General features: G+C 44.2%; 1 pseudogene; it reads left to right on the top strand.

Annotated features, from left to right (window-relative positions):
• The first annotated feature begins 19,917 nt into the window (after positions 1-19,917).
• On the top strand, positions 19,918-59,327 carry LOC144102348 (plancitoxin-1-like; annotated as a pseudogene).
• The last annotated feature ends 12,762 nt before the right edge of the window (positions 59,328-72,089 follow it).

Consider the following 72,089-nt stretch of genomic DNA (forward strand, 5'->3'; position numbering starts at 1 on the left):
TGTGAGACGGAGTATAGCTTTGGTTACCCGCCGCGGAGGCTTACTGGTTGGGGTGCTCGTCTTCTGAGCCGGAGTACCAGTGTTCGAACCCGACCGCGGCGGCCGCGTTTCGATGGAGGCGAAACGTAAAAGGCTCCTGTGTGCTGCGCGATGTCAGTGCCCGTTTGAGATCCCCAGGTGGTCGGAATTCTCCCGGAGACCTCACATATCTTGGTGGACACCCAAACTGCGCGGTAATGGAAGAGATAGAAGAGGGACTGAAAGAAGAAAGATAGAAGAAGGTGCTGTAGGGGAGGTCTCCGCAATTATTTTCGCGACCTGGGGTTCCTTAACGTGCAGTGACATCGCAAGCTAGCGGGCACCTTTTGCGTTTCGCCTCCATGGAAACGCGGCCGCCTTGAATGGGTTCCAACCTGGGTAGTTAGGCTGGATCAGTAGAGGAGCTCATTATTCTGTGAGCCGCCTCGGCGGGTCTATCTTTGGCAGTGTTGCGCGCTTCTGTGCAAGCAATCTCCGCGAACTCGGCCTCTCTGCTTCCGATTTCAGCAGCAGAAATCTTCAAGCGTTGCTCAATAGAGCCTCCTAACGATGTAAATGTTGATACACTGGAATTAAGTGCAGAAAGTATGTAACAGCCTTCTAGATGTTAAAGACGCTAATAAAATTTTGGACAGCATTTTAGAGTGTTATCAAACTTAAGCGCAACAATAAGCCTTCATTTAACTCAGAATGATGAAAATGCAACGTGTACAACGGAAAGGGGGCTTGCACAAGGTCCGAGAAGTGGACTTGCGTTCATCTTGTAAACGTTGGGACGCTCCCTGAGGCTCCCCTCCATTGTTCACTTTGTGTTCGCAAGAAATACATCTACCACTGCCTGTTCTTTGTCTACACAGTGACGGGAAAATCCGATTCTGCTTTTGAGCGTGACAGAATTTCATTTGGTAGCAGCCATATTCCATTCAAATCTGCCAATATTGAGAAAAGAAATGCGCTACTTCGCAAAGCCTTCCGCCTTGCCTAACGCAGGTGAACGCCATGTTGGCGTCGTACTCTCTCTTTCAGGGCTCTGCTGGAATAGAGTCAGAAGGCGAGGTAATCAACCACGGAAGCTAAACTTGTCGCGTCTGCAAAGATTTAAATATCGGGAAAAAGAAAAGGTGCAAAACAGAAACACACATATGGTACACAGAAACAAAGATAAAATACAAAACATCACTACATGTTCGAGGCTTTTATGCACTCCATAAAAAGTATGCAGGCTAAATTTTTTCCTTCAGCATGCGGTAGGTGCAGTTTTCAATCCCCAGTGCCGTCAGGCACCCACCGGCGATGCAGTGAATACCAGCCTAGCGTTCAGGTTACCAGGGAGAATATCTTGTGAAATGGGTCTGTGACTCTACCCTTAGTAGTAGAAAATATCTTCCGGCATGGCGCATATTTCTCAAACTTGCTTGAATCCCAATTCCGCGCATTCATGCAGCACTAAGGCGTCACAACCTTGCGCTAGCACTCATTCTTCTCTCATTCCGCTCGTGCGTGATTTGCCACTCAGGCCTCAGTCTTCTCGACCATGAATTACAATTCTGTCTTACTCTTTGCCTGCTGAAATGAGAACCAACTCTGCTGTGTCGCCTGTAGCTCTGCATTGATTTCGAAGTCTTCTAACAATTCCGGACTGGCGTGGCCGTTAGCATTGCCTTTGCAACGCGGGGCCGTGATGAGACAGCAGGACATCTACGATGCGTATCGTGAGTATCGCTGTGGTACAGGATATGGTCTCTTCCGCTTGGATCTTCGCCCGCTGCCGGAGTGCAGTATCTTGGCCCAGCGACCATAGCAATCGTCAGCTTTGAAAGCTACTTGGCGCTGATGAAGTTCTTGAAAGCACTGCGCCATACGCATATCTATAAATGACGTATTTTCTTCTCACGCAAAGATTCTCCTTTTCATTCACATTCCATATATCCCTTTCTCGCAGGGCAGGTGGGATAATCAGTATCTTATTCTTATTAGCGTCCCCGAACTCGTCGTCGTCTCTGTCTTAAAAAGCCTGGAGCCGTCTGGCAATTCTTTCTTAAATAATTTGTAAGGAGCTAATGTATATATTTTTCAAACCTAACAAAACCCGTCCCATAACGGTACTTTCCTGGCATCAAAGTTAGACTACCGAGGATTGTACTTCGTAAACATTGCTACTACACTACCCTGCCCCTCGTAGAAATGGAGAAGGCGGTGGGTGCATAGCACATGCAGGAACTGTGCCGAAGCGTTGGAGAAGGCAGTGCGGAAAGTTATTATTGGGAGAGGAAGAAAAACCGAGGCGAGTAAAATGCGGCTTTATAAGCGACTGATTGATTGAAACAGCTTCATTATCCAACAGAGGAATAAAGAAGGACCCATCCGCTTAGACGATGGCTCGGAGCGCTTGTGTCCAGGCGACTTTTTCAGCCAGTTTTACGACAGCAAGTTGAGTAGTTGAGTCCGAGTTGAGCATCAGAGTCTCCGAGGAGGACTCTGTTCTTTCTTCGTTATGTGTCTGTTTTATATTCTCGCCTGTCCAGATCTTCTGAACCGTGTCTACTGTGTCTTGGATAGCGAAGGCGATACAAGGGTTTAAAGCGACGCAGCGTTCCCTGCAGCGCGCATCAGCTATTGACTTCTTGCGGTGTTCGCTTCATCTGGAACGTCAATGGAGGTTCATGGCGCGCAAACACGAATGATTGGGAAGCGGAACAGGATGCGTCAGGTGCCCACGTTAAACGCCGCCAGAAAAGACGGCTGACCGTGCTGCCAGATTTGTGACTGCCGAGCTCCCTCACTGCACTGAGATAAGTTCCTTGGCCTTCGCCGGAGAGTTCAAGAAGGGCCACAGCCATGTCCCCATGTTCACCAGAAAATTCCTATTCGAACTAGCGCTAATACAGTATGTCCTGAATCCACAGTTTCTACGCAAGGGGGTACTTGCATCAGCCTTCCAGTCCGCAATGACCAAGCGATCAACGCAGCGAAATACATCAGCTACGACTTTTCTGATCATGAGGCTTTGTGATAAATGCAAATCCTCCGCAGAAAAGACCAATTCATATATACACCTAATACCCCAATGTACATTAAAATGCCTGCAAATAAAGATTTACTTATTGAATGATGAACGTAATTAGGTCAACTTCCATAGTTGGAGGCGGGCTATTAAGATCTCGCAGAAATAAGAACAGCAACCATTTGGGCAAGTCAGCCATCGCAAGGAGCACATTAGTACGCTCACGTGTGCCTTGAAAATGATTGACGAAACCAATCGATGCGAACCTCAGCCGTTTCGATTTGACAAAATTGAAAGTACAAAACGCAAAAAAAATAATTTCATAAAGTTTTAATGATAAAAGTATCAAGGTAAAACAACCCAGAAATGCCAGACATGAAATGGACTCCGTCCGCTCGACGTGCTAGTGAAGCGAAAAGGACGTCCTCAGAAAACCCATCCAGACTGGACGCTACATTAATTTCACTTAAAATCACCCTACAGCCCGCAAAGCAAACGTGGTCTCCACTGTTCTGTTAACAGCCAACTCAACCTATTTCTGAGGCATCGAGCGCAAGCCAGATGAGGAAAAGTTTGTAATCCACCTCCGCCGCAAAGGATACACGAACTTCATCTTGCGGTTCGTCCAATGGCTTCGTAACAAACCCTCATCACCACTGCGTACGTCAGACGCACAATGAAAAGGTGGCCCGCCTGTTTCATAAGCAGGAAATAGAGGTGTGTCTCAAGCCATCATGAATCCTCGGTAGCTTCATGCTTCGGTGGAAGGACCGCGCACCGAAATAACAAGCATCCTGCATCGTTTAGAAGGTACCCTGTGCTGATTGTTCCTGCAACTACATCGCTGAAACGGAGAATTTTCTACAAAAACATAGCCAGCACAATAACGATCCCCGGAATTTTTTAACGATAGCGCAGTTCAAACGTGGAAGATTCTGATGGCATGGATCATCACGACGACATTAATCCAGCTACACACTAAACATGAACCTGCCGAAAAGGTACGAAACTGGCTCTTTTTTTAGTAATAACCCTTTATTCAAATCAGGGATATAATACAGAATTCAGACACGCCAAACCAACCATGCGAATTGCGTCGGCATCAGCTACAACCTATGTTATTCACACATAGCTTTTGTTGAAAAATTACAATAAGGGTTCACAATTCTGAAACTTAGCAATGCCATCCCGTATCTGATTGCCAGTGTTTAAGTAAAAAATAAAGTCGGGCAACTGCTTGAATATTTGAGCTACATCCTCTAATCTTATAGATTCTACAAACTGAGTTGGCACTCTAGAGAAAATATGTCGTGGAATTTTTCACAACTGGACTGTGTTTTTCAAAGTTTAAATACCATTTCCAGAAACACTGCACTACAGTAATTTATTAGAGCAAGGTGTGAAAAGAAGGCAGGCCAGAGGAGAGGGATAAACTTGGTGAATTGTTGGGTGTTCAATATATAGCACTTTTAGCTATGTTTTTATGCATCTGATTTATATAAGATAATAGTTAAAGAAACACCGCATGAAATCCCTAAGCAGAGCATATCCCAGAGACTGGGCTATTAAACGTATAATGGCAAATGACAGGCAGGTATTCAGAGCATACAATAAGCATGTCTTGCAACTAAGCTTCTTGTTGAGGTAAGCCATGTGTTTATTCCAGGACAAATCGCCATCTATGTATATACCAAGACATTTTACATATGGAACACAGGTAATGAATTGCAGGAACGTGATCTGCGGCTGGTTCTGCGTAATAAAAGAGGTCCATCATTGGCGACTAGTTTGTGTGGATTTTTAAAGAAGACTAGTTGAGTTTTCAGGGGGTTAATTTCAATCAAGTTAGATTGGAACCAATCATACAGCTGAATAGTTTCATGTTGAAGTTCCTTAGTTGTCCTCTACCACTTTCGCTGATGGAAGTTTACTCCATCAAACCTGTATAATTAAGCCCGGCAAGTCAGCTTTTTTCCGGATGCACTCAAAATATTTATTTGTTTCTTCCAAGGAATTCACGTGGTGCGCTGTGGAAATGTTGTTCATGCGCACAGGGAGGTTCAAAGGTAGCCTCGGAAAAATAATTTTATAACCATTTAGTCTTACGTGAGAAAATTAAGCCAAATTTGTTTACTTGCATAGGAATGAATATTTCGCTGCCTTCTGCTCTCGTTGGCGTTTTCTTTAACCTGTTGCGTTATGGGAGTCTTTAAAAGCGAGCCAAAGATAAATTATGCAAAAAGATTACTACAGTGCACATGGTGCATTACATAGAAATTTGAGTACATATTACAGTAACGCACTAGAGAGACACGTTTCCGACGCTCAGGGTAATGGAGGAACAAAAAAACAGGGTAGAGATATCACCTCAGGCTTCAGGGGAATAATCTACGAACGTTGGCGTACAAAAGACAGGGACACGGCACGCTACTGCGCGAGCGATGCCGCGACGACTAGACGCGGCACAAATATCATAATGGGGACGTTGCGGTAGCGACAGCACCATGGCGTCGAGCCATGGCGACAGCATTAGCCGACCCAGTGTACACGTCTGCATACACCACTCTCCTCGACAGGTATAGCAGTCGCTTCCTACCCCCCGAGTTAAAGGCCATCACTGAGGGTAGACCTAAATGCATCAACCACCGCAACCACCTACAGCAACCGCCGCGCAGTACAGTCGCAGCGCGTGGAACCACATGCCAAATGGTCCTCCCCAAATGAGCGCCCCAAGGTGCATGAGAAACGGAATGGGGCATGCATATCCATGAAGCCTTCAGGGTAGCGCGTACACTGAGGAGCAGGAAAGAAGCTGTACGCGAGACACTCATCGTGGCCGCCGCAGAGCTGTATAGCAGCGTGGTAGCACATAAATCGGCCTCTGAAGGAGCTTCTGTGAGCAGGGCTGCAGTGAAGTATGCCTAAGGACGGCCATCCGCAAAAACGGCTCAGCGACCCATGGGATCTGGCGTCATGACTTGCGCGAGCACGGAAAGAGGTGAAGAGCAGAGGATGGCAGAAGCCGTCCTCCGCCCGCCGTCAGGATGACCACGGGCCCGGAAAGGGAGGGGGGATGCGGAGGGCGCTTCAAACGAGACTCTACTTTGCGGCACCAGTCCCGCAATCAAGCTTCCGAACGGCGAGAACTCGCACAGAATCACAAGCATGCTTTCTTACGTTATAAGTAAATTGCGCTGTTAACGATGTTGCCTCCTGTTACGCGAGCAATACGGTTAGAGTGGTTGTTACTGAACCTGCGAAAACTGTGCCATCACGTAATATATTCCGCTTCATAAAAGTACAGGGCTCCACCGGCTTTGTTACAATCTCCGCACTCTAAACACAGCGCATTTCCTATCACCACACCAGAAAACACACTAGAAAACTGTATAACAGACTGCTGCGCACGCCGCCGGGAGAAGCCACGCCAACGTACTGGCCTCCCCAACACGATACGGAGCAAGCCGCGGCCGCGGTGCCACGTGCCATACTACTCCCAGTTTTTGCTAAGTTGTGGCCGCTGCTCTGAAATTTCACTTGGACAGCGTAAGGGAAAGAGCCAAAGGGGCCTTAAAAAGTTAAAAATTGAGCGGGAATCAAGAAACAACCAGGATAAAGTTAAAAATAGTGGCCTAAAACCTTTAAACACCAGCACGACAGAATTTTTTTTTACAATACCCTCAATCACCGAAGCAATGCAGACGGGAGTGGGGTGAACATTTGCAGTGAACATTTGTGACGAATCTTGGTTGAAGAGGAGCAAGTTGTATATAGCAGGTTTTAAGAGAAAACAGTATTAGTAACCAAACTGCAAAAACATTAGAGTAAACAGTAACAAACCATTAAAAGCCCGACGTAATATTAGCAACAAACAACTCAAAATGAAAAAAATGTTGATAACAAAACACACAACTAAAATTGGTTCTTTCACAAGTACGAAGGTACAAGGGAAGACAACCATGGAAAAAGAGAAAAAAAATTCAAAGCCGACTACTTAAGCATATAATTTTTATAATGTTACAGGATTGCAAAAAAGTTCAAAATGTCATGGATTCATTTGAGCCTTATAAATGAAAAACTGTTGCAATACTTAGGCCACGTCATCAACAAACATAAAAGCGGATAAAGCTTTCCTGAAAGGGGAATAATCATTGATGCATGCGATATGATATCCAATGATATCTGGCTCAAATAATTTAGCTAACCATTTCTTTCAACAATTGACGGAGAGTTGACAGTGTTTTCCTAGCTCTTGGCTGTTTAATTGCATCTTGTCTTTGTGCTGCTGTTTTTGCTTTCATCTTTTATTTTGTGGCATGTGCGCCCTAGAGATTTCACCCTTTTGCACTTCTTTGCATTTTCGTTTGCGCGCAGATGCAGCATTGTTATCTAGTCTTTTTTCGCCTTTATTGTCTTGTGCGCCAAGAAGACCCAGCAGCTTTTTCGCACGTTTCCCCGCCCATTCTTCATATATACATCCAACTCTTTGTGCAATAAAAAAACTAGTTGAAGACCGCGGCGTAGTGTCCATCATTTCTTAGTCCCTGTCTCAAAGTTGTGCTGTGTTTTTTAGCTCTCCTGACTATCATGCGCCACTTGGTACCCGAAAGATGGCGTCCTTCCTGACCTGTCCAAAGGGCGTGCTGTTTGTCCTTTTCCGAAGCCGACGACTGCGAAACAACTTCGTACTTTCATCGGCCCCTGTTCTAACTTCCGTACCTCCGTCCAGAATTTCTCGTTTATCGCTGCACTCTTGACCCGAATTCCCAACACTGGCACCTCGATGTCCGCCTAGTCCTCCGAGTACGACCAAGCCATCACCTACCGGCGAGCTCTTCTCACCTCCCCACCCAGACTGCGACACTTTGACTCCAACCCTCCCACTGAAGTGCAAGTAGATGCCCTCAGTGTCGGCCTCGGCACAGTGCTTAATTGACCGTAAGGTCAGGACTAATGAATACGTTGTCTCATACACCAGTCACACTCTCACAAGAGTGGAGACAAACTACAAAGTCACCAGAAAAGTGTTTGGCCATCGTCTGGGCACTTCACAAATTTCGCCAGTACTTGCACGGTCGACCATTCAATGACGTCAGAGACCATCACGCATTCTGCTGGATATCATCACTGAAGGACAGCTGCAGCCGACTCGCTCGCTGGGCTTTGCGCCTCTAAGAATTTCACATACGGGTTATTTACTGCTCCTGCCGTACCTCCTGCAGTTACGACGGAAGGCTTATTTAGGAGGATTGATGAGATGGCATCAAAGATGGGCACCCAGTGCGTGTTCCCCGTACCAAAACATGCATTCTGCCTTTTTTTCATCGCCGTCTGCTAGTCCTACAGGGCTGCCGCTGCGTCATTTTCGTTACATTTTTTACTGAGTACTGCATGCCAAGAGCCCAAGCAGGAGTGACTTAGAGATATATAAAATACAGAAAAACACGGCGAACCCAACTGTAGAAAAGACATCAACTCGTTTGATACACGAGAAGTAAAGTCTCCTCACAACACCTCTGTGATATGAGCACGAATCAACCCGTCACTCAAGAAACACACAAAAATACACATGAGCCGCCGCGGTGGCTGAGTGGTTACGGCACTCGACTGCTGGCCCGAAAGACGCGGGTTCGATCCCGGCCGCGGTGGTGGAATTTCGATGGAGGGGAAATTCTAGAGGCCCGTGTGCTGTGCGATGTCAGCGCACGTTAAAGAACCCCAGGTGGTCGAAATTTCCGGAGCCCTTTACTACGGCGTCCCTCATAGACTGAGTCGCTTTGGGACGTTAAACCCCATAAACCAAACCAAACCAAAAATACAAATTATACGCGAATTCCCCAGTCCCTACATGCTTAATTCCAGCATCTCCAAGTACAGGAGGGAACAAGCAGATAGACTGTTTCAGTCCGTAATTGCGGTAGCAGGAAATGAGAACTTATACTAGTCTATGCGTAGTAAGGACCTAAGGAGAGTGCATGGGACTGGCGAGCCTGTCTGTCGAAAGAGGGCGCAACGTAGGATTTAGGATCAAGTGCGACTTTCTAATAAAGCATGAGATATAAAAATTTTAGGCGTGAGAATTTTCGGCTTGACTAAAAAGTGTGAACACTATTAGCTGCCATTACTTCGGATGCAAAGTTGTTGCGACCGTACTGAGAACAGTTGGAACCCACTGCTCTCCTGTGATTTTTTCCAAAAACATTTATGTTGCACATCCTATGGTGGTCCCGCACAATGCACACATATTCCAGCTTAGGCCATATAAGTGCTGTACATGCTAGATGCTTAACACGTGCGGAAGAGACCTTTGATCTTGTGCCTCATGAAGCGTAGCTTGCGAAAAGCGCAAGTTAAGGTGTACTTAATAAAGGTGTCGAGCAGAAACGAACATATTTGGTCGCTCGAAATTTGCATTAAGCGACGGTCCCAGATAGAGTAAGATTACTGAAGAATATGTTTATTTCCCGGCTATGTGCAATAAAACTGATTTATATTAATTAAGTTGCAAGCCCTGCTACAGGCAGCATTTAAAGATATCAGTGTTTGAGTGTAGTTTTAGTGAGTTTTAATGGAGCAGTAGCGGATCTAAGGGAAATTACATTCAAGCGTCGCAAGCACGTTATCTGCGCGCAGAGTTTCAGTATAGCGTTCCGAAAACGTTAAACGAGATCACTATTACATGAAGGAGAAGTATCCTTTTAAAATGGTTGCCAATGTCACTAATTTGCTGAAATAATACATTTCAGAGTCTTCTAATTCCAGGAAATAACATAACGATTTCAGCTGCCAGGAAAATGCCCATGAAACTCTTCGAGGACTAAAATTATAGTAAATAAGAAAAGTAAACCAGTACCTCCATCCTGTCAAAGAACTGCTAAGTGCAATCCGCTCGGGCAAGAATACTTTCTAAGACACAAACTGTAGTGCTTAAAAACTTTTGTAAATTTGATAAAAATTGCCCTATGAAATTAATTAAATACATAAATTGCCATGACAAACCACGAGACCTATTTTGGGTAAGTTCTTGGTGGTTGCGTTATGTTCCGATCAGTTCAGATGGTTGCTGTACAGATGAGGCATTAAGCCCAGAGGCGAGCGCCGTGTTCAGTGCTTAAAGTCAGAGTGGTCCCCGGGGACTCAGACCCCCGCCCCCCCCAATAATGACAACGGATATGAGATTGAATGCAGTACTAAGTAGAGACTGAATGCATCCGAATCAACCGAACCATTTTGTTCTTTCTTAATTGTCGTTGGAACATTTCTTCCCTATCGTTTCGAAAATTTTGCTCTGATCTTATGTAAAAATCATTGAGTTTTTTTTTCTAAAACCCGAGACAGAGAAAAATATAAAGTTGGCAGCACTACACAAAGGGTGCAAGAATAAACTGAAAGACGTTCCTCAAACCACGAGTAAGTCCGGATCTGGCGGCCCAGCGCTACAAAACAACAAGCACACTGGCAGAGCTTCGGGATCGTTTGTTTCCTGTGTGTGACATAAACTTAGCTAGCAATGACCTTTGAAAACGATTTCTCTTCTTTGTATAAAACAATGTGCAAATTAGGCTGTATGAGGCTTTCTCATTCCCATCACGACCTGCGTTGTAATAACGAGAGACCCTACCTTCGATGGAGCCAGATTTTAAGCACTGCCAAGACGAAAGTGTATCTCAAAATGGGCTCAAGCGCAGATTCGACTTTTTTGTTCAAGCACGATCAGTCATAGCCGAAGACAACAACGCTCGCAGTTACTGTTAAGCGTGCCGACCAGAACCGCAATGACTGCTTATTCTGCTGGAGCGGGGGGCTCACGCATGCAAATATACCGCCATGTTTGCGGCATTCGGTAAAATTAGACTAGTTCGTTAAGAGAGTGCAAACGACATCCGTTCATTTCAGGTTACATGACACGACTGCCGCTCCAAGGGGCGCTCGGTGGTTTTCTATATCCTATGGTTGCTTGGCTTGTCTTGCCTTTCTTGACTTCTCTTGCCATCCGACTTGGGGCGGTCTTGATTCGGTTTCGGTTCCGCAACACATTCCCCTCGAAAATGATTTCAGTCATTTTTCCTTTTATGTTAACCCTAGAGGATACACGAATGGGATTGGTTTCTTGAGGGTAGATCGTCGAGGTGGTCCCAGAATAATAATAATAATAATAATAATAATAATAATAATTGGTTTTTGGGGATAGGAAATGGCGCAGTACCTGTCTCATATATCGTTGGACACCTGAACCGCGCCGTAAGGGAAGGGATAAAGGAGGGAGTGAAAGAAGAAAGGAAGAATAGGTGCCGTAGTGGAGGGCTCCGGAATAATTTCGACCACCTGGGGATCTTTAACGTGCACTGACATCGCACAGTACACGGGCGCCTTAGCGTTTTTCCGCCATAAAAACGCAGCCGCCGCTGTCGGGTTCGAACCCGGGAACTCCGGATCAGTAGTCGAGCGCCCTAACCACTGAGCCACCGCGGCGGGTAGGTCCTAGAAGGCACGATCGCACTTTCCCGTCTCTTCGCGGAGTTTATCAATTCTCGCGATCTTCCGCTGCTGCCTTAGTTGAAGACTGTCGCGAAAAAGAATCAAGTCGCCTTCCTTGATCGTTGTCATATATAATAGGGAGTCTGAAATAAAAGCATGAACAAAAGAGGTTTGAAGATGACGACGAGGTTGGCGGTAAGGATGACGTGGATTAACCAGACTAAAGAAGATGAAGTATTCAGTGAGATGTGAAGAGATGATTGGTGGAGAAGAGAAGAAGAGTACGACGACAAGGATGACGTGGACTGACGCCAAGGTTATAAAAGCGTGAGGGAGAGCCAGGCACGGAGCGGGGGGGGGGGGGTAGGAGGAGGGGGGAGAACAAAGAATCTGAGGCTCCGGTGGGTGAGGAAAGCTTCAGCTAGAAGAGAGCAACGCCGGCTATTGCTCCGGTGAGCTCGAGTTCTACGGCTTCGCACCGTAGACTTCCTGCCATTCCTGAGCCTGTTCCGGGGAGTAAACGGAGGACGCTAACACCTGCTACGGCTAGGGGTGTCTCCAGCGCTGTTGCCACCCATCCGGGTGGTGCCCCCAACGCCAGCATCACCGGCGCCACCTCCACGGGCACTTAAACCGGAAGCTCGTACGACGGAGCCAACGACGCCGCCAGCGACGCCAGCCTGAGCACTTCGAACGCTACCTCGACGCCGGCTATAGGGCCTACGCAAAGCTGCATCAGCACCGAATCGTGAGCACGAACGCGGACCGCTAACAGTAGAACGGTAGAAGTAGACGCTAGTAGCAGTGTTCCCGGGTCGTGTGTATTGATAGTCTGTGTTTTGTGTTAGTTTTGTGTGCTTGTGTTTGTGTCACGTAGGATGTATTAAATGAGCGGCTGTGTGGGTACACCGGTTGCCTAGACTAATCTTTCGGTCCTAGTGTTCTCCGTGGAGATCCCTGACAATCGTATTGCCCTGACGTTCGTCCTGACTCTGCAAATTTCACAGTTCTTCAAAGTACTGTCTGGTCAACCTACGCCAGAATGCTTGTGCGGTCTGCTGACGTCGAGTCCTCATTCTCTGAATGGATATGTATATTTGGTCATCTTCGTTTGTCACACGCTAGGCAGCGACGTGAGGCGTCTTTCCCTCGAGAAGGAAGCGCAACGCGGTTCTGGTTCTACGGGTCCGTGGTATACGTGCGTTAAAGTTTTGGAGTTCAAGACAGCTTAAATTTCTGCCAAGGTCGTTGCTAGCTCATCGAAGGGCAGAAACCTTGAAGCGATAACTTTCTTATGCGCAAGTTTCCTTTATCCAACGAGTCGCTCATAAAAGCCACCTCACCATGGGGTGCGCTCTCCTATGAACTTCAATTCGATTGGTGTCTTTGCAAAGTAGTCAAACACCTCTGGTTTCCGGATAGAGTTCCAGAGGAATAAAAAACCACGGGTGGGTTTTTTTGCAGGAATGGGCGTTGTCACTGTAGATGACTCTGGGAACACGCCTTCTTGAGTTAAACGCCTGAATCATCAAGTACGACTCCGCTGTCATGTACCTTGCAAGCTCTAAGTGGACCCCTCGTGTTACGACACAGGTGAACAGCGTGATATAGGACTTGTACAGTGAGTTTTCTCCTTTCACCAGAAGTGATCCTGCAAAGTCCACTCCTGTGACCTCAAAGGGTTTAGCCTGGATCGCTCGATGACGTGGAAGCGGTTAAGTCACTTCAGTCGCTGGACGTCGATTGTAACGTTGACAGGTTATGCATCCCTTGATGATTCTTCTCCCTCTTCTCTCTCAACTGTGCCAATGTAGTACTCCGTGCTCCTCCGTGCTGCACCCGGTGATGTGCTTGACGCACGAGTTATTCTGCTATAGGTGATGTCGCCTCAACAGAACAATCGAATGGCGCTCGTCGTGCGGCTTGCGACTCTGTTGAAGTCTGCTGCTTATACGGAGAATACTGCCGTTGTAAAAAAAAAACACTGGTACGTCCCTCAGTGGCGAGTCTGGTTGAAAGCTACCTCCTTTTTTTGCATACTGAAATTACCTCTCCAGGTCTTCTCACTGAGGTTGCCTTATACAGTATATCTCGGCGTCATCCAATTCATCTGCCGTCAGTGATCTATTGTTAGTGTTCAGATGTCGTAGTTTGCTGACTTATCGTAATATCTTAACTGTCACTCAAAAGAGCCTTGTTACATTGCTGTATCCATCTATGTCTAACAACTCTGGAGCTTCAGCGGAACTTGTCGTAGGAAGGACTTCAACAGTCCGCTTTTCGTCCTCGATTGTCATTATGTTCCTTGCGAGAAGCACGGCCACGTGTTTTCAGTCGCCTTCATCCAGGGCGTTCCTTCCCAGCAGGTGGAACTCCCAAAACGCTGATCAGGTGTAAATCCTCCGGTCATGAGATCCGCCAGGTTTTCCGATGCGGGACAATGTTTGTTTTTTCCTGAGGATTCGCTAAGACGCTGAATTTCAGTTACGCGATTCTTCACAAATTGTTTCCATTGAGAGGGTTCCCTCGTGATCCAATGTCATGCGATTGCCGAGTCAGTCCATAAATGTATCGCCTGCGGTGGTTCCTTCAGGCTTTTCAGAATGTGTCGACTGAGTCTGGCCGCTAAGGGATACGCAATCAGTTCGAGTCTCGGAAGAATCACTTGCTTGATCAGGGCGACATTTGACTTGCTAATCAATATGCTCGAAGTAGTAATCCTATCCGCATCTGCTACGCAGATGTAGGGCAGTGCCCCGTATGCCACTGGGCTGACGTCAGCAATTACGTGCAGGACTGTTTGGATGGCAGGTTCGACTGTGCCTGACTTGTAGCAGCGTTTCAGTTGAGCTCTTTTCAATACGTTTTGTTCCTTCCACCACTGCATCTATTTTTCGTCCAGACCCTGTGGTAGGATGTCATCCTATTCCTCATTTATTTGACACAGATCGTGGAATGAAGCCTTTGCCCGGACCGCGAATGGAGCTAGCCATCGAATTGGGTCGTACAGTCTTGCTGTAGTCTTCAGAGCAGACCTTTCAGTGATTATTCCTGGCTCAAGTATCTTGCTGGACTGTGGGGTGAAGGTGAGGTTATCTGTGCAGGAATTCCATGCCAGTTCTAACATCTTGAGGACCCCTTGGAGGTATCCTAAATGTCTTGACAATCATCCGTCGCAAACCGTTCGTTCAATGTCTGGTAATAGAAAGGCCACTTGTGCAATGTCAGCGGCCACACTGGAGATGGTCCTAGATTTTTTGTAGATCTTCAGGACTCCCTCTTCGTTTTCCGCTCCCGTTAAGAGTCCATCCACATACAAGGAATGCGCCAGCAGTGATGCTGTGTCCGGACACTCTTCTTCTATATTCTTCAAGTTGTGCTGAAGAGTTGCGGTCAACAAGAAAGAACTCGCTGTGGTTCCGAAAGGAACTCGCTTCACTAGCAAAGTCTGCGCCTCGCATTTTGGTGCACTCGCATCTGGTTTCGTAGGGAACCACAGAAAGCGCAATGCATCTCTGTCGTCCTCTGCTATCTCTATTTGTAAGAATTCCTTTTCTATATCTGCCACCAAGGCTTTTCTGTTGCTCCTGAAATTAAGCAGCAGTACGACAAGGTCGGCTGTCGCCACATCACAGTGGAGATCCAGTTCGTTCCGTGTTCTGTGTTGAAGTTTCCGAGGCTTCCTCTCTCGCCACAGTTCGATGGAACTAGAGCAATATTTCTGTCGGCAGGGCCGCTATACGAGGGGGCCGGGCAGCGTGCCGTAGGTCTCCTATTTTAGCATGTCGGTTCTTATTTCTTTGCTTTGTAGTAAACGGCGTCATCGCATTACCTTGGCTGTTGCTGCCAGGTGCGTTGTTGTTTACTGGTTGTTTCTGGCATTAGGCTGTCGTTCCGGTGTCTCAGTCGAGTCACTTAGCGCTACAATTGGGGGTGGTAATACGGGACCGTTGGAGGAGGTTGTGAATGCTCGCAGAGATAAACCTTCGGGAAGCATCACAAAAATTGTCAAAGTGTGAACTGAACGAGTAGTTAAGATGGATGTATTTGCTTGTGGTATGTGACTAGTGTGACTGGATCTTGCTTGTGACTAGTTTAAAATTAGGCAGCTCTAATATAGATATATGCGCTGAATCCTGTGGCATCAGATTCTCTACTACAAAATTCGCACTGAACACACTGGCCTAAGACGGTCGGTTGACTTCATGAATGAAAGGTGAAGGGTTTCGTCCTGAGTTTGCTGATGTTAAGGCGCAAAACGCTCACTGTCAAAGCACAAATGAACTACTCAGCAAAGAGCTTCAGGAAGCAAAGAAACTCTGCAATTAAAATAGTTCGGTCGGAACATAAGCCTCGACATCAGGGGACTACCAATTGTTTAGTATGAGTACTTTGTTAATTCTGTAGAAAAACCTCCCCAGGCGTTAGAATTCCTGTACTTTAAGGCGCCAAAACCACACACACACGCACTGAATCACTGAAACCGACATTGACATATTGACATAGTTCATAGAGTTCATTCTAAACATAAAGGCAAGCCAACGTTGTGGTCAAGTTTGTTTCCAGATCAGCGGTGGACAGGTGCTCCAAAAACCTCAACTGAACAGGGGTCTTCTTGGTTTCGAACTAAACCGTTAAGTGTAAGTCAGTGGACATCTTTGCGTTGAAACTAAAGGATTTCTTGCGAATGCAAAACAAGCAAAGCATGACAAAGAAGAGACATGCGTTTGCGTTACGCGTGGAAGGTTCTTAGGCGCACAATACAACATTCCGGTTAAGTAAATATCACGTGTGAGGTGTATTTGGCCAGTATTGTGCGAGTCTCATTCCCCCCAATTTACACTTAGGAGCATCCCTGTCCTTCACCCAGCCGTGTACATTTCATGCAGTTGATAAAACGATGCGCGATACCAAGTTGTTTTCAGTCTTTCATTTTAGCATACACAATATTAGAAAAACCTAAATGAACTGGTTGCACACCTTCCAACGTGTGAATCATGTTTTGTTTTATTGCATTGCGTGAAACATCTCTCAGAAATAACGGACCAGTCTATCTTCCTGGCTAAAAATATTTGTTTCAACCTCGTGAATCACATACGAGAGAAGAAGGGGTTTGACTCTTTGTTAAAGATAACGTTCATATCATGTGTTTACCGTGACATCTACTTCGAGAAATTTTATTGAGTCACTTTTAATAAATATTCTGGATGGACTGATAGTTCGAGTATTATACTGGCAACCTAATTTATCGGTAACACTCTTTATAGAAAAAGTTGAAGCAATGATTACAGAAATACTTTGTGGACATTGCTGTGTAATCTTTGCAGGAGATGTGAATAATGATCTATCATCTGGCACAAAAAATAACTACACCTTTCACCTCGAATCGTTTGCCTAACGTAACCTTATCTCAGACTCAACCCATATAACCACTTTCTCAAGAACGTTTATTTACTATGCACTATGAAACATTATTTCAGGTGTACGAGCAGGCACTTGTGCTCAGATGACTTGTGACCACTTGCCATTTCAGCCTATTTAAAAATTATATGTAAGTAAACAACGATATCTGAAAGTAAAATGCTTGCAAAAATGAATTATTTCTCACTGTGCAAAATACTTAAGCTAACGAGCTGGATTGGTCCTATGACGGCCATGTCAACACAGAGTTCAAACAATTACTAACTCCTCTGAAAACAGCAAATAACGGTAGCTCTGCGCTGTCGACTAAAAGATACAGCCAGCTTACATGTCCTGGATTACAACTGATATATTAAACGTGGTGAAGGAAAAGAACAAATGGCACCATTAATGGAATCAACTAAGATCAAACGACTCATTCTATAGGTCAATTTAGGCGCTACCGCAACCTATCTCTATTATGCAAAACAGAAAAATGTATATAATTTTTCACTTGTACAGAAGACGGGGGGAATACGAAAAAAATCTGGGTCATAGCCAACTAAGCCATCGGCCTTCCTTCAAGTGTAAATATTTTACTTTAATCAGTTAAAGAAATATGGTTGAAATATTAAATGCTTGATTTGCCTCCATATGGCCAACGTTAGCATGAAAGATTAACATTGATGAAGGCTTCTTAAGGATGCCTTAGCGGGTTTGCAATATTTTAGGATTACTTGACATCTCGGCAGAAGAAATTGTACTAGCGGTCGGCAGTCTCTCAGTAGGCAAGGCGGCATGTCTGGACACAATCCCTGTGAGAACATTAAAAATATTGACATCTTAAATACTCAGTTATTATATCTTTTAGTTAACATAGTTTAAAGCAGTGTGTATCCTCGTGGAGTAACAGCCTCTAAAGTGACTCCTCTCTTTAAAGGCAGAGAGCTGTCGACGCTATCAAACTATAGGCCAAATTCGATACTAGGTGTAATTATTACAGTGTTGGAAAAAGTGTTTCTTAAGCGAATGCAGAACTTTTTAACAAAGTACAACATCCCATGTCCCAATAAACAAGGTTTTCGACCACAAAGAACCACCTTCACATCATTTGTCGTCCTAACGCAGCTCATAAATACCGCACTATGTAGCAAATTACATGTAGTATTTTATTTAGACGTATCAAAAGCTTTTCACAAGGTTTACCATTCGATATTATTACAGAAAATAGTCTTCCGCTTTCATGGAAAAATTTTGATTTATTTTAAGAGAGATAATTTGGGACGGGATCAAAGCGTTGCTGAAAGCTATGTTTTAGATCCTCAAAAGATCACAACAGGCGTTCGCAGGGCTCTGAACTCGGGCCCACTCTGTTTTCAATGTAAATTAATGACTAGCCATCGTTTTTGAAGTATTCTGAAGCTTTCAATGACATTACAGGACCTGAAGGACAGAGTTAACGAGGGACTTAGTTGTATTTCGCAGTTGTTCGGAACTAGTCGGCTGACACTTAACACCGAGAAAGCTAAGTATACCTTTTCCACTAAAGGAAAAAGAACACTATTCGTAATTTTTAACTTTGATCTTGAATTGTACATCTTTGATTAATGTCTCTCACGGTGGCAGACACTCAGGGAGACCCGAATATGTTATGGGACTCCCACACAATCTACGTGTGTTATTTTCAAGCCTGATATGCACTGGAAACAACAAATTAAAGTGTGGTTCTAAATTAGCGTATGGCTGTCATCTTGCTAAGGACGCGAGAGTGTTTTCGTGGACCGATTTCAGGCCCATTGTATTTGTTGTTTGTGCACATTTTTTTGTGCTACTGCACATAAACTTGGGGCAGTACCGATAAAACATAGATAATCGATTATTCGCTTGCTGAAACGTGTCGCGTGTGCCATATCCTTCGCAGAGGTAACTGCCCTAGCCGGCCACTGTTTAAACAACTGCGAATTTTACCCGTGCCACCTGCATAAAATCTTCAGAAAGCTGAATTAGTAAATAAACCTTTAATAACAAATCATCCTGTCGGAGCTGAGGCGAGGAAGAACTCGCTGCCGCAGCGTTGGGTCTTCGAATTCGTTTTTATTGCGCTGCACGCGCTGTGGCGTCCTGGTGCCGACCAATTCTTCCTTACCGGGCGCTGCGGAAGGTGCGAGTTCTGGCCAGCGACCAGAGCGTGGCGCGAGGAGCGCTACAAAGTCCCCCCCCCCCCCCCTTGCAGAGCGGAAGCCGCAGTATCTGCCCAGCGGACATGTTTGGATGAGGCCGCACAGAATGATGGCAGAGTCGCAGAGAAAGTGACTGGACGGACCAAAGATGGAGGGGGAAGGGGGGAGGGAATGTAGGCGAGTTGAAGTCTCGCAGCACCGTTGATGTCTAGTGTGAACGTCTTAGTCGTACGAAGCACGCGGAGTGGTCCATCATAGCCAGGTGTTAGGGGTGGACGGACGTTCTCACGGCGGACGAAGACATGGCTGCAGGAGTCCAAGTCGAGGCTGACAAGCACGGACTGTGCTTGGCGGTCAGCAAGTGTTTCAGGAGCAGTGTGTCGAAATGTGTTGCGCAGGTCCATGAGGTAGATGGAAGCATCATGGATGAGCGGGAGGTATGAAGGCGAGAATTCTCCGGTGAGGTGGAGGGAAACGCCGAGTACTAGTTCAGCAGAAGAGAAACCCAGGTCAGTCTTCAGTGCTAAGCTGATGCCCACAAGGAGAAGGGGAAGGTGGCCGACCAAGCGTTTCCTTGGCTGATAAGTGGTAAGGGCAGCCCTCAATTGGTGAAGAACACATACCACCATGCTATTCGCCGTAGGATGGTAGGTGATCGCATGGATGTGGCGGACGCCCAGTGTGATGGCAAGGGTGGTGAACAGGGACGATTGAAACTGGCGGCCTCGGTCGATGGTGACGACAGACAGACAGCCGAAACGAGACAACCAGCCGGCCATCCAGAGCATAGCAACTGCCTCTGCAGTAGTGTGAGCAATGGGCAACGCCTCGGACCAGCGGGTGAAGCGATCCACACACGTGAGTGGCTAAGCATGATAGAGGGGAGTGGGGCTGGACAAACAAAAATAAATGGAGGGAGACGGGAAACAGCGGTACATAACATTAAAAGTTATGAAGCCAAATGAATTTTTACAATGCAGAGATTACTCAATAAAATTGTAGCAATAGCAGGCAGAACAAAAAATACACGTGTTAGTAGCAAATTACATGATGCGAGAAACACTGGAAAGGGCAGATTCACCAGCCTAAAAGCAAAGACGCTCAAGATATACATATAGGCAGTAGAACTCGACAAAGCAAGAAATGAAGAAGATAGGAAGTAGCGTACAACGGAGAACATTATTGCTGGTAAGCAGTAGTACAGAACTTGAACTGCGAGAACATTTGGCGAAAAGAAATCAAGCAGCATTAGAGTGCACACATAGGTTTCTTTTGAATTCCTTGACACTGTCGGCCAGCACCTGTTTTCTAGGCAGGCACTTCCACTCCGACGAAGTTTTAGGTAAAAAGGAATTTTGTAAGATTCAGTTCGAAAACGAGGTATTCCTACTTAATAGGGGCTATCGACACGGGATGGCACATGTGCCGGTGGTGTGATAAGTGCACTTTTCAGGGTTTTATTTGTGTCATCAATTTTAAAGAAAAAACATAAGCGGGAGGATTTTCTGCATAGCGATAAAGGTCCTAGTGATAATGTGTCTTTCATGACTGTTACGCGTAACAAACGAGCATAGTAACTGAGAATGGAATGTGCGGCGCCATTCTGAACTTGTTCTAGAGTATTGGTTAATGAATCGGCGTGAGGACCCTACACTGACGCAGCATATTCCAGTTTAGAACGCACGAGTGATTTTTAAAGTATTAGATTCACAGATGACGGCGCTTTTGGAAAAAATACGTTTAATATAGCCTAGCATGTGATTAGCGTTTCCGATAATGTAAATAATGTGTTCATTTCAAGTTAAGTTTGATGCGACCGTAACGCCAAGGTGCTTATATAATTTTATTGATGTTAATGAGGCCACATTAAGGTTATTTCAAATAGAATAAATAATCCCGCCACGAGAAAAGCGCATTACTTTACATTTAGTCGTGTTGAGTGTCATATTCCATGCAGAGCACAGTCGGAAACAGCATCAAGATCAACTCGAAGCACACCGATATCGATAGTAGTTTTTATTGACCGATATATGACACAATCATCAGAAAAAAAGCCTGATTGTTGATTTCAGATTATTAGACAAGTCGTGGATGTAGATGAGAAATAAAAATGATCAAGCGCGTATTCTTGTGGGACACCTGAAATTACATAAACTTACGAAGACAGGTAGCCATTAGCGCGAACGAATTGGGTGCGATTAGTTAAGCATTCAATGAATTTTAGTATGTTTTGGCCAATATTAAGCTTACTCTACACATTTTGTAAAGAAGGAGCCTGTGAGACACTTTGTCGAAAACACGACGAAAATCTAAATATATGCAATCAATTTCGAAACCGTCATGTGAACAATGCATATCATTTGTGAAGGCGACTGTGTTAAACACGAAAATTGCGTTCTCAAACCATGTTGAAAAGGTGAAAAAAATGATGTAGATTCTAAAGAGCTTGCTAGGGGTGAAAAAATGACGCGTTCCATGACTTTGCAAGATATACACGTTAAAGATATTGGTCGATATTTGTTTGCCGCGCGCTTGTCGGCTTATTTATGGAGTGGAACTGCACTGCCTATCTTCCAGTCGTCAGGCATTATCCCAAGCTGTAGTGAGTGACTATTCGGATACCTTAGACAAGATGACTGCAGAATAAGTTTTAGTGTTTTTTAGCACCTTGGTATTGATATTATCGGGGCAACAAGAAGAGGACAGTTTTAATCAGCCAATTATTAATCGTTATCAAATCTAATGGGACCCATGGCAAATTTTAGATGCACTGTTTTATATAGGAAGAGACAAAACCATGGTCGCATGAAAACGTTTGAGCAAAGGTCTTATTTAGAATGTTAGCGCAGTTACTCATATAGGTATTTGGTTAGACTCACAATCAACCAGTGATATTGCCGACTGGTCTTGTTTATTTATCATGCTCCAGGATTTTTCGGATTATTTGAGAACAGCGATAGCAGTGTGAAATTAAAAAAAACATTGTTTTACTTTTTTCAAGGTAATTTTATAAGTTGTGAGAGTTTATTTTAGTGTTCAGCAAAGTCTCTGCGTTTGAGAATACTTTAATTTAGAAAACTCTTTGTTCGCGAGGCGTTTTAGCGTCGTGTTGTACCATGGTGCGTGTCGGTTCGTCCCAATGATTTTACGAGGAATGTGTCACGGATCTCTCCGGAGAACACTCGGACCGAAAGAATGGGCTAGGCGACAGGTGTACCCACACAAGAGCACATTTAATACACCCTACGTGACACACCCACTAGAACATAAAACTAACAAAATTAACAAACACAAAAACTATAATACACACGACCCGGGCACACTGCTATCAGCATCTACTACTAGTGTTTTACTATTAGCGGTCGGCGTTCGTGCTCAGGGTTGATTCGGTGCGGCTGCGGCGTTGTATGGATCCCGTAGCCAGCGTCGAGGCGGCGTTCGGCGTGCTTGGGCTGGCGTTGCTAGCGGCGTCGCTGGCTGCGTCCTATAAACTCCCGGTCCAAGCGCCCGTGGAGGTGATGCCGCTATTGTTGGCGTGGGGGGCACCACCCGGATGGGTGGCAACAACGCTGGAGACACTCCTGGCCGTATCAGGTGGTAGCGTCGTCCGTTGACTCCCCGGAACGGGCTGAGGAACGGCAGGTAGTCCACGATGCGATGCCGTAGAACGCGAGCTCACCGGAGCAGTAGACGGCGCCGCTCTCTTCCAGCCGATGTGTCCCTGACACGCCGGAGCCTCCGCTTCTCTGCTGTTCCCCCCGTGCCTCGTTCTCCCTCACCCTTTTATATCCTCGGTGTTAGTCCACGGAAGCTTTGTCGTCGTCTTCTTCTCTTCTCCACCAATCATCTTTCTCCACCTCACCGAATGCTTCTCCACCAATCATCTCTCTCCACCTCGAAGAATTCTTCTTCTTCCTCTTCTTTAATCTTCGGCTAATCTATTTCGTCTTCTTCACACCTCTTACCTTTCAAATTTAATTTAGGCTCCTTAATATATGTGACAAAATGTGCAGATCAATTAGCTTAATATGTTTGCTTCTAAACAATACCAATCTCTAGTTTACCGGCCGCTCTTGAAATCTATGAATAAAATGGTACAGAAAAACTTTCATAGCCTGATTTATTGCAGAGAAATTAGGCTTACGGGAATTGCAGATCATTTTCTTTTTGTTACACAATACAGGTACTGATAAGTTAAAGAGTAATGTGCAAGAGTAAATGTTCACTTATTCTAGGCATATAAATAACACTCGAAACAAAATCATGAACGGTGGTTAATAACAGATGCAATAAGATGGAAGTAGTAATTCTCGTTGCTCCAGTAATTACCTGAAATAATGAAAAATTCTAACAAAGCAATGTAAAATTTTTTTACTCGGATGAGCCGTCATTTCCGATACCTAGGCACGACCAGTCGATATCCGGAAAATTGAAATCACAAAAAAACTGTAATATTGGGGAAACTAGTATAAAGTATATTTAAGGTGCCGTTAAGATCACGACTAAATCCAGTGGGTGCAGATGGTGTACGATAGGAGGCGCAGAATAAAAGTTTTTGGTGGTTAATTTTTACCTGCACGCAAAACAATTCTAATGGTGTGGTGAGTTTAATATGGAAGGGTTGTGTGTTTAGACACTGCTATTAACACGCCGCCACCACGGTCTGAAGAGCGATCACATCGAAATGCACTGTAGTTTTCTTGCGAGGAAAACAGTTCGTTGTCGCCTACAGAACTCTGTAGCCAAGTTTCTGTTAACACAATTATGTCAGAAGACGTACTGTCTGCTGCACAGGACAAGCAATCACGGTTATGGATAACACTGCGTATATTAGTAAACAAGACCGAGATAGCTTGGGGCGTTTGGGTAGATCTATGCTTAAGGACAGTTAGTTATGGAGAGGAGTTTCATTGTGTCTCGCTCGTATTATCACGTGCGCTTTTCATCTCCTGGACACAATCAGTGCTCGGACAGTAAAGGAGACACTTATTTTTTTAAAACCAGCTTATAATACCGGAGAATAAACTTTTCGGTGGGTGCCGTTTCCTTGGCGGATTGGATTAGCTTTTCGCATGCATACCTGGTAGCTGGACAGAGGTCCTCCGATACAGTGATGTCCGATACCTTCAAATTTTCCTTGGCGCTGAATACTTTTTCTTCAACTTTATAACTGGCAAACCTAACTATAATAGGCCTTGACTTTTGGGAAACTACTGGAGCGATTCTGTGCACCCGAACAAAATCGGTGTCTTCTACATTGATTGACATTTATTTAATATTGTAAGCTTTTATTATTATTTTTCATTTAATATCGCAATATTTAATTTCTCAGAAAAAGGATTGCCAGCCGTTCTGCACCCGTATAGAAACACCGCATTGATAATTTACGTAATCATCAGTGGCAGTGTTAATTGGAGAGACATGGGAGAGGCTGTTGCCATGCAGTGGGCATAGTCAGGCTATGATGATGATGATAATGTGAAGAGGAAGTAAACTGGTGTAGAGGTCTTTGAGTCTCTTCATCGCCGGGCAACTGCAGCAGCGGTATTAAATAGTATACAGCTGCAAACTAACAGCGCATTAAAAGCTCTTTTTCGACTGCGCATCCATCAATACGTCGCAACTATATCCTCAGAGTGTCGCACAACCATCGGGCTCTATTTTCTGTTATGATTTTGACAACTAAGCTACCAGTAATGATCTGAATAATGCATATAGTTTTCAAAGCTTCACTTTCATAAGAAAGAAGGGGAACTTATGCCTGACCATATATATGCTAGATGCACGCTTTGGAGACCAGACACATTTCCACTGTGCTTCGGATTAGGACGCCTTGTACTCTCTTACGTTAGCAGTCATAACCGGCGAGTTTTTGGTGATAGATCCCAGTAGTAGCAAGAATCATGCCTGAGTCATACCTCACCTTGCCAGTGCTAATGATTAGTTAGTGGTTAATAAACTTTTAAGTGAGCCACCTGTTGGCATTCGTTATATACATTTATACTGCATGTTTGTTTTGCATTCAATTAACTTGCCTGCCATAATGCTGAGGCGTGCAGCACCGACCTACATTGGCCTGGTACTGAGCCAAAAACTACTGGGGCTAGCGCAAGAGTGAATGGCAACTACAGTGCAGATGTGTGTATAAGTGCAGTTTGATTGCGTCGATCATGTAGGAAGTCTGAGTTGAGAAAAAAAAATGGGGCATGTCGACGAGATTGCTTTTGATCAGGGCGGGGGGCTGGGGAAGGTGCTGATGATAAATATATTAACTTAAACTTTTGCTGCATAATTTGTTTGATTTGTATAGCAATAGAAAACCACAGAAATATCGTACGGGCGCGCGGAGACAATTTTAAAAGAACCCTTAGTTACACGCTCCATGCGGCTGTTGCTACTGCCACAGAAATGACATTCAAAAGTCGCGCTCGCCGATGCCTCGTTTCTTTGTCCCTCTTCAAGAGAAAAGTGCACAGATGACGTGGCACTAAGTGTTTTTTTCTCAAAGGTCACTTCTCCGCAAAGAGGCCAAGACGTCTTTCTCGTACTTCCAAGAAGGAGCAGTTTTTTTCCTTACATTCAAAACTTAATACCGCACTTAACTTGCTAACAGACGTATAGAGCGTCTCAGATCTGAGAAACACGACATCGTGGGCAATTGGTTGAATCTGACAAATCATGCTCCACGAGTGCAGATTTTGACACGAAAGTGTGGCGCAATAAAAACGAAGTACTAGGTACGAATTCTGTCTGCCTCAATTTTTCGTCATTCGTGTTTTTTGTATTACGTTCTTATTTTCGTATCTACCGACATGCACAAGTGCACACCCTTGGTGAAGCTGTTATTTTCCACAAACATACCATGATGCACATGCGCTGCAGAAAACTTTTGAAAAACTGCATGAGAAGGCGTAAACATGTCAAGAGCAAATTAAAAGGTAGCAGACGACATTTCAGATGTTTACATCTTCAACTGTTCCTACTAGAAAGGCGTGCCTTGATAAAAGTGTATAAAGGGCTGAGTTCTCTACTGCCCTACCAATTCACTAATGTTGGCGCAGTATCTTGACTAGAATGAAGACCGTGCTGAATAGTTAAGCGTGCTTCTTGTAGCGACGTGTTTTAACGCCCATTCTGCATTCGCTAAGAGAAGAATATCATGAAAGGACGCAAAAGCAAAGGATGTTGACTGGTGAATTCTTAATAACCTGTTATGATCGCACGAACTGTTTTCGTTTACACCGCGCAGCCACAAAAAATACTCTTAATGGGCAACGGGAATAACAAATATTTATGACTACAGAAATTTATATGACACATTCTGTTTGTTGTTGCGAAACGCGAGGCTCTCAATTATTGAGCTGAGCGTCATGCTTTAATATGGGCGCACTGCAACGGTGCTGACTTGTACGATGCAGACCGATTATTTTTAGCAGATTCACCCTACGAGTTCGCAGAGAACAGTACAAAAGGAGAATAAAACCTAATAACCTAAAGTGGAATAACAAAGTACCTCTAAAGCTGAAAAAAAAATTGGGGTCACTCTAACTTCTGGACTGAAATCCAGGATTAGACCATTAGTTAAGGCTGTACCGACGACACGATGAATGAACTTCATGTTCAGAAATTTCCCAGATTACAGACGTGGGGCCGAAATACCGAACGGTCTCATTCGGAAGACAGTTTCAGAACAAACTCAAAGCCAGTTTCTATTTCTTGGCCTTAACAATGCCTGACCTTGCTCCGGGCCGATCAATAGAAGCGGAACTTTGATATTGTTTTGCGAATGTTTGCGTTTCGTAATTAAGTCCCTGGAGTGACCGCTCTCTGGGTTCCGGTTGCTGCGGATAAACATGTTCCTTCCTTTTTTTTTACGTTTGCTGGAAATCAAACTGTAACTATCAATGGCGATGCTCAGAAATTTATGCATTAAAACCTCCTCGAGTTCTAATAGTTTACAACACCGGCATCGTATCGGGTTCTTATATCGGACACAACTATTCTTGTGCACTGAAATGTACACCAATTGTTTGCGTGTAGCACCCTGAAATATAATAATCTGCCATCAGAGCAGCGGCATATAGCTTTCATTCATAGATTTTTAGAAATGTTCGCATGACAAGGGTGATGGGCAGTTTAGTTACATGGGGCCCAAAAGTAGAACTGTTAAGAAAACAAAAATCAATAGAAAGGAACAGTTTGATAGCATGTTGTTCTCTTTTTTTTTTTTCAAGGACATGCTAACTGCTTCATTCTCACATGTTGTGCAGCCATTCCTTTTTTGAGATTTCTTTGGGCGTTACGGCTGTTTTTCTTGCTCAACTCATAACCTGAGATGGAGCAAGGATTGCATGATCACTTCCTCCCACTGCCGCCAAGCATACCTCTGCTTGTGTTAAAATCCGCGTGCGATTGTTTTTATAATTTTTATTCACTGGTCTCACCGACATATTTACGTTTAGGGATCCCGAAACAAAAACGCGGCATTTCCGTTAAATTCAATAATAAAATAGAACGGACAATGTCCTAACTTCTCTCGTGAGTTTCGAAGGTAAATATATTAACCATTTTTCGGAGAAATTTGATCAGGGAAACCTATTAGCACCGTGACCATGCTTGGGAGCGCACCACTCTGTGCCGGAAAGGCTTGCCAGAAAAGCATCTTCGGCGTTATTGTGGACATCATAAAATCTTGCTTTGTATCAGTGGCGTCATTCACGGAAGGCTCCAGGGCGGTGCAGGGGAAGTGCGTCGACGACCGCCCCGGCCCCGCTGCGAAGTTCTTCACGTCTTTCGCCTGGAAGCGTGTTTTGCGCAGTAACGGAGAAACACTTTCTTCGCACTTCTTGTTCTTCTTGTTCTTCGTATTCTCCGACACTAGTATTGCTGCAACATCATTCCCCTGTGTGTGCTTCTCTTATCGAACAAAAAAATGCAGGCAGCCCTAGGAGCAACGAGGTCGAAGTTCGTCCGGCTAGCTTGTCTTAAATCTGCTCTGAATCTACAAAAGCGTTACCACTAAAAGAGATCCTTTCTTGTATCCAGCTCAATTACAATATGACAATGGTAGTTATTCGTGTCATTACTCACGCACTGCTAAGAAATTTGCAGGGCAATAAAAGACCTCCGATTAAACTGCTTGCACGTAGCAAGCTAAATAGTAGAATATTATAACGAAACGATTAGAGGCGCAAAAAGGAACCATGCGTCAGGGAACAAAGATAAGTGATATCCTAGCGACATGAAGTCGATGTTATTAACCAGGTAAAAGCATATGCTAACATAACCGACAGTAGGGTAAAGAGGTAGATTCCGAGGGAAGGGAAATAGAACAGGGGCGAGCCGGTGGTAGTACGTGAAAAATTTTGCTGGATTTTGTGCCCTGCAGTTGCCGCATGACTGGGTTATTTGAGGCCAACTGAAAAAGATTTCGTCTACAGTGAAAGTTGGTTGGGCTGAGTGTTCTGAGTATGACTCCCTAAAAAATGAGAGGTAAGAGCAATGAGTTATGTCCGCAAGTTTTTTTTTTTTTTTGCTTTTCCCTCTCGCACATGTGCAGTTTTGTTTCTAGTACAAAATGCATACTGAAAATATCATGGATATATCTTGAAAAGATTTATGCACATATCTTTGTCGATGTGGTAGTCTTTATTATATTTTATTCCTTGCACAGTTAATTCCGATAACGTAATTTTCCTTGGAAGCTATGTAGGGGTGCCCTGGCTATTAGAAGGCCTTGAGCGCGCAGGCCGCTTGTTCTGCTCATCCCCATGATATTATAGGGCAGGATTTGAGTTGCCGTGTAAACAACACTCTTCCAACATAAAGACCCCGTTAGAACAATTTAGGAGAAATCCGAAAATAAAACTGCGAATATAGGTTCTAATTAAATGTGCATCATAGAAGGATAAAATACAAAAGATGACCATGTGGCTTTCGGCGCTACTGAATAAAAGCCCGAACTCGCTATATGCAAAACTGTTGAGTGCGCACGAGGCTTGCTCTAAGACCAATAGCGATACGCTGTTACTACAGAGGTAATTTAATGACGTAGTTAAATGAAAGTTTGATCGATTCCAGCAAAGAAAAAAGTGATATGGTAGGTTGCAAGGAAGCAGACATATACAATCAGTTGTCTCTGCTTCCATAGCCCAACGCTTACCGTTTGTGTTCTGTGAAAATAATTTAGGTCAAAGAACTGCTACCTGACTGGGTCCAATTCTCCATATGGGCGATTTCTCCAAAGCAAAATGATTCGGGTGTCATCGACTCAGCATGTTGTAACGTAAAGGTCCATTGTGACACAATGTTTCAGCCATTACGAATGCTGTTGGGTGCGAAAAGGCTTTCATCGTAAAGTTTGAAGTTTGGCTCAGGTTAAGGGGGGGAGGGGGGTGCGTTGAGTCGAAGGTTAAGTACTAGCGATATAATATTACGAGCGCGTAGCCTAGTGCAAAGAGCACACTATACGGGATCTACTGCTCCATTAAAGTGTCAGCTAAAACCTCAGTGAAAACAAAAACTCCCTGCACTCCCTGGTGTGCTGTGCAATAAAACATCCCAATACGACAAACCACTGACGTCAAGCAATTTCACTTTTGTCATGTATGCAATAACGTGCCCTTCCTACGAATGTATGCATGCTGCTTCTTACTCACCAATAGAAGAGCAGCACGCGCTTTGCTTTCCAAACTTTTCTTACTCAGTGAAACCTACTTCATATGTTTTGTATGCACTAGAATAAAACGACATTTTGTTGCCTTGATACACATTTCTGGGTTTTTTCTTAGGCGGAAAGGGCACAAAAAGTCGATTATCACAACGACATGCTAAGCAGAACAGGATTCTTCAGAGAAAAATTGTAATGTACATAAGAATGTCGCTTATGTACTGCCTAAGTAAAAAACACATTTGAACTACAATTTTATGAGGAAAGGACACGAGCGCTTGACGTGTCACTCATCGTCAAGTGCTCGTCAAGGAAAAACTTTTCAACCGGTTAGGAAGGCCTAAGAAAAGCAGCCACTCCTTACAAGGCACACTCTGGGGCGTCTGGGGATGAGTTCCCTAATCAAATGCTTGAGTAAACGTAAGATGTTCATAATTTATCAGGCAATCTATGCTTGTTCTGCTTTGTCGAAACCACTGCCTAATATCAAACTTGAAAACTTTATCGCACTTCGGTATGAGATTACGTCTAATTTACTGAGAATCTGAACTCGCTTTTCATCACAAGCTGCATCCTCGTCAGGCGCCCGGCACATTAGAATGAGTCTCTGTGTTGTACTGCGTTTTCAGAAAACAAATTAATTGTATAGACCAAACACCACATGAAACCATGGAGTATTTGGTGTGCTGAAAGTTCTTTCTTAAATGAGTTGAGTAACCTATGTACTTCGTGAGACTATTTGTATCGTTGATATCAGTGTATTCTTCACGCATATACATTTACCAAACTATACATGATAGGCCATGCTTTTGAATCGACCAGCACCAGTAGCGCACAACATAGGAAAAAAATCTTAAACAAAGGAGTGTGGGACGTACGGTTTCAAATGCTGTAGTTTGTGTTCCAGAAAACACAATGACATCGCAAATGTCTGTTTATTAGCGGTCGTAAAAGTGTGACTTTGTATGGATCTGAAGAGCCAGTAGTGTTTAAAAGGCAGATTAGCAAATGAACTTGTTCTTTTGAAGTGCATTCTTTAATACCTCTGAATCCCTTTCTTAAAAACAACCTTCTCCTAACCAGTGCTAACGGCACAAGCTTTAACAGAGAAATGGCGACTGTTAAGCTCCACGAGTAAACAAAGTCGTAACAGACACCAACAGCAGTTTTTTTTTTCCTATGGCACAATATTTTATTCACTCGTACCCTTTTTTTTTCAACTGCTTATGTTTATTCCAGACGTGTATGCCAGAGGACTAAGTGCTCTTCAGCCGAGAAAGATAGGACGGTAGTTTTTGAAGTCTCTAGCTAGCATACTATCAATTCACAGTTTTTATGTTGCTACGTTTGTTAACAATGGGGCCACTCTATCTTGCTCACGTGGGAATGTTGTGATGTCACACCTTCGTTTCGGTTGTATACCATTGGCACCACTGACCGGCAGACGATGATCGTCATGTCTAGAGTTCTGCATTTAAGAGTGCCCTCATATATGCTCTTACATCTCTGTCGTAGCCGAGGTATGATGGAAGAGTTCTTTACCGATGTCCTTCTCTTGAATTCATCATCTACGTGTAATCATTCTTTTTGGCTGCACTGCTGGGAATAACTACCGCGATCTTTTCAGCCTTCGCTTCTATTTAATCTAGAGCCACTCAGTACTTTAAGTATTAAGGATTAAGGAATGTTATAAACTGAGCAAAAGGACGAGGTCAGGAAGCATACAAATGAATTGGGCACCGCAGGCGCAGAATGTAAATTGTTTATCCAGGAAGTGAAAGCAAAGGCTATTTAAAGCGAGAACACAGGCCCGTAGCCGCCTTTGTTACTCTTACATGTACATATATAGACAAGCGAGAGATATTTACAATGTTCCTGGTAACATTTATTGAGGCTTGTTGAATCAAGAACGAATTCTTAATTTGCACCGCACATGATTGCGTTACCAAATCAAACATGTAAAATAGAAAATTATCTGTTAACAAACAACTGGAGTAAAAGCGAAAAGTGACGTAATAAAAATGCGCGCTGTAGCAGCTTAAATGGTAAAGTGCAAAACAACAGTTATCAAGAGTAAAGACAAAGATGAGCCGATGAAACCCGAGGGGGCTACATACACAGCGGAACGTAAAACAACAATCAACGACATTAAAGTTGAAAGTGAGGCAGTGAAACGTGATGAATCATGCGAAAACAGAAATACTAGCGTGAGGGCAGGGTAACAACACCGACCCAGTTAAGGGGCCTAAAAACAGCAAAAGGTCAATTGAAACTTCGGCCTCAGACTTATGAACCAGTAAAAGGAGAAATGGTGAAAACACTGCGTGAAATGCTGTGGAAAATGCCGCTGTAAGCAACCCCTAAAAAAACTTTCCTGTCTTAATAGTTTTCATGAGGGCAGCGCAACCACAACCTTATTCGTCTACACATTAAGCACTTTGACTTCTTCAAGTTCTAGCCATGTCGTGTCGATCGCCTTTCATTTCTCATTAACACTACAACGACGCAGTTTGATTATGTGATCTTATTCAAGACTACACGTGGTTCAGCACTCAGTAGTGAAAGTGAGGTCGTGCTCACTGTCGCTAATTTGTTGCGTTACTTATGAGAAGATTCGAAGAGGAATCGTCCAGTGACGGAACCTTTAATCCAGTTGTAAGCAATGAAAAGTCTTGTCGTCTTGACACAACAGGTTTTTTTCCACAGCTAGCGATTAAGGGCAACAAGAAAACCATTTTGCGTTGCCCAAAGCATACGCCTGCTCTCCTCGGTGAAAAAATACTGCCGACTATCGCCGCTGCCATTTAACGATTAACCAGCGCAAAGGCAACTGACACAGGTGCCGTACTCTGCATGGACATGTGTTGTCAGCCTGTTTACCCATCGGCTCTAGCCTCTTGATGTATTCACAGAAAGGTCAGCGGAGGCTTCCGTCGGCAGCTGTCACAGCTCCACTGTCATGTATTTACAAGGAAGCAAACTTGTCAATAAAAAAAACACAGAACACTTTTCACTGGCCCTTTTCGAGGGCCCTTACTCTTTTGAAACTACAGCAAAACTAATATTTTTTTTTTGTTCACGACGAGCTCGAAACCCTGCTCTCACTCAACTGTCTCCTCTCTAAATACTCGCGGTGTTGTCGTTCTGAATGTCAGTGAGTGACTGATCAAAACGCAGTGTGTTCTTCATAAGCCTGTTTGTCGCTTCGCCATGGGAGTGTTCGACTGGGAAGGCTCTTCATGACGCTTTTCTTTCACGTAAACAAAGTCAACACCATCGTTGTTACTCGCCGATGTTGCCCTTGAATTCTCACTCCTGTGTACGTCAGATGCACTGTGCCGGTTATCGTCTCTACTCCTCTCGAGGAAAGAGAGTGAGGTCCGTTATTATGGCGTTAAGGTTTAAGTTCACAGTTTTACAGCGCAACGGCATAAGGCCAAGAAGGAAAGAAGATGGACAATTGATGCAAAAAGAAAACAAATTACTTCGCACACGCTTAGAAGCATGTCACAGCGAAAAAGATCTTCAGGGCGCACAAGCAACCGACGTTGTTACTCTCTTAATACACAGTTAGAGAGAAATACAGAAGCAATGTACACGGCGCCTAAAGGCCGCGGTTGAGTCAGCAAATGATTTGATAGGTTGCGTGGATTATTATAATCGAATACAAAATCCTCCTGCTGTTCGCTCATACTGCAATGGAATCGGGAGGGATGTTTGAATTCTTTTTGATGTCATGTGTGCAAAGTACGTTGTGAAATAAGTACGCAGAAACCACAACTATACGTTTCAAATGATAACTTCCAAATTCCATGACAAGGTATAATATTACAGCGGAACTCTGAACTTTCTTATACACAGGGCAACGGAAAAAGCACAAGCGCGTAGACAAGCGAGTTGCCCTGTGTTTAAGAATGTTACCACAACTAGCTCAATTCTCCGTGCTATTACAAATTTGAACTTAGCGGTGCCGTGTGCGTAGCTAGGATGCGTTTGTGTTTCTTAATTGAAGTAAAACATTCTAAAGCCATACCACTAAAGCACCGTAGCACCTGGGAGCGTAGCATTGGTCTCGAGTTAACCCGACGCCCTGATCCACCACTTCCACGTTACCCTGACTTTGCTACTACTCGACGTCCACGTATTGCATCTTGATCGCACCTCTCTTCCCAGGACCCCTCCACATTGCGTTCTTTCTTGCTTGCCTCTTCATTTAAAGGCAAGATCTTCAGACCCTTTTCAGCAAGTGTCGTACTTCGAGCGCGACGTCAATGCAGGGCCTCTAAGGATCCCGAAGCCCTTTCCTACCTTTTTTCGCCCGCTACAACAGGGTGCGAAAGAAATTTAAGCTGACAAGGAAAAAATCGATATCTGGGGTTTAAAAACGCCTTGCGAGACAGAAGAGCGGTAGGCATTTGACGTGCGCTGAAAACTATGAACACTATCGCACAACCGATGAATGACACAACCTTCAAAGAAACTAGCCAACACTCTTCGCAGTCAAGTTTGTTTGAAGTTAAAGTAATGGGTGCTCAGGGATGTTCCATGATAAACAGCGCCGCATTTTTACGTGGGCTGTTTTTGACTAGGCTAATTGCTCTTTTTAGAATTATAGGCTCAATTCCTGATAACAACCGCGTTACTATGTTTCTGCAAGAGTTTCACTTCACGGAAAACACCCTGTTTTCACGCTTTCTATGAATGCTTACACCTAAATACCCATACATTGACCCTTAGCGGCGTTTCGGTCTCGATATTGCGCAAATATTTATGTAAAATCCTATTGCTGTATAGATTCAAAAGAAAGCATTCGACTAAGGCTTGTCTGGTTAGAGGGATCAAACAACTGGACGTCCCACAAATTACAGAGATCGATACGTGGTGGCGGAACACTGCGAGACATGAAACCAAAAGACTGACCTCGACAGGACCACTATGCTGGAGACCTAGCCGCGGCCGTTCAGAAGGCTCGTACTTGAGTCATGACATATTAGCAGACGCGGGAAAATGTTAACCGCTCTCTAGGAACCCCTCCCCCTCTTACCTGCACAGTCCCCGTCAAGTTAACCAACGAATGACTACACGACAACTTAAATAAGCAAGCTGCAACTCTTCCCATTCATACCTCATGAAAGAACCGAGTGGGTTCCGAGGTGTAGTATGTTTCTCAGCTTTTTGGTTGGCGTTTTTTTTTAAGAAATTACATTTTAACGTGCATTTTTTTAGCAAAATTATGACATCGATGAATAAGTATGCCGGCGCACAAATCAGACAGCGGACCACACAACGTTACGCGCTTGCTGAATTCTTTTTAAAAGATAAAAATAAAGGGCGCGCAACAAAATAAAAATGACAAGCCGTTCTGACTTTGACAAGGGAAGCTTGTTCAGATTTGTTTGTCTCAACAATAGGAATAGTGTGCGGCGCAAGCGCAGCGTGACATCGATTTCGTGAAAATCGACTATATTACTGCATAACGGTGGCGGAGAATCGACTCATGCAAGGTTCTTGTTTTATAGTGCTCGTCATCTTTCTACCGGTAAATAAGACGACCTGCACGCGTAAAGAACGATGAAAATCACTTGCGCCACGTCATGATTGATGAGTCAAGCGTCTTGCGTCGTTCATGACGGGCGTTCTTAGGCGCCAAGATACACTATAGATATGGTACTGAAGAGTGATGAATATATATGCAAGACCATCGAATAGGTGCTAAGATTTTCTTAGACTCAGCTATTTTCTTATTCATAAGCAGGTTTCTACACCTTGTTTAGATGTGCGCCCCACCGAGTTTTGGCGGCAATATATTTGTGGATCACAGACCAAAGCGATAAATGTCTTATCATTAGTAAGTATCAGAAAAATAATCATGAATTGTACTGAAAACAAAACAGCTAAACAATTAGTGCTGCAGAGAAGCGTGGGTAGGCTTCTGCATCATGGATCATGTGCCAGTAAATTTCCTACATAGTTTGCACTGCTCACATTACTATGGTGACTGCACTTCGCTTTCTGGATCAACCTTTCGGCCTCATCGAGTCGAGCTTACGTGAAGGTGGAGGAATTAATAATATATTAAGAAAAAGAAGCATGCGGCACTGTGTATTAAATTCTATGAGTGCTCATGTGAGGCGCAGAATACGGCTTGAGCCAGAATTAGAGCGCGTTCAAAAAACTTCAAGTAAGATTGGGGTCCTCAACCTAGAACTTCGCATAAATCTTCTCTTACATAAAATAAATGCCGAATGACTCTTTTCGCAACAAAAGACGTAAATAACGGTGCCTAAAGCAATCGCGCAATATTTTAACAGGTGCAATGCTGTTGAGGAACGAACCATATATATTTCTTCCAACGTAATGCTCCACTCGAGTTGATCAATCTTTAAAGGCGCGTGAATACAGGCGTCGAATAAAAATATTTGAAAAGTCGCTTTATCCAAAAAGTGTCCATTATTGGAACAATTCCTCAGAATAGACTTTCTCCGCGCTACGATACCATTCTAGAAATGTTCTAGTAATGATTCTGTTTAAGTGCTAGGGAACGCTTTTTCCAGATTTTTTTTTCTCCATGCCTAGACAACTGTATTTTTATCTCTCTTTTTTAGTCAATACGCTGTAAATTTCTCTTATTTTGTTTTGCCGCATTTATATGCAGTTTTCGCGCCAATGCTTTGTGAAAGATTTAATATTTATACTGATTGAGTTGTGTTTAATTGTTGCACTATACAACCGTTATCTCATTTCTTTGCTCTCCTGCCTGCAGTAAATCGTATTTTAGGATGCTGTAGATATTAGAATAAACCAGAAAAAACAAAACAAATTTTGACGTCCATCCTATATGACGGTAATTAATTGAACTGTTTCGCCATTCCATAAATCTGAACAGAAGTTCCTCAAGCAGAGATGAGCTACCAGTGCATTCAACCACGGCAAAACATTTCATTTCACTGAGAAAAACGCAGGTAGCGGTGCTAAGGTTGATGCTTCAGACAGCCTGATAGCTGTGGTTCAAGTTTATTTGAAGCGCGATTTAACGGAGTCTAGCTGCATCTGGCATCACCCACTCTGAATTCGAACTCTTGGTACGAAGCTCCTTTCGTGCAGGCGCACTCAAGTGCTTCATAACCGTGAAGTCCTATGAGATTGCAATTCCTAACGAGTGAAACAATTTGAAGCAGCATTATGCGCGAAATTTACAATGATTGCTAATGTCACCGGCGATATGGGGCGGGCTGGGGGCGCAGTTTGCTTAAGACGCTCTTGAATGGACGTCAATGACACAAGCCTTTATAATGCACTGTGCGCAACTCGGTTGGTCACCATCATCGTCATCATCATCAGCCTGACTGTGCCCACTGCAGGGCAGAGGCCCCTCCCATGCCTCTCCAATTAACCCGGTCCTTTCCCAGCTGCGCCCACCCCATGCCTGCAAACTTCCTGATCTCATCCGCCCACCTAACCTTCTGCCGCACCCTGCTACGCTTGCCTTCTCTTGGAATCCACTCCATTGCCCTTACGAAGTGGCTGTTATCTTGCCTTCGCATTGCATGCCCGGCCCACTCCAATTTCTTCCTCTTGATTTCGACTAGGATCTCATTAACCCGCATTTGTTCCCTCACCCACTCCGTCCGATTCCGGTCTCTTAACGTTACACCTATCATTTTTCTTTCCATTGCTTGCTGCGTTGTCCTTAACTTAGCGGAACCTTTTTGGTTATACCCTAGTTTCTGCCCATTATGTGAGTATCGTTACGATACAGCTGTTGTATACTTTTCTCTTCAGGAATATTGGTAAACTTCCATTCAAATATGAGAGAACCTGGCATATATTTTCTCTAATTATTTCCCTCTGATGATCTGGATCAGCTATCACTACCTGCTCTAACTAGGCCTATTCCTTTACCCTTTACAGCACCTCGCTGCCTGTTGTGGACTGCTGTTCTCTTGCTAAACTGATCAACATTACATTAGTGTTCTGCATGTTAATTTCTCCTCCCAACATTCTGCTCTGCCTGTCTAACTCAATGATCATGCTTTTCAGTTCACCTCCTGAGTGACTCATCAAGACAATATCCCCTGGGAATCGCAAATTAGTTAGGTTATCTTCTTTAACTTTGATCCCCAACTGTTCCCATTCCAGACTTCGGAATACCTCCTGTAAACAGGCGACGACTAGCATTGGCGAGATTGAGTCTCTCTGCCTGATACATTTTCTTATTCAAATTGTTGTGTTGAAATAATGGAAAACTATGGCTGGTATGCTGTGGTTGCCGATATCTTCCAGTATTTTTACATAAGGCTCTTTCACACCCTGATTTCATAATGCCTGTTGAAGTTTCGGCTGAGTCAATTACCTTCTCGTAATCTATAAAGGATTTATATGGAAGTTGATTACAGTCTGCGAATTTTTTAACTACGTGATTGATACTGTGAATATGATCTATTGTTGAGTACCAATTACGAAAATCTGCCTGATCATTTGGTAAGTTAAAGTATAAAATTGCCCTGACTCCATTAGCAATTACCTTAGTAAATACCTTGTAGGCAACGGACAATAAGCTGATCGGTCTGTGATTTCGGAAGTCTTGAGCGTCTCCTTTCTGGTGAATTAAAATAATGCTGGCATTTTTTCAAGCTTCTGGTACGGTTGAAGTCATAAGGCAATGCCTATACAGGGTGGCTAGATTTCCTAGCACAATCTCTGATCCGTTCATGAAGAGATCTTCTGTTACCTGATCCTCACCAGCTGATTTTCCCTTTGCTTGCTTAACCTTTCTTCACTGGTGCGATGTTCCATCGCTGTGCGCTACTGTGTCTCTTATTAACTTTCTTGTTACATTGGCTACTGTATAGACTTGTGTAGAACTTTTCGGCTGCTTTAACTATCTTATCCATATTGCTAATAACATTGGCCTTTTAAAGAACCCTAGGTGGTCGAAATTTCCGGAGCTTTTCACCACGGCATCCCTCATATCCTGAGTCGCTTTGGGACGTTAAACCCCTATAATTTAAGCTAAACCAACTTTTTGTCTCTTAATGTATGCATCTGGTTTTTCACTATGTCCAGTTCTCTGTTCACTGTTTTTAGCTTACGTCGATTGTTTACAGAATGCTCAATTCTCTCCATATTAAACTTCCCTGTGTCGGCTACGTTGCGCTTATTTATTACCTTCAATAGCTCTGCTATTTCTGCTCTGTCTGTACAGTAAGACGCTCTCATGTTTTGAAGTTTCCCAATCACATATTTCGTGTCCTGAGATAGCTTGCCGGTATCCTATGGAACCATACTACCGCCTACTCCTACGGCGCACTTCGTAAAGACAGTTGTGAGATTATCGTTAATTTTTTGAACATCCAGATCACCTTCCTCGGTTAAAACCAAATATCTGTTCTGCAGCAAAATCCTGAATTTCTATACTTTCCCTCTTCGAGCTAACTCGTTAATGTGCTTCCGCTTCACTAGTTCCTTCCGTTCCCTCTTTATATCTAAGCTAATTCCAGACCTCCCCATTTATAGTTGACACAACTCACATTTCCGGGGACGCCCACATCCTGAACGATGCCAGGTTTAGAGCAGAGTATGAAGTCTATTTAAATTTATTCTCGCCATTGGGGTTCTTCCTCGTCCAGTTCCTGCCCTCGTGTTTGCGGAAGAAGGTAGTGATGTTTAATAAACTACTTCCGTCTCCGAACTCTACTAATAACTCCCCCCGGCTATTCCTGGAGCCTATGCCAGAGTCGTCTGCCGCCACGCCTTCGGCCTGCTTCTTGTATACCGTCGCATTGAATTTGCCTCTCAGTGAAGTGTACTGTGATTTTACTTTGTTCATTGCCGATTCCACGTTTTATAGAAGCTTTGAGCTGTCTGGTGATCATGACTGAACGTAGGCGCGTAGGCATGCACCACCTTCAGTTTGCACGTCTTATTAAGCCTATTTACAACAGCTGCAACCCTCTCGTTAATACTATGAAACTCCTCTATGTTGCCTGCTATATACAGATTGATAAGGAATCCGACACCTAGTTTTCGTCTGTCCGCTAATCCATGACAGCACAGTACGTGCTCGCCTTTTAGTACTGTATACGCCTGATCTGTCGTCCTAACCTCACTGAGCCCTAGGACATCCCATTTAATACTCGCTAGTTCCTCGAACAGGACTGATAGGCTAGCCTCACTGGATAAGGTTCTAGCGTTAAACGTTGCCAGGTTCAGTTTCCAATGGAGGCCTCTCCGGAGCCAGAGAATCTAGCACCCTCCGCTGCGTCGCATGTCTGACCGCCACCTTGGTTAGCTGCTGCGAAGCAGCTGGAGACTGAGGACCGAGGGTTAATTGATTTGTTCTTAGAAGGTTGTGCGAACTATTATACCAGGGTAGCCAAATCCTTCTGGTCAGGGAGTGCACTGTTGGTTCTCTCCATCGAGATCAGGCCGCAGCCAAGGCCTGGTTATGCAATTTCATCGACTCATGCGTTTTTTTTAAACCTCGCATGATAAGAATATCAAAAGAACGAAACACACAAACTAGCATTTTTTCGGTGCCTGTGGTGACGCTTTGGTCTCTATTGCCTTGAACCATGCCGTAAGTTACGCCATCGTTTTGATGTGCGATAAATTGATGTTTGTAAATTCTCTATCAAACATTTCCTTATTTGATACGCTCATAGAATAAAACAGCGCAGTTATAAATTGTTAGAAACTTTCCGAACATTGTTCCAACTGCCTGAACAGTTTTCGAATAACTGCTACATAGAAAAGCCTTTCAATTCGACAACTGTTTCGAAACAATGCTCTCAACAACACCGCAAAACATACTGCCTCGATTTGTTTGCCTGATAATGAAGAAGCAGAGCCACTAAAGCTGTTCATTCGTGTAGCGGTGTTCATAGCTCTCTTTTCAGGTGTCTGGGATTTGGGCACGCTCAGGGTTCGCCAGGTTTTGCAATCCCTGTAACCATTCCTGAACGTGGAGTTTTGTTTCTCTTTTCGCGGCTCCATCACATAGCTAGGAGTGGACTTAGTCGTTTGCCGATCATCAACAGGGCAAAATTAATCTTCTATAGCATGCATGGTGGCAACCTCCGATGGAAGGTGAGCACAGAGGCATTCCACTGTTGTAGCTGCACCTCCACAATAGAAAGCAATGTACCATGCACTGCCCGTCCGACAGAGCGTCGCTCTTTGTTTTGTGGCGAATATCCACGACAAAAAGCGAACATTCGTACAACGGCACGATCGCTATTCGATTCAGTTTTCGGTCAATATTCTTAGTCACATGCGATTCCGTTTTTCAAAAATGTTCTTCGAACAACACTTGGCATAAAAAATGGGGCACGACCGCTACTAGCCTTGTCGTGTCTATGCATGAACACCTACCCCTGTATAACAGAACATCGCAGCGAATTTATTCAGAGAATGCCGACAGCCGTGAGAGGCACGCACATTTATTCGCAATATACCGACAGCCGCATAGAAGCGCAAGGACTCACGTGGAGTGATATAACACCCTTATCTTCTTTTTCAGGTTTGTCCTGTACAAGTTACCAAAAACTAGGCCGACAAGCGCAGAATTCATGTCTCTTAATGGTGAGCAAATGGTGTACCACGACAACAAAGCTAGGATCAACAAATGGATGTTGTTGAATCGTAGCATCTACGACACCCCAAATAACTCCGTGGCGAAGACACTTGAACCAATCTATAAGAGCGAACAGGCTAGTGTTTCCTGCTACACTATCTTATTCATGGCTGCTGTTTGCATGTAATGCAGAGCATCTATCTCCTAACGTTGGAATATTCCTTCCAGAAAATTCAGCGCTGTGTCAGATCACTTGAGTTCGGCACCTAGGGCGAAGCTTTTGAAGTTTATTTATATCGTGTACTAGATATTTCGAAGTGTGCTGATAGAAAGCAAAATGCGCTGAAGGTTTCTAATTTAAGAGACATCAATGACTAAAAGAAATGCTGGTGGTTTAGCTCTGGCTAACCTTGGTCGAAAACAAAAAGCTTCACCTCCCTGGCTACCTTTGTGGTCGAGCAACTGGCGGTTTCCATAGATAGCCATACTGACAAAAACAGAGTAGTAGGAATTTTTCAAATCGTTACACAACTTGCTCTCTTTGAAACGACATTAAAGGCGCTCACACAAGACAGCATATATTTAATATAACTTCGGTGACATTTAAAACAGTTATATTGCTCGTTGTTTGTTGAGATATGGAACGAAATTCGGTTCTGAACGACGCACACACCCAGAAGATAATTTCAGAAAGCCAAATTAAAAAAGAAGTTGGTTTTTGGGGAAAAGAAATGGTGCAATGTGAGACACGCGTCATTTCCTTTTCTTAAAACCAACGTTCATTTTCCTTCGCTTACGGCGCGGTTCTGGTCTCCACCGAGATATGTGAGACAGGTGTCATTTTCTTGCTTGACCTCTAGCTACATTCAAGGTCAAAGTTGCGGCCCCGCTGACTGTTCCAAATGCTGGCGTAGTGAAGTTTTTCGCTTTATGAACTCGTGAGGAGTGTACTCAGTCACTTTTTCAACGTGCCGCACCAAATCTCTGCTAAAAAGACATAGGATGGTTCTCTCCTACAAAAAATTGTTAATGAGCATTTGAATGTTTCCTTCCCACGGCGCTCTAGTAAGGAGTGCGGACAGAACGCACCAGTCCTTGCTGCGTGTGAGCTATCAGTCAGTGATAAATAAGCGGGCAGATGCGTAACAAATGTTTTCAGGGAATATGTAGAAAATTAGAGTTGTGTTTCAACGCTAACTATAATTTATAATAAATGCGTGCTCATGGAATTATATGCGATTGCCCAAAAATATACGAGTTAACGTTTCTGTGTACGTCATTAGCATACAAAAAACTATGCCTAGCAAATACCACACTGGCAAGGGTGGAACGTCGGGCTAATCGGTTGCATATACTCGTATTACAGCTAAATAGGAACAAGAAAACAGAAAAGTGTTTTCTTGCTCAGAGAGCACCAAAATTTGGGGGCAGAACGTAACATTTGGGGTCGCCTTCATAAATGGTGTCAGTACATTAAAAGCGATAAGAAACAAAATTTATGCTTAAAGGAGGGTAAAAGCCTAGTGATAAGTAAACAATGAGCAAAATGTAAACTCGGCTCAAAAAGAAGAAAAATTGGGAGAAGAACCACTTAAAACAAAACGAGCGCAAAAGCGTCGGCCGAGAATAAACAAAAAAAAACTTACTTCAGGAAACATAAGATGACAATCTGATCCAATTTCCCCTACTAGATCATCAGAAACAGATATCCGCATCCCGTTATTGATAGCGCTATATACAAGGCGCTAGAACAGGTTACCCAGGCTTCTGTTTTTCCGCGCCTCTATAATTTCGCCACGCGACCGCACTCCTCGACTTGCTAGTACTGCAAAGGAGGTCGTGGTGACTTCTGACTGCATTTTGCGCGTTAATATGATGTTCTGTCAGCCTGCTCTTAAGGAACCTGTATGCTTACAACACGTACTCTTAGAACACATCGACGGATAATACAAAAAAGTTCACGGTCACCTAACTCTACTGGGCGCCCTAAACATGTTGCAGGCGAATATTCATCTTTAGAGCTGAGTAAAGCCTTTGATGAGAACAAGAACTCTTGCACATTCCCCATTAGATCACAAGCCGAGATCTAAAATTCGAAATGTAGTATGCAAAGAGTGGCTTGCCGACTTGGCATCTGGTCCAGAATGCAACTATGGAAGTAAATCCTGTGGCTTCCTGTGTACCGCTTAAATTTATGCCCTTCAAATAATCTCTGACCCGGGGAATATTTTATTGCGGGCACAAAAAAAAATCGCTGCCAAGGTACAGTGCAGTACCGCCCTCACGTAATATTAGGGAGTGCTTCTATGGCGGCCAAAATATTCGTTGCACGGTCACATTTGCGTCGAAGTAATATCCTTAGTCTATTCTACTTTACGGTGGTTCATTGAGCCAAATATAGCTTGTTGCGGTGTGCAGGCTAAATAAATCCATGTAAGGCTTTCAGTGTTTTAAAATATGCGCTGATCGCCAGCAGATTGGCCAATTACTGACAACAGCCACAATTTTTTGTATATCATCTGAACTAGTTAATCGATTATTGAAAATGAAAAACAGCTTCACCAAGAACTAATAATCCCGTAGATGGCACCTTCGATTCGGTAGCGCTGAAGTACTTTGTGTCGCGCTATAAACGTTTGCAGGAGATAAACGTATTCGAGTCATAGTCATTAAAAACTTCGCTGCCAAAGTCTTTTAAGTTCAAAGAAGTCTGCTGTTAATATAAAACCGGCAAAACATTCTCGTTTTCACCCGGATTCAGGTAGTGATTGAACAAACGGGCATTCTATTAGCCACTACGGGGTGGTTGGCTGTTGGCTTGATGGTTCCTGCTAATGGAGCCCAGCTGCAAAAGCTAGAGACGACGAGGGTTTCATGCGCATCAAAGAGGTAGAGACGATTGAAATTTATCCCACAAGACTTGTCTTACGCCATGCCTTATAGCCCACGTCTGGGTGGGTCGAGCAGAAATTTATTTCAATTCAAAGCTTACATACAACGTTAATTTGCCAATTAATTGAGAGACCATTGCTAATTTCGAGCCCTCCACCTGGAACCACGGAACCACTGTTATGTAATCTGTGGCCACTACAATAATACTGCTCCTGAAAAAGATATTTTGCACGCCATTTCTAGCACATTTTGAACATTCAATTCCCCTCTCATGTAAGGAGAGAGTAATTATGTTCATTCACCAAAGCACAGGCATAATAAGCAAATGGTATACAGCTTTCTCAGAAACTTCGTAGTTAAAGGAAAATTCATCTTGGTGTGGGGTTAGAACCCGGGACCATCGTTTCACCGGAGCAGTCGCTCTACCAACTGTGATAACCGGGACGCAATTAAGCTTATGGTAGGGCAAGAGAGAATTGATCAGTGACTCGGAGTGGGAGCAGTGCTTGTGAAAGGTTTTGGGGAATCCCTCAAGGTAGATTAGCTTTGTAATCGGGTAGTAATTACTCATTGGGTTGCCTTCCCGGTTAGCTCAGCTGGTAGAGCAGCTGCTCCAGTGAGTGGTGGCGCCGTGTTCGAACTTGGACCAGGAACCATTTCTCTTTAATGTTTCTCAGAAACCTGTATAGCTTTGCTGTGTTCCGTATGACTGCGCTTGGGTGGATACCAATGAGTAATTACTCTTATTACAAACCTACTCCACTTTGGGGGATTACCCTAAGCAATTTACCATACTCATCATGAAATAAGTTTCTTAATCTTGGCTGCTGATCCTGAGTTTCCGGGTACGAACCCGACCGTGGCGGCTGCGTTTTTATGGAAGAAAAACGCTAAGGCTCCCTGTGCTGTGCGATGTCAGTGCACGTTAAAGATCCCCAGGTGGTCGAAATTATTCCGGAGCCCTCCACTACGGCATATCTCACTTCCTTTCTTCTGTCACTCCCTCCTTTCTCCCTTTCCTTACGGCGCGGTTCAGGTGTCCAACGATATATGAGAGAGATACTGCGCCATTTCCTTTCCCCAAAAACCAATTAATATTATCATTATTATTAAGCGGAAGTTCAGTGTCCTAATACCTAGAAGCTTAGGCACTGTACTTCACGAGCGTGCGTGCCACTTGCTCAAGCCTTGTTATCAACAACAGGAAATACCGAACTCTAAGCAGCTACTTCTTCAGGATGTTGCATATGCGGTCTACAACGACCAACATCCGGAAGGATTTAAGGGAACAAGAGGAGGACACACCAAAGGTATGTGTTAAGTCTTGCATTCCACTAATGTATTCTCAACTTTTGTTGCTCAGCAATATTCATTCTGTATAATTCGCGCAGTGACTATTGGCACCGTATGAAGCTTTTTGTTTTAAATTCTCTATAACAAGAGACTTTGTACTGCGCAAAATCATCGAAGGGCAAAACGTTGGTTTCGCTTTACCTGCCAGCAGTGGCCCTAGATAATTTGCTAAGTCACAGTTATCATTACATTATATTTTGTTCCGCAATATTTCAGCAACTACATGAACAGCGAAGCGCATTTACACTGTTTAGGATGGGAACTGACCCCCATGAGAGGTTGCCGTTAAATTACTAATTGGGCGCCAGTGGTTGCTCGGGAAAAGCAACCTGGGTCGCTTTAAGCCCCACCGGTGGCAGCATCTGCCATTGCAGGACACTGGCGCATCGCTTAACCGCGGCACTAATGCGCCAGGAGTGGCATAAGGAGTCCCAGCGACGCCGATGAATGTAAAACTGGGAATGACGAATTCTGCATCTACAGGCATAGCAGCTTTAGAGTCGCCTCCAATTTTTCATTGCCTCGTGGAGTCTCTTTCAAAGAAAATGTCACTTGCTCACGACCGGGAAATGCCAAATAAATCTCCAGTCCCGCACAATATTACAAGTTTTGCTCCCTTTCCTCTCTGCCCTTTCCATCTCTTCCTCCGTTCCTCTTCCCACGTGTAGGGTAGCATATATACTATACTGGGCGTAGCCTGGTTACTGTTCCTGCCTTTGCGTTCATCTTTCTCTCACTCTTGCTTTCGGGGTCATCAGTTTTCATTAACAGCTTGTTATTTGACTGTCTCCTCTATTACTACAGCCAAATATTTAGCTACTGTCGTGCATATAGACTGGTAAGGATTTTAGAGTTGCATTACGTCATCGACCATTTCCTCTTAGCTATATTTTGAGTTTCGCGCCATCAGCGTTGGCACCGTCCGCAGCTCTGCTATCTCGGTTGTAATAAGCCATCTCAGGCGTAATAAGCCAGGAGGGACGGGTGGCACGACTGGGTCCTGGTGGTGGAAGAGCCAGATCAGTACGTTTTGAAGTATGAGTCCCTTGGTATGGATTTTAATGTGCATGGTGGCTTCAATGCCCGGGCTCTTAAAGGTGTGCGTGTTAAGATTTAATACATAGTAGTACGTGCAAGTTGGAATTCCCAGCAGACTATTAACATAGCATTCTTAGTCTTGCGTCAATTGGCCATGCAGCGGCGGACAATGCTGCCCACCCCACGTTCCATGTGTTTGGGAAGGCTGAGGTTTAGTGTTCCGCTGTGGCTTGGTTCTTTGAGTCTTCGCGAGCGCCTTTTGCAAGCTTTAAACTCTTCTGGGGCGTGGCTTGTATGTCTTTGAACAACGAGACTGAGTCTTGGGAATTACCATCAGTAACAGAGAGTGCATGGCCTGCTCGAGTCCTCCCCAGACCGTCCTGTCCGGGAACTACTGTCATAGCATCGTCTAGGTAATGCTAGAGCCCGCGCTGCTTTGATTGGTGTCGTTCTGCAAGGTAATACAGGGCATCGGTGTTAACATGAGAAGTGTTCTCATTCCTGTCGTTCAAGTCATAACGGGTGCAGTGTTCTATGCAAAAAGCATTCACGTGCTGAAGATATATTAGACGCTATCGTCGATGCATTATATATGTCCGCAAGAAACAACAAATTTGACATGCTTTTCCAACCGGCGGAAAACATTACAGCCATCAAAACCTCCTCGCGTTTTCTCAAACGGGTCCAATTTGCTTTCAAATGTAGGAACAAACCCCAGGCACCGCGGATTAGAAACCTTATTGTTATAGGAAACAAGATAACGGTCACTGAAATCAGCGCAGGAAAAAAAAATCATTCAGTACCTTGCGTCTATGCTGGTTCAAGAGAGATTTGCAGAACCCACACGTTTCAAGTATAGCAGGTAATTTTACAGAATGTCCGAGAAAAAAAACAGCCATATGCCATCAGCGGGATTCAAGCCTATGAAGTACGCTTGAGCAGTCACGTGTGGAGATTGTACAGGCATCTCTTGGGATGTGAAATTAACCGCCCGAGCAAACACGGCAAGATATGAGATCTATTGCAGCTTGGGAATGTGACAAAGCAGAATTCCCGTAGGCTTGCTGGATCAGTTAGTAGGTGTCGGCTAGTATCTTATAGAGTTTAGCACAGAACTTAATCGCGTACCGTTGTTAGCGCGTGGATGTCATCGCACGTCTTGACACAGCACTGCCAGTAGGCACATGGAAACGTTGATCTTGACCACTTAATGACCGAGCTAAGTCATTTATGTATTTTGCGTGTCTATATGAAGGCCTTTTTCATCTGTTGGCTGACTCAGCATAGAATGTAGAGCATATCCGATTATTTTAATTTTTGTTTTCAAAATTCACGAAGCACTAAGGACTCGGTATATTATGTGTTGTAAATTGGACGGACTCACAGCCCTGAAGGCACAACCGCAGAAAGCAAGCTCTAAGTTAGCGCTGAAATCACGAGTTAACTTGATTCGAACAGGCAAAGAAATATCGCATCAGCAGACATGAAGAAAAGTGGAAAGAACACAATAGCATCCAGTAATGCCTGACCAATACTCCACGTGTTCTCAAACCTATACTCCGTTTCATACATCCGATGCAACGCTGTCAAAGCTAGAGCACTGGTTTGCGCTGCCTGCATCCGCAACCAAAAAGTAGTGCGTTCCTTGTGGTGAGCGAAACATAGTGAATCCTTTGTCTACAGGCTTACTACATGACACATTTGTCATGAACTTGATCAAATGGGCTCTTACTGCTGACGTCGCACTGTACCTTTTTCATGCCTTAGACTACTCTGCCACAAAACAAGCGCGGAGTAACACGCCTCCCTTTATTTTCCCGTCCGGACTACTACCGTACCTTTCACAGCGCTGCACCTGATGTATGGAACGGAGTATAGCGAACTAAACTCTATTTTGAATCGATAGCCTCATGATATGTCAAGCAACAGGCCTCGTGTATGTCTCTAAAATAGCACACCAGGCTGACTGTGAGGTGTTAAATGTGCACACAAAGCGGCTAACACGTGAAATACTGGGTGTGTCCGGAAAGTAATGCAATTATCTTCGGGCGATACTGTCGGCCCTACCGCGCATGGATTGGCTGAGTTAGATTGGGGGGGGGGGGGGGGGTGCGTTCAGCTCCTCATCCCTGCCTAGCGCTGTCTGCTCCAAGCTCTGGAACCGTCAAGATTGCTGTTTCCGTGGGCCTACTGACAGTGCCGTGTCACGACGTAGGATGGCAACCGCCCGCGAACAACGGTACGAGATAAAGTTATGTGCCAAACTCGATAAGAGACTAGCCGACACCTACCAAATGATTCAGCAAGGCTATGGGAATTCTGCTTTGTCACATTTTCAAGCTTCAAGGTGGTTTAAGGCGTTTAAGGTGGGCCGGGAAGACGTCGATGATGAATCTCGCTCTGGACGGCCATCAACGAGCAAAAAGTGACGAAAATGTGTCTCGTGCCCGTAATTTTTTGAACATCGATCATCAAATGAGTGTTGCGGATGATAGTAGAGACTCAATATTTTGAAAATCACCGTGCACGACATCGTAAGGCACAATTTGGACATGCAGAAAGTGTGTGCAAAGCTGGTCCACGAAATGCTGACTGACGACCACAAACACAACTGAGTGGTGATCGCGAGCGAACATTTGGAACGCGAGCAAATGGAGCCTGATTTTTTGGAGTCATTAGCGGCGGCGAATCATGGCTATTTTACTGCTTCCTTGAGCCGAAGCGCCAAAGTTCAGAATGGTGCACCTCAGAGTCCCCTTCACCCAAGAAGGCAATAATGAGCAAGTCGATAGTGAGAACAATGCTAATTTTCTATTTTGACGCCAAGAGTGTGGTTCACAAAAGAATTCGTACCCCAAGGGCAAACAATCAACGCTCTCTGCTACGTGTCTGTGCTCGAGAGATTGAGAAGAAAGGTCCTCCGAGCGCAAAAGAATATTACTTTCCAGCGCGAAAGAAAATTACTTTTCATTTAATATTACTTTCCGGACGCACCCTGTAATTAAGGCGGAGTGAATAGCACTTTTCAAAAATGACTGTATAGGTAGCCATTCTGTTGCGCTGTTGCCAGCTGAGCTTGCGTATCTGGGTGATATATTTTTGCTTGTGCAATGCACTGATGGTGCAACTCTGATAGGATGGTAAAAAAACCACCCTTCCTTTCTGCAATAAATCATTGTTAGAAATTAGAGCTGTGGGCGTCCGTTTTTCTCAGTTACCTTTTTTGCGCTGTGTTTTTTTCCCTCAACATTCCGTGCGCGCTTGAAAAAACTTTAATATCAACTCAGCCTTTGTCCTGCTTTTTCTTCCTGTGCCAGAGCCAGTCTCGCAGTGCGTTTCTGAACGAAGCCAATATATTCGACCAAACTAAGTGTTGGTTGTTGCAGTGTAAACTGTTTACGAGAAATCCTTCCCCTGCGGCGCGCTGTTCATTCTGAGTTCGTTCTAAGGCGCTAAACATAACCGCATTCCGTGCACACGTCGTCGTCAATGCGAGCAATTTTTTATATAGTCGGGGCCTGACATTTTGTTCAATGCAGCCCCCTAAGCAAGACTGCGTGAACGTCTTTTTGTGTCCTCTCCCCTGTCCCTCGTACGTATTTTTGTGCTGCCTTCTAAACGACACCCAAACGGAGAGGTGCTAGCAAAGAAAACGGGGTTCATACGGACTAACTTTAATAGCTGTTACGGCAAAGAATTAGTAATGGTGTCGGCAGCTCATGGATGAAAGGCCCACTGTTTACTTTTGTTGTTACTCATAGAATGTTAAGAGAATTAACGTAGATTTCTAGGCATGGGTTTTGTTCTCACGGTTGCCACCAGAAGATGGTATATATTAATGAATGTCAACCAATTATAATAAACTGTCCAGTGTCGGCTTTTTTGCGCATATTTGCCTTTTACGATGTGAGTAGTGAAGTGCAATGTTTTGGTCCCTGGAACAGGAATCCTGATGGCTGGAAATGAGAGAAAAATGGGGGGCACAGTGTGGTTGCAGCACAGCGTGCCCAGGTTCGTGGCGAACGTTAAGAATGGCTACGCATACCAGAAGAGTGGAAAAGAAAACGGGAAGTTTTCTTCTGCATGTCGACGCATCTCAAATCCGCCAATACGATCGGTAAGTGACATGCAGTGCTCAGTACTACACTAGAAACTAGGAGCCCCTTCCTGATATGCTTTCAGAAATGAAGAACACGACGTATAATGGCGAGTCTGGTATGCGGCGCATCAAGTGAAGCCATGCATTCAGAAGTTTCTGTATGCATTTGTTGTTCTGTGTGTAAAGGAGAAAGCGTTCTTGATTATATTTGCACATCTAACGTTGCTTTCTTGCAAGCTAGCTCATTGTCACCTCGTTTTCGTCCTGTCATTCTGTCCTGAACCGGATATTTTGAGTTTAACATGTACTGTCTTCGTGAATAGTTTTAGAGCTCAGGCGGTTTAGTACTAACCCGCGTACCGGGGCTCCTCCAGTATTCGGGGAAGTTGTACTGTTTGGAAGAAGAAAGACAACAAATCTCACCTTCAGCAGACATGGAAGCCTTGGGATGCCTTGTGAGCCACACGGTGCGGTTCACAAGCACATCCTCTGGCCTCTGAACTTTTGACAAAGGTTCCACATTATCGTTCGAAATGTATGACCGGAAGTGCTATGGGATCGCTAAGCATCATCTGCTTAAATTATTGTTTGCAGTGCTGCCCGACCCTCGCCACTTCGCTGCTCTAACTCGGGCATAGCAAAGAATGTCACATGACCCCGAGCGGCAATTTCTCGAGCCACATCTGTGAGTGTGATCATGTTTTTGACGTATTTAAAACTTATATGGCTATTAATAATGTATGCTGCAGCTCTAATCGCAATCAGGCGCCAATCGGTTATATCTTGTTACGGTAGATTAGTTCCAAATTAGTGACAGGCTTCCTGAACACCCTGTGTTTGGAACTTATCAGACACACCTCACTGCTTTTCATTTGAAATCTTGTATTCCTGTGCCGCGCAGATATCGGAGACTTCGGGTTCAGCGTCTCGATTTTTCTTGTGTCCTCACGCCAGGAACAGACAACCTATCTTGTGACCGCGCTGCCTGCACGATAATTTGTACCAATGATTGTGCCGCGATACCCGCAGGTGTACGTCACGAGCGTATTGTGCGACAGTGTGATTACCGGAGCATTTCTGCTTCTGAGCTCTGGGCGGAGAAAAATAACCACAAAGTTATTTTTCTCCGCCTTTATCGAAACCCGGCCCGCCTTCTTACTGTGACTAATACCTGTTTTTAAATCATGTCGAAAATGATAACACGAATCTATGACAAAACGATCCGCACTGATGTCTACTCGAAAAATTGTTTGCAAAATGACTTTAGTTTCAAAGGTAAACAGAGATTCATTGAAAAAGGTAATTACATTATGTCGGTTACAGAGTTGCGAAAAAAAGCACACGTTTCGTGGCTGTGCTTGTGCGTCTCATGTGCTTGTACGCTGCTTGATGCAGAGGGGGAAAGTGCCAGCTATGGATAGCCTAGTTTTTATCTAATCATAGTTGAGAAAGTAGCAAATGAATAACCCACATTAGAAAGATCAGAAGTCTTCATACCTTTCATCTGTGTTGCTTAATATATCCCAAATAAACTATAGAAGACGAGCAAGCCCACAGTCACCACGGTTTTAAAACTTACGGTCGATAGGGTTTTCATGGTGCGCATGTTAGCTTCAGTTAAAACCTGTAAGTTTAGTATCCTCATTGTGGCACGCTGGAAAAAGGCGCATTATCTGGCAATATCATTATTGATTCTGTTCTCGCAAAAAAGAAAATTTAAAAATGTCTCCAAAAATACTCGGACTTCTTTTCACAACTCCATTTATCTAACGTGTTTGTCAGCCATTCATATCATAGTTCAGGCGGCTAATGCGTACCAGACAAATGCACCAGGATGGGCAAAAATAATTGCGGTTTTCTGGGAAGTAATCCACAAGCGATTCCCCAAAAGGAATCCCAAGCCACACAAAGTGGACTTCTTGCTGACGAATAGGAAAAAAAACTCATCATGGCGATTGCAACGCCTCCACGATGGCCAAAAGCTGTGTAGTGCAGAACAATATTTTGCATTTTATGCAGTGATTTCTCAATAGTCATGCTTACTTGAGCTTCGAAATAAAAAAGTAACTGCTGCTAAGCGAATGAAACCAGATTGCAGGCATACCTCAAAGAGAAGAAGCAATACCTGTGGTTTATATAGACTAGAAGGCTCATAATGTCGAATAACAAACCCCTATCAGTGCCAAAGGAAATGCAGTATGGAGTAAAATTACAGCGTTGAAACGGGCTGTGGTTAAATCATAAATGGAGGCAGCCACAATCTGCGGTGTTTAATGCTTTCTTTATCGTCATCATGCTTAAATACTGGTGTTATCCTCATCGGATATTTCACTTTTCGGCATATGTAATCAGGTTCAAATAAACCAAAAGTAATCACTTCCTTGCTTAATCATAGGCCTCTGCTTACAGAAACATGTGCCCAAAGCACCTGATCGCTGTTCCCTCTGTAAAATGTGTGCGTTGCTATAGCAACAATTTTAAGAAAATATTTTCGGGTAGTCCAGTGAGAGCCCGGTACCTAAAGCTTTCACCAAGCTTAAAGACTGGTGCAAGATGCGTTAATATAGAATATACGAAGGGAAAAGCGGCAGCCAGAAATTTTTCAGGCGCATCTTAAAATACTGGTTTCTTTTGTTCAGATGACACCGCTCGCACGCTGGGCAGACAGTTAGCCGATTGAGGACCATCTGACAGTCTATAACTTAAGCGGTAAGCTCTGTACGGGTGCCATTTGATTATGAGAGCAACTTGAACCGGTCATTCATCGGATGGCACATTGTGGGGCTCAGTGGATTTGGCACTGTGCTGCTGACACTAGATTTTCGAGGTCATATTTTGGCAGCCGCGGCCGCATTTCGAACGAAAAAAAATTCTAAAACGTCCACATCACATGGGATGGCAGGGAACGACAAAGAGTTCCAGAGGCTCTAAATAATCAGCCGTCTTCCACTACGGTGTTCTTCATGGCCCATGTGTTCCTTCGATGCGAAAAACAACAGATGACGTACCGAAACACAACATACCATACCATATCCTAAATGCCATACCATAAAATAGAAAACCATTCACTGGACGTCTGTTGCCGTGCGCTGTAAAGCCAATTTACTAGCTGCGGATTCTTGAATTTTTTTTATACCAAACACAACTTCACATCAGTCAAAACTGTATCAGTATGTTTGGGTGGCTAATAGACCAGAAATTTAGCGAATTATGTTCCCATTTTTTCAGCCAAGATAAGCGTCACAAGTTACTTTGCGATGTAGGAGCACGTCCAGTAGTACACGTTTCAACCCTTTAGCTTTGGCATTTTTATACTTTTTCGTTTTCACTTTTTCCTATATACCGTGCGTCGACAGAATTCTTGCCTGAATATGGTTACATTTGTTATATGTATCCACCATGTCTCTCTGCTATATGATGGACTTGAAAGTTTCTATTCTTGTGCACCGTATTACTCACTTATGGTAAAGAATGAAGAACCAACTCCAGCATGTAAAGAAGGCGGCTGATTAATGTTTACGTCTAAGGAAACATATTGGTCACCAAGGGGAAGGAAATGTTGCTAGGAAAGAGCGAGTAATACGAACAAATTAGAAATTCGAATTAATACGCTCGGACGGCAGGCCCAACAATTAGCAAGAAATATGTACCTGAAGATCAAGAGAAGAGGTGTTTATCCTAAACCTGGCGCTAACGAGTGCACATGCACACAAAGTTCAAGGTCAGTCGCGACAGCGCTGAGAAAAATCATTACGATTTTTTTTTACTGGCCGCACGGTAGCTTCGCTTTCACTTCAGCTTCGTGCATTTTCTTCCAGATCCCGCAAAATGCACTACGTAGAGCGCACATACGAGCAAACACTGCAGTCGTTTGATGTTAAAATTCTCGTATTATAAGCATTGGCATTTCATCTCTGAGTGTACGTGTTCAAGATAGCTTATTACTCATTGTTAATTAGTTTATATAAGAGGTAAAAAAAGTCTCCGGACTTCACTAATCGACGTCTAACGGCTCTAAGTAGGTGTGGCTCGGGTAGGACTCTTCAATCTTTTAAAATCCTTGGTTTCCTTGTGCTGGTACACGTGGATTATGCTCAAGGACGATGCTCATTCCGCATGATTTATTGCGTTGTGTGAAAAAAAAACTTTTTCAAATACTTTTGTGCAGATATTTACACGCAGGAACTCGGTCACCAGATGAACGACAGCATCACGGTCCAGTCGTGGAAAAATGGAGCTGGTGGAGCACAAAACAAGCACTGCTCACGCAGCTACAGCGTTACTGATGTCACCGTCATAGGCGTCAGAACCACGGAAGGATATGCAGTGTTCTCAAGTCGTGAGGACCACAGCAAGTGGTACGTGACACGACACAAGGGAGTTTTCTGCTTCTCATCTCTGAACCGCATGGTGAGTACGTCCTGACGGAACACATCTACTGAGAGGACATAGCAGCTTACTTGATACAACGTTACCTGTTTTGGTCAAGTTTCCCAATTCGATGGCGTCAAGGTTGACACCAGTTTCACGCTGATGACGCTCAACGCTTGATTGTAGCGGCGTTAATGATACATACATTCCACTCCCCAATCCACATTTTCTACCACTGTTTCGCATCAGAATTTAGGACTTATTCTGCTTTGTCCTCAATTCGCCTAAAACAAAGGTAAAAACCCAGTGAACATTTTAATAATACTCAAGCTTATTGACTGATGCGTTACCACTTCCAATTCAGCCAGTCCTAGATGTTCTTTACTGTAGAAGCCAGAGCCCGTGTTCACGGCTACTAGTGTCATTGTTCCGCTCTTCAAAACGCCAGTACCGAAAATACCCCGTTGCAGCGTTCATTGCGTGCGCAGCATGGGCGACTGGAATATCAGTTTATGTAGTGATTGGGATAATTTTCGCTGTAACCACCTTTTCTTGGGAGGAACTCCAGTGTGGTTATGTATATACCTGAATTCGAGTTTCTTAGAGTAGTCCGGCCGTTTTGGCATAATGTGGAAGGATCCTGTTCAGAAACGTGGCTTTATGGCTTTACGAAGTACTGAGTGATCAAGCAGTGTTGGATTGCGCTTTTTATTGGAGGTAGTAATCTTCATTTGCCCCAACAATTTGTTAACTACGCGATAAATGTGGGGGCTCGCTTACTCCGGTCTATATCTTTTTTGCACGGCTTGTATCTCTGGCACTCATTCACTGAGTAGGCTTTTCCTTGCATTATTTAAATGCTTCTTAGGTGGACAGAGGTTTACGTTAGCCGTTGAATGTATTTTTAAGCGTCACCTTCGAACGCAGTGCTTCGCATTTAAATAAGTTTTTACTCTTTGCCATTGTGCGCGCTGAAAATTTGTTTTCTACGGGGGATATATAACAAATTTAGTTTTGTTGCGTTTCCTGCAAATCCTTAAATCTGGTGGGAGGTGCAGCACCTTCATATGGGAATCTTCCACTACGTCTATAGTTTCGGTTCAGTTGGTGCTTTTATTTCTTTCCTTCTTACTGCTATGTTCCTGACAGGTGAGTAAACTTGTTCATTTGAAAGTAATTCCTCTCACATGATTTTGTTTAATCTTGAGTAACTACTCCTCCAAGAAAAGTCTGTTACTTCCTTCGTTCCAGTATGTCATTCCTAACCAGAAACTATTCCTCTTGCCCCTACAGTTGAACAAACCTTCAGTTTTCTTCGTAACGTTTTGAACACCGTAATTTTGAATTCACCTTACTTTTTTCGTCGAGCGTGAAACGGCCAACTATCCGCCCTGTTATGGAGTCCGTTCTGCGTCAGCCTCCATTCCGCCTTTGCACGTCCGGCATTAGGGAGAGAGCCGAGGTAACATTAGCTGCTTTCAAAGAGGTTACATTATTTTCTGTGTTCTATTTGCAGTCACCGAGTAGATTTTTGCACAAATGGCTCTGTTACCTCCAGAGTTCTGCGCGGTCTTTGGTCATCGCCAATAGGACTGCCTTGCTCAAGGGGGAAAACGTACCCCATTTGCTCGACCGGTACAAACCTCAGTTCTCTTAGGGCTACTGTTGAGTTCATCAGCCTCGAAAACGCAAATGAACTACATCGATTTTTTTATCTGAAAATAGTAGTGAATGCCCTGAAGGCTGCACTGCATCGCGGATCAAATATAGCAACTTGCATAATAAATCTCACAACTTATTTCTGTTCAATGTTAAGACTGCTTCATAAGATGGTTTATGGTTTATGGGGTTTAACACCCCAATGCAACTCAGGCTATGAGAAAAACCGTAGTGAAGGGCTCCGGAAATTTCAGATTTCTGAGGTTCGTTAAAGTGCACTGACATCACACAGTACACAGGCGCCTAGCATTTCGCCTCCGTCGAAATTCCACCGTTGCGGCCGGGATCGAACACGCGTCTTTGGGGTCAGCCGCCGAGCGCCATAGTTACTGAGCCACCACGGCAGCTAGTCATAAGACAAATAAGAGCAGAGTGGGCCAAATAAGTTAGTCTGGTTAATGACATACTAGGTTAAATCATGAAACAAAACGTGCTTCAGCAGGACATGTAGTGTGAAGGAAAGATCAACGAGAGTCTTTAGAGCTAGCAGACTGGGTTTCAAGTGGAGGCAAGTGTAGCAGGGGCGGCAGAAAGTCAGGTGGTCAGATGAGATCTGCAAGTCTGCGGGGATTGCGTGGCTGCGGCTAGCGCAGGACAGAGTTTAATAGAGATATACAAGAAGCCTTAGTCCTGCAGTGGGCGTAGTTAGGTTGTTCATGATGATGATTTTGTCGTGACCACATAGAATAGAAAGAGAGCGAAAACAAAAGCTTTAGCCTAAGCACAGTAAATGCTAGGCGCATTGCGATGGCGGCCACGGTTCGATGTTTGCGAAACACAAAAGGCGCCTGTGTGCTTTACTATATAAATGCACTTTGATAATTGCCAGTCAGTCGAAATTTTCGGACTCTTCTTCTGCGGCATCCCTCGTATCGCTTATATCACTTTCGGGCGTTAAATCCCGTATTCCAGAGAAAGCATACATATCGCCTTCTTACCAGTTTCGGGATGTTGAAGGAAGCAGACTCGTTTCATGCGCACGTGCTGTTGTCTAGAAGCGGGTGATTGGTTGATCATGTCTCGATTGAATGCTGAAGCATCAGGAGCAGGTACAGAGACTATGTATTCGCAGTTTAGCGAATATGGAGAGCTGGCGGCGAACATTTCGGGTTTCTTGCGGCACATGCTGAAACCATTTTTCCTGGGAGTCCGTGGAACGAGATTTTAAGGATTTTCGACGTGAACATTCTATCTAAAATAAACGCTGCTTGGTGGAAGTAAACACTCATGCATTTCCTAATGTTCACTGTGGATGAAAGTGGCGGCGTATGATGCAGACAGATCTGTGCGCCTTTGCCGTGGCAGTTGTTGATCAAAGAAATATTCTTCATTAAAGCACCTTAGTCAAAGTACACTATTGCGGACTTTGGCGTCTTCTTTCGGGCGAAATTCCCGTTTTGAGAGTGCGTAGCGACGCAGCCGTGCAGATGCCAAGATACGGTTGGTTTCATTACCAGCTTGATTGATTTGAGCTGCAAGTCTAAGAAAATCACTCTCTTGAGGACTGTCATGCGGTATACATGATGACATCGTCATTGGCCACGGGAATGTCAGAGCCTCTTCAGAGATGATGTGCAATGCGTTAGACGTTTAAAATATTAAGACTAACTATTGCATAGAGCGTTCATGGACAAGAAAAAGCTTCTTCTTTAGAAAGCAAGCCGGAAAGCTTCCGCCTTCTGACGTTTCATCTTGTGCATCAGAGCATCAAAGAAAATAACGATGCTTGAGGAACAACGCGGATTCCTAACTAATGCTGTGGAGTGATACATAGCGATACACACTTACTACTTTAAAGCGACCTCAGTGACGATTAATGTTAAATCAATGTCGGTGCACGTTACTACTAAGGCAAACGTTGAGGATAACTGCTTGTAATACATGAGTTTTTTTGCTGCATATGCAGTAAAACATTTCTGCTTCTTGCTTTCAAGATTTTGGGTACGCTGTGAGGAAATATTTCATGTCGTTGCCCACTTTTAAAAGCAAAGTAACACGTTTATTTCTTTAAAAGCCGTTCAATGATAAAAAACTCAATTTTTCAACAAGCATATCTCCGTTGGATGTTTCTGCGCCGCATGTTTCTGCGCCAGATAGCTTTCTCCGGCGGATAGCTTCCTTTATATTTCTGCGAACCGCACAACTTATGATATTCGCATTACATTAAAGCAATCTTTGAATTTTATTATACTGCGTTAAAATGATGAGTCTAAACACTTGTGCTTGGAACCATATAAGCCCCCCTACAAGAATCTATGCATTATGCGGCCGTCTTCTACTAACAGTATGCGATACTTCCTGAATTCGCAACATTCAGCCAGAATTTAAAACATTTCTGTACATACTGACATTACACATGCCGTTCTTTTCTCTCTCTCAGCTTTCTCAAATGAAAAGGGGCGGTGAAATCACTTGCATCATCGACATATCTTTGGCAGAGCTCTTCAGGAAAAGCATCACCCAAAGAAGCACATGCAATAATGAAAAAGAGGAGAAGTGAACACTGAGAAGTAAAGCCGTAGAGCAAAAGAGGCCTCCGTGTAAATGACATTTATGAACGATTCCCAAATCTTAGAATCATTATGTGCGTTATACTTGGGCCGCGAGTAAAGGAATAAATCTTGGTTTGTCAAATAAAATGTTCATACCATGAAAAACACACTTCTGGAATTTGTAAATGAACTGTCATCGCCTTTTTGAAACCTTGAAGAGCAAAATTTAAATTTTGCAGTAGAAAGATGGATATCTAATCCAGTGTGCTCCTTGAGTGCATTCTTCCGCGTTATGCACTTTCCGTTACTTTTTGATGAGGTCTTAGTCCTTATAAGACATAAAGCTTTTAGTTGGGCCTGGAATATAATGCATTTGATATACAAATCAATGTTTATATCTGAGCAGAATAATATTGAGGGTCTGGACTTTTTCTCGGTGGACATCAAGGAGTATAGTGCTGTGTATTCGACAAAAAAAATTTCGTCCTCCACCCGAAGAAAAAAAACACCACGTTTTCTCTGTACGTTCTACAGACACTGGCATAGTACTAGATTTTTTCTGTGTTGCCCTCATTAATCTTTGTCTGGCCGTCTGAGGTTTAAACTATGTGACACGAACTTGCCCATCAGCACATTCTACATTTTCCTGGAATAAACGTGTTAACTAAGAATAATGGATCGTTTCAGGGAAACGCATTTCACCTTTCCTTGTATCCCATTTATGTTCTGACGCCATCGAAAATCTCTTGACGCACAGCAAATAACAAAAAAATGAGTGCAGCAATATCTACTTGGAGAAATCACAGATGACGCCTTCTCAATATGAAGGTTAAAGACATGTACAAAAAGCAAGTACATTGTAGACATAACAGATGTAGGCGGCATTCTCCCCCACACACGTCAAGTGTGACCAAAATGGAACCCTCTCATCTGAAGAGATGAATCCTTGCAGGCAGCAGAAATTTGGCACCAGCGCTCTGCAAATTTCGAGGAATAGTCGGCGCTGCTGCCTAGAAGATAAACATATCGATGAAAAATACAGACAACAAAAGCAGCAGGCTTCTCGTTACTTACACACGATTTGAAAGAACTTTCTTTAGAAACTGCTACTACTTAGGCTTTTCCAATCTTGACAGTGTGCGCCGCTCAGCTCTGAGTGAATTTCGAACTAAGCCCTTTGTGTATCTAATAGGTTTCAGCTGACAATCACATACCCTTACAGGACCCACTGTGCAATGTTTTCTTACAGTATCTATACAGGGGTCAACGACGCCTTTCACGTGAACACCTCTGAAGGCGCCACCGCATCGACGGTGATGTAACCGCCCAATCATGCGATGAATCCATTAACCAGTAGTTATCTCTAGCGAACGATGTGTTGCTTGTAATCAAAACGCAAAAGGCAGAAGCACAGCACCCACGCCAAACGCCGGCAAAGGCCGACACATAATGCCTTGTCCCCCAATTGGAACGTAGATCCTATGGCTCTTAGGCAGCGACAATGACGCCCTATGTCACCAAACATGCAGCTGAACAGAAGGCTGTCGCATAAAGGAAAGAGGCTCAGCGCAACGCGATGGTACAACGCTCTGTGGAGACACCTCGAAATGAAGCCAATCTGTGACAAGCGGACAATCAGCGATGTCACCGATTGGCGCGACTTCAACGAACCGTAAGATGCATCGCTTTTTATGCGTTACTGTCAGGAGCTTCTCGGACCAAATAGCAGCTTGAGTATCAAACAGTTCGATGAAAAATACAGGAACAAAGCGAGCGAAAATCGAACACGCAGCGACGCGTATACTTAGGTTCGCTGCCAGCTATATTAGATCACTATGTCGTTGCCGCAGCCTACTCTACCAGTATACAGTTAAACTGCCACTCTCCTGAGCTGCTAATTAGATAACGTCGCCTTCCAAATATTCTATTCGTGCCCAAGTCAGTCCAAAAAGACCACGTGGTTACTTGCACTTGGAAACCGAAATTTGAACACGCGGCCGCTTCACTGAGCCCGCCACGGTGCCTCAGTGGTTAGGCCGCCCGACTACTGAGCCGGGGTACCTGGGTTCGATCCCGACCGCTGCGGCTACGTTTCGATGGAGGCGAAACGCAAAGGCGCCTGTGTGCTCCTCGATGTCAGTGAACGTTAAAGATCCTCAGGTGGTCGAAATTATTCGTGAGCCCACCACTACGGTACTCACTTGCTTTCTCTCTTGCTTCTTTCACTCCCACCTCCCTCCCTTCACTTACGGCGTGGTATTGGTGTCCACTGAGATATGTGAGACAATTACTGAGCCATTTTCTTTCCTAAAAAACCAATTTTCAATTTTTTTTTTGCTTCACTGAGAACAGAGAAAGGCGCTTGGCGCCATCTCGCAGCCATGTAGCAAACCACATAAAACGACGCCTCATTTCAAGCGCCGACCGGAAGCGCCATCTTTCAAGAGTGCAGCGTACCACAGTTCTCGGTCGGAGATTTGAATAATGAAGGAGTTAATGGGAGTTCATTATCTCTATATTATCCCATTTTGTGGTGGGCTGATTGTTCAGCATCTCAGATATTTTCCGTGTTAGTTTAGGTGCAACTCAGACTGGAACTTCCTGTTTCATTAACCTTGTAAAATTATTTCCATACAGCCGATCATTTTATGGGTTGTAGAGTAGCCTCTAACAAAGCGCGCTAAAATATACGTGGATTTTTGCCGTTTAACTGCGAAAGGTTTTCACTCAGACAATCGTGCACGAAGTGCGCTGAGCTTTTAGCAGTGCAGGTATGAAATTTTCCACCACAAACCTCTCCGCGTGCTAAGTAGGCAAAGTGTAGAGGATCGGTCCGGAATAATTTCGATCACCAGCGTTTTTTTACTGCCAACTAACTTTGCACCACACACCAGCCCCTTTGCGTTTAGCCTTGTTCACACTGCGGCAACCTCGTATATAATGTGATCCTGCAATTTTAGGTCTAGCAGTGAAAGGAAATAGCCGCTGATTAACGGCGCTGCATTTATTTTTTGTACAGATGGTGGCACTTGCAATAGTTTCTGTGTAGTCACTTGTTAGAAGTACATTAACGTCAACGCTGTGCATAATAAAAACGATGGAGTCCCGCAAAAAGAGAGTATTTTTTTATACACAACTCAAAAAAATTTTTCGGTCAAATTTTTGCGCCACTACTGACTCGGGCTGTTATTTTGTTTCACGCAGCTACGTCGGAATGTGTTCGGTTCAAATGCTTTGAAACTGGCCAATGAACTGACTGACGGAGCAGTAACACTGGCAGAATATGGTTGATGCAGAGATGTGCAGCTTTATTTATTTATTTAATGAGTACTGCTGACATGCTGTATGTCCAAGCAGGAGAGGGAAATACATACAGGCGAAAAGCAAAGCAAGTACGATAGTGCTGAACAATATAGATGTCACAAAATAAACAATGAAAAACACAACTGAAAATGCAGTTACAGTGCAGCAACTAAGCTAGCAGTGAAGATATCAAGAATGATTGGAAAGGAACGGAGAGTTCTGCAATAGAGCATTAAATTCAGAAACTGTTCTTGGAAAAAAAAAAGAAAACTTGTATGCATTTGTGCGTGAAAAAAATAGATTCCAGGCTATGCATGTTGCGAATTAATTTTCTAATGGCTTCTCATAAATATATTAGTGCACGAAATCACATCCAGAGAGCGCATTTTTTTACATTATATAAGCACACTCACTTCATGTTTCAGAAAAACGACCTCTGGTGTGCGAAAAGGCCCTAGCTTTTTCTCTCCTGCTATTGTGAGGTGAGTTTCATACATCCTGTCACAATTACTGTCGATAATTTTCCAGCAGAAAGTTGGACCTTCAAACGGAACATCATAGACGAGGATATATTTCTTGAATGACCGCAGAATATCTAGTCTTGAAACGCTCCATTTTGTATTGCAGTCGAAAAATGATTTTTTTTTCGCAGGTCCCTTACTCAGTTTCTTTCAAATTTTTTCTCAATAGGACTCCTTACCAAAGGTTCTGCTGAAATGATTTTAATTCATTTCGTCATTACGACAATTACGAGTATCATTGCAATACTCTTTCAGTTTTATATATCTATGCCTCTTTTCTACAGTTGCTGTGGCTAGAGGGATATGCATTGTTTGCCATTTCGACGGCCTTCATTTTAAAGCACATATTTTAGAGAAAAAATTAACGTGTGACAAATACTCCAGAAAAGTACAATACTCATAAAAATCCTTTGCTATCTCTTTCTAATCTGACTGTTCTCAACTCCCGCGTAAACATGGAATGACACCTTAATTCACAATAGTTTTATTCATGCCATTCAATTATTTAGCACTACATTTTACATTTCATTGCTAGGAGTGCCTGCCTTCCATTTTTTCTTATGATAGAGTTCAATGGGCGAAATTTTAAGTCGTTCCTTATTTTTTCAGATTTTTACTTCCAACTATATGGTTTACAGCCACCCCGGGGCCACTAACAGGTATTCAGGGGACAAAAAAGGGCAAACCACAAAACATCGCGATTAAAGCTACTGACATTGTGACTGAGTTCTATGTGAAAGCCTAACAGGAAATTCGGCTGCAACGGTTATGCATCCTGGTGAAGGCACAAGCTACTCCCACAACAAGGCTGAGTGGTGAAGCGCACCAGGAAGGACGCTTGATGACATAACGCGAACTCGTTGCTTATTGTGTCTTGTATCCATTGCGGGTCATTGAAACAAATAGAGCTCATTTTTCTGCAGTTCTGGCCTTCCTGCTTAAACCGTTCTCTTGTTGTAGCGAGAAAGCATCCGCTCACATTTCGCACAAGCTCAAACATTTCGAAAAGTCGGTTGTCATGTACGCCTTTACCCTACAATAGAAAGAGTTTTCCAATCTCTTGTCTTGTCGCACTGAGGCTTCCTGAAACAATTATTTCGGGCTTTTGTAAGATTTATTGCATCCTTAATTGCACTGAAAAGCACCAGCGTTCGAAGTGTTGTATGGACGTCAGGCTATACGGACTCTTTAAGTCTGCTGTGTACTTTCCCGCACTCATTTCGCGATAAATCTGTTAAAGCCCACCCTAAAAGGAAGCGGCAGCGGTGCCGAGTTTCTGCTCGTAGATCCTAAACAGAAGTGAGGGGGGGGGGGGGGAACCAAGCCGTCATTCACCAAAGCTGTTCATATCCGCGCTGAAAAGTCTGCGCAAAATGCAGCCTGTTGTCGAGGAATTTGCACGCTCCCCAGCAGGAGTCACCGGACAGCCACTGGAAGTGCCCAGTTGATGGCAGACGCCAGGACGTGCGGACGGGGACCTAGAGGCAAGAAAATACAGTCACAACTGTGCTCGATGCTCCAATAGACTGCAGGGTGGGATCCTTTCCCGCGTCCTTTTGTAGACTTGATGCGGCCCATTCCGTGACGTCACGCCACTCCCAGTACCTGAGCCGTCATTCACCAAAGCTGTTCCTACCTGCGCTGACAAGTCTGCGCAAAATGCAGCCTGTTGTCGCGGAATCTGCACGTTTCCCAGCAGGAGTCACCGGACAGCCACTGTAGGTGCCCAGCCGATGGCCGGCGTCGGGGCGTACAGACGGGCCTAGAGGCAAGAAAATACGCTTTGAGCTGCGCTCGTTGCTCGACCAGACTGCATGGTTGGATCATTTTGCGCGCTCTTTTGTGGGCTTTATGTGGCCCCTTCCGTGACGTCATGCCGCTCTCAGTACCCGAGGCGTCATCCAGCTAAGCTGTTCATATCTGCGCTGACATGTATGCGCAAAATGCAGTCCATTGTCGAGGAATTTGCACGTTTCCCTGCAGGAGTCACCGGACAGCCACTGTGGGTGCCCAGTTGATGGCCGGCGCCAGGACGTACGGACGGGCCTAGAGGCAAGAAAATACGCTCAGAGCTGCGCGCGTTGCTCCACTAGACTGCAGGGTGGGATTCCTTGCCTAGCACTTTTGTGGGCTCTATGTGGCCCCTTCCGTGATGTCACTCCACTCCCAGTACCCGAGGCGTCACCCAGCAAAGCTGTTCATATCTGCGCTGACAAGTCTGCCAACATTGCAGCCATTGTCGAGGAATTTGCACGTTCCCCTGCAGGAGTCATCGGACAGCAACTGTACGTGCCAAGTTGATGGCAGGCGCCAGGACGTACAGACGGGCCTAGAGGCAAGAAAATACGGTGAGAGCTGCGCTCGATGACCCACCGGACCACCTGACACCATTGACCTGCACGCAGAGGAGTGCGTGACATTTATTGTGAGTAAAAATAAAATAATAAATTTGCTACAAACTCCAGTGCATGACCTCAAGTGTCTTCAATTTCTGTTGGCAACCACCGCAACTTGAACTTGTCGTGAAGATGGCTTATTTCTACCACAACTTTGAGCCTGTGTATCGAAGAAACAAGGCGCAAGAGTAGACAGGACGAACGGAGTACGAACACGTAGAAGGCACTTACTGCAACTGTAGTTTTTTGCACGAGCTCACCTTTTATAGCAAGATGCAAGGAAAAAGCAAATACATCAAATGCACGCACCACTGTGATGATATCTGCCTCGATATCAATTCACACGCTTGGCCAAATACACAAGCTCCTTTTTTGTCAGAAATACAGAGGGGGTGCTCAGACATACATCACGTTCTTTCTTTATTATGAAGGCTTCAACTATTTCTATGGTTTCCTTTTGTTTGTGCTCACTATCGACATATGCATAGGAAAACTTGGGAGTACAATCTGCATGGCCTTCAGTGCGCAGCAAGGTGGCTTTTTGTGGGTACTTTTTGTACGTCGTTAGGATGCTCAAACAGGCGTTCATGAATCATCTACAAGTTTGTCCGATATATTCTTTGCCGCAAGGGAAAGGAATACTGTACACACCTCTACCTAATATGATACAAAGGGTTCACGGTGTTTTATGGGGCAGCGCTTAGGTTATGCCTCTGCAAAAATTGCATTCGCGCACAGTCTACCGAGCTTTACAGGTGCAGAGAACAAAACTTCCACGCCAATCCTGCTTGCGATTTCCTTCAGATTGTGGCTAACACCATGCATGTATGTAAGGACGACTATCTCCTTATTGTTGTTGTGCCGTTGATCGGACTCGCTTCCCTGACGCTTCTTCTTCAACATACTACAGGCCAAAGCGTGCAATTGTTCTTGGTATCCAATATTTACAACGCGCGAGACCTGACGTTCAAAACTATGGGTTTGAAGGTGATGGCATGAATTCGGAATTGCATTCCTAAAGCCCAGGCTGATGCCCCTTTTTACTAATTTCGAGTGAGAAGAATCATTGCGGAGTCGGGGGTTTTTGGCTCTGGGCTCATAGCACCAGCAAACATGATGTGTTGACAAACGAAGGGTGGGGTCTAGCAAGTGTATGCTACTATCTTCAGGAGCTTCAAATGTTAAAACAAGAGGTTCGAGTCTCTTTTTGAACGCAGAAAAAGCAGCAGCAGTGGAAGCACAACCGTCATTGCAACCATCCTCTCTGCTCTTGCGCCTTGATTTTCGAGTCATGCACCCACTCAGCCAACAGTCAATTCTTATGAGTTCGGGTCCTTGTCTCTTTTCTTACCAAGTGTGCAGAAGATCAACAGGTATGTCATATTTCCGCCAAAGAACGAACGTACGAAGAAAGATCAGTTACCAGGCCAACGGCACTGACATCCCCTGTTTATAATTCTATCTTTTTCATTGCGTTACCGGCTGAGTTAGCACCGCGGGTCCAAATTCTTACTTGGAGACGCATCAAAATTTTCGGCACACTTCTTTTTTTTCTTAGAATCGACTATCGTTAAAATACATGATCACCCAAAATATTTCTTTCGATACCAGCACTCCAGTACTTTCCTTACCGTGCCGGATATATGCAGGATGCCTTCCTTCGGTCTTAGGGGAGCAGGAAAGTTGAAAATTCATGACGCGAAAACCTGGGAATTTCGCAGTCGTTTTACTGGAAGTCACGGTTGAAACAAATGGGTGAACGGTCTGTCTTTTTTATTCCATTGCGATTGTTCCGCCCTCTATTGAAGAGCAAGAATGGACTAATACAACATGGTCACATATGCTTTCTTTTACGGCAGAAATTTGCTTGGGGAATGTTACTAATTTTGGTAGTCGGTGATGCCCACTAAATAAGTGTATGCGTATTTTGCGGATTGCATCTCTTTTCGTGCCTGTAATGTGTCGGATAATAATTTCAGCGTTAGGATTGAAGTGTATATTAGATGTGCGGTACGCTTTATGAATGCAGCTTTATTGTTTTAGGGTGACCTGTACATTCCACATCATGAATTTATCTTGGTGTGATGTTTAGCTCTAGTAAGATGGCAGGTCGGTTGTGAATTCAGTGATTTATGCTTCCCACCAATCTGCCGATATTTCGGTGCCTTTTCTAATAACGTGCACCAATGAAGCTTTCACTTCACTACGTCTTCATTACAACTTAACTAGAACTTAATGCCCCTTTGTACGAAATATATGGTTTGATGACGAGTAGCGTTGGTTCCTGAATTCTAGGCAGTCCTCGTAAGTTATAGAAGCCATGCGTCCGGGCGGTAAGCCATGATTGGGGATAGGGAAGGATATAGAGGTCATTGTTCAAAGATGCAAAAAGATTAGAGAACTTGTCATAATGCTCTGCAAGGATGTACTGTGGAGGTGCACAAGTGATATCTGTAATTATGTTCATATTTTGTAGCTAAAATGCACAGGCTCGTTAAACTCAAGCCTAGTGCCGCATAGATGACCATACCAGACGAATAGTTCCTGGATTTGCTCATAAGTTGTGCTCTCTCACTAGGCCAACGTAAATGAAAGCCTCAGTATTATATTTATGAAGCCCAAAGACACCGATACCAAGATAAGGAAAAGCGGATATTTACTGTCCTTTTTATATTAATGATTAATGAGAACTAATAGCTTTAATATCTGTGGCTGAACTCACCACCTCCGAATTTTGTGCATGGTGCTCCACCTACTGAGATTAGGCGCGTATATATGTAATCTTATACTATCGGGAGTATTTACGTTGCACGTAACCTAACCATGAAGGTGTTCACCAGCGCCACCCTCGTCCATATCGGCAGACATAGTACGGCCTGCATTACGGCGAGTTGCACATGGAACGCGACTGAACGGCAAAGGTGGAACCGTGCGACAACCGTCTTATGCTACTTATGGCATACAGAATGCCACAATATATCGCTTTTTTCTGTCCTGCCTGCAATGAGCTCACAAAAATTGATCAAATGTCTCACGCGCGCTGCACCAGCAGGAGGTCGAGCTTTCGGGCTTATTGGTGATCGAAATATTCATTTTCAATAATAAAAGCAGCAATATACCCGTCTTTGTCATATGAGGGCATCGGCTCGACACTGAGTACTCTTGGCGTTCGTGCTGCAGCGATTTTCGAATGGGATGTACACATCATCAAAGGAGGCTGTGATATTTCGGTGGGTAGCATCGACGCATCTTACACTGTAAAAATTTAGATTCAATATTTGAATGCTCTGCGATCTTTCAGGACAGCAGCTTGGCCATGTTGGTTACTCTTTTGTGATGTAACTGCGCAGAACAACGCGACAAGATACAAGTGCTCATTTACAACTATTTTTATTTCGAAGAAACACAGCTTCTTATAACTTCTTCACACCCTCAAAGCAGATGCGTCGCAACCACATCCTTCAAGCGTACTAAAATGACAACCTAACATTTGTAATCAGAGTGATTTGTATTCACATCTTTAACATGTCCAATGCTTTCTTTAATAATTTAACAGACGGCGTGCTGACACATTCTTCGCGCTGCCTCGCTATCGAAGCCGCCTCGATTATTTCACGGACTATCTGCTCTTTGTGATTAGCCATTGCCCTAAATATGCCGAATTCAGGTGTACAAGTTAAGTGATGTCTCTGCAATGAATTGTTAGATTTCTGCAAGCTTGCTCGAAATTAGTTTTCTGCTCTAGTAGTCTTTCATTCATGCGCCTGCCAGTCTGTCCAATGTATTGTTTCTCACATGTCAATGGCAATCAATAAACGAGGCCCTCGGTACTCTTCACAAAGGGGGTTTGGTGCTTTATCGCTCATTCCTGTTTCCTTTTGGTCGCGTTGGAATTGACGCGTCTACAGAGACTTGTCAGTTTATTAGGGGCAGTCATCACTACATTCACGCCAGCTTTTCGACCAATGCTCTTCAGGTCGTGGGAAACATGAATATACGGTATTGCTACCACCGGCCTCCTTTCTTACGTTATCCTTGCCTCATCTTGTTGCTCAGGTCTAGCGTGCATCTGGTGCTTTTTCCAGATTTCGCCTGGTGCTTTCTGCTGCCAAGCAGATGAAAACTTAGCATATAAAGGCTAGGCTCGAGCAGTAAGATAAGGCAAGTCTTACTCGCATCGATGTGGGTAGAGCGATCCTACAAAGGCTCGAAGCAAACATAGAACTGCTCAACGCAGACAGCCGAAAAATCCCGTCCAACGTGAGAAAGCCAATCAAGGTAAAACCATCACCGAAAAACTTGTACCCAATCCCCCACGAAAGAATACGCATTGTTAGAGCCCAAACCTTACCCAAGTAACTCGAGGGCCGACTGGACGTAGTCTATGTATACGCTGCCGCTTATCCAATACCGGAGAAAGCGTACGCGATAACCGCGATGAGCGAGGAAGGCCAACTCGTAGCAAATGTGAGTGCACGCAAAACCTCTCCAGAAATAGCCGAACAAACGGCAATCACTTTGGCGCTGACATACCCGCCAGACGAAGTCATTGTCAATGATTCAAAAGCAGCGATATGGCAAATTCGCCAATGGCATAATATCTCTTATCTCCTTCGGGATTCTCAAGAATTATCTGAAAGAGAGGAAATACGTGGAATTGATCTGGGTGCCGGGTCACTGATTTAGCCCGGGGAACAAGGCAGCCCACTATACAGCACGAGGATCAATCAGCCAAGCTGTGGATTATAATGTGGACGACGGAATGACAAAAGTCAGCCTTGGTAGCAATCACGAAATCACTCGACATTGCAAGCTAGAAATAGTAACCTTCCCACGATCGCATAAAAAGCTAATCAAGCTGCAGGAGGTAGTGTGAAGACAAGACGAAACCAAAACTCTACCAAACACCCCTGTCGTAAGCCATGCTTACCCGGATAGATTTAAATCGGAGTGCACGTACCAAAGTGAAATTGAAATTTATTTTCTTTCCCTTCGACAGGAAGAGGGAGCCGAGACAAAAGGCCAATTAGCCTGACGAGATCCCAGCACCTGAAACTGTGGAAGCGGTACAAAACGCATAACAAAGTTATACAGACGTGATAATACTACGGCAACAAAATACGAATAATTGGTCACATTATGTACGCAAAACGAGATGGAAAAGCATTGCATTAGAAAGCGTGACCTCGGTATATGACATATAAGAAATATATATCTATATATATTTAAATGTAATGACATAACAGAAATGCAAGAAAAGAAGCACTGCACTACAGACAACGCAAGTGGAAGACGAGATTCAAAATAAATATAATTATGATAACATTACACAAAGCAGGTGGAGAAGCACTGTATGCAAAACGCAAACCATACAAAAAATTAATATCTACGAATGAGTGAAACAGTAGTTGCTTAAAAAAAATGTACGCCAAGAACGAGAAAACATGAAGAAATATTCATGTTAATAGAGGGTCAGTTTCTAGCAAATACCTCTTGTGTAAGACAGGCCTTCTGCCCCCGAGCCGTCCGCGGCTGGCGCTTAAGGAAGAAGTCGACAAGAGCTGAACGTTCCGATCCTGGTGCGCGCTTTGTACTGATCACTGTTGCTGGACTGGACCTGAACTGTACTGGTAGTCGTTCGCGACGCAGCGCCTTGCAAGACGTCCTGCACTACACGTGGTGGAGGTGCCAGCGATCCCCTCAACCTGGAGCTTCACAGCCGCGCATTGAATTCCTTATCCGCGATGCCTGAGGCCGCCACCCAAACCGCTTCACCGCTTCCCCCCGCTGTCATCTGTTCCGACGCAGCGCGGCAGCGTGACCCGGCCATCTTCAGCGGCATGGATGACACGGATATGTAGGATTGGTTGGCCTCCTATGAACGCATAAGTGGTTTTAACAATTGGGACGACAAGGCTGACATCTCCAGCTGGGCGGATCTTAAAGCTAGCCTGACAGAGGCCTTTGGCCGTCCCGCTGTGTGTAAGCTTCGTGCCGAGCAACGCTTACGCAGTCGGGCGCAACGAAGCGGCGAAAACTTTACATGTTACATTGAAGATGCCGTCGACCTTTGGAAGCGCATCAACGCTTCCTTGAGCCAGGCGGACAAGATCAGAAATGTTCTGAAGGCATTGATGACGATGCCTTCCAGATGCTGGCCGCCATAATAATAATATTAATAATAATAATTGGTTTTGAGGGGAAAGGAAACGGCGCACTATCTGTCTCATATATCGTTGGACACGTGAACCGCGCCGTAAGGGTAGGGTAAAGGAGGGAGTGAAAGAAGAAAGGAAGAGAGAGGTGCCGTAGTTGAGGGCTCCGGAATAATTTCGACCACCTGGGGATCTTTAACGTGCACCGACATCGCACAGCACACGGGCGCCTTAGCGTTTTTCCTCATAAAAACGCGGCCGCCGTGGTCGGGTTCGAACCCGGGAACTCCGGGTCAGTAATCGAGCGCACTAACCACTGAGCCACCGCGGTGGAGCAAGAATCCCCAGTCTGGGTGCGATGTCATCAGCTACTGCCAAAGTTTCGATGAGCAAACGCCATTTCGC

Source organism: Amblyomma americanum, chromosome 8 (genome assembly GCF_052857255.1).
Source record: "Amblyomma americanum isolate KBUSLIRL-KWMA chromosome 8, ASM5285725v1, whole genome shotgun sequence".
Classification (NCBI taxonomy): Eukaryota; Metazoa; Arthropoda; class Arachnida; order Ixodida; family Ixodidae; genus Amblyomma; species Amblyomma americanum.